Below are 71,872 nucleotides of genomic sequence, written 5' to 3'. Positions count from 1 at the left end.
CTCCATCACAGGTTCCTTGTCCACCTGCAACCTCACCCAGGCCAGGGTTTCCAGGGTCTCTCCATCTCGGGCCTCTTTCTCCTCCTCCCCTGTGGCCTTTATCCATTTTTTCATGACTGCCTCCAGGTGGTCCCACAGCTCTTCAAACCACTGTTTCTGTCTTTCTTCTCTCCCCCCAGGGGCCTGCTCCCTCCTTTGGTCTGGGAGGCGTGGGGGTTCGCTCCTTTCAGCTTCCGGGTCACCCGTACCCGTCTTCTGGCTCTCCCAGTAGGGCTTTTGGGGGCTGGTTACCGGAGATCCATTTGTCTCCCAATGTCCTTTTGTGCTTGCGTGGAAGTCACTCACCACCTGCTCTTCCGTAGCTTCTTCTCCTCCTGTCCATTCCCTCCTTCCATCCGGCACTGTGCCCTCCAGGAGGTATTCTGGGATGGTCGTCCCGGTGGGGGATGATGGTGGGGATGGTCGTGCAGACGCCGGCTGGGGTGTTGATGGCCTTGACTGGGGGTGAGCCTGCTCTCTCCTTATCCTCTTTATTTCCTTCAGTACCTCCGCGCAGGATCCTTCCAGCGTGATTCCTTTTACTACTAGCGGGGCCTGCACTGCCAGGTGCACCGTTGGGGCCTGTGGTCCATACACTGGTGCTTGTATCGCCAGGGCCCGCGGGTTTCTTTCCTCCAGGCGTCGGAATATCTCCCGCGCGTTATCTTCCTCTCGTGGCACATCCGGGTATAGTTTGTCCTTTTCCCTGTATGGGGGAGGACGTGGCTCCTCCATGGGTGGAGCCCCTGGTTCTGATGTTTGAGTCAAAGCATCCAGTTCCCTTCTCGTGGGCTGTAGTTGGGGGCATTTTTCTGTGATGGGCGTTGTGGGCGGAGTGTCGGGCGGTGTGTCACTCTGGTCAGCCCTCTGCCTCCTCTTCCTTTCCGATATTTTTGCGAAGGCCTCCAGAGTGTTCAACTCCTTCTCTCTCTTTTCCTGCCTCCGTGTGCTCTTGTCATAGCCTTTGTAGTTCATAATTTTTTCCCTCATCTGCGCAATTATTGTCGGGTTGAGTGACCCTTCCTTTGGCCATGCTGTGTGGTCTCCTTTGTATCTTAGGAACCATTTATGGTTGATGCTCTTTACATCCTTCTCAGCAATGGCATTTTCCTTTACTACTTCCTCCAGGGGTGTCATTACTCTAGTCGCCATCCTTCTTAGAGGTCCAAACCGTAGTCTCTCCTTTCCTGTTCTGCTATGTCCTCACGGTCAGTGCAGAACATAAGATACTTCTTGTATCGCCTTTCCCTCTCCCTCTTGTACCTGTTTTGGTCTTTTTCTTCCCAGTCCAGCCGTAGGTCGCTCACTAAGTATAGTATAGAATTCCGCACGTCGTCCCACTCCTTGAAGACAGTATTTAGTTTGCCTCTTCTTTCTTCAAATGCCTTCCCTTTATCGTTCACTGCGCTTACGCTCCACCCGTTACTCCCGTGCTCGGAGATTCTTATTATCCACTTTTCTTTTATTTTCAGGTCACCCGATGTAGCTCCTCCTTCACTTCCTGCTGCGAGGGGCTGTGGTTCCTCCTGCTTCCTCACTGGCAGGCTATTAGGGGTTAGTTCCCCCAGCAGAGAAAGCGTTGCCTTTAGGTCTATGTCGTCTCGATACTTACACCTATACGGGAATTTGCACTTAAAGGGGACTTTACCCACGTATCCTACGTATTCTTGGCCTTTTCCGTCTCTGACGCTTATCTCCCAGTCGTGTTCGTCGTATTCAACGATATCTATGGCCCAGAGCACGTTCTGCTGTCCCTGTTCCATACACCTCTTAGAATCCTTTCTGTCCTTGTCCACGGAGCTCTTGAGTCTCTGTTAGCCTGATGTGTCACTTTCCTTTTAGATGTCAGCGTCTTCGGTGAAATGGTAGACCTTATTGCCCCATATAGACTTGAAGTAGTCTCCTTCAAACTCCCTGTCTTCCTCTTCCCTTCGGCTGAACTTGAGGGAGTCCTCTCTGTCTTGCCTCTCTCTCTCCCTCTGACACCTGTTCTGGTCCTTTTCCTCCCAGTCCAGTCGAAGGTCGCTTACCGTATATAGTATAGTGTCCCTTACTTCTCCCCAATCTTCAAGGACCGTATTTAGTTCAGCTCTTCCTCCCTCGAGTACCTCCCCTCTATTGTTTATGGCGCTCACGCTCCACCCCCTGTTCCCGCTTTCGGCGACCCTTATCGTCCACGTCTCTTTTATCTCCGAGCCGCCAGATGTGGCCCCTTCCTCACTCCCGGCTGCTTGGGGCTGTGCTCCCTCCGGTTCTTCCTGCGGCAGGGTAAAAGGGGTCAGCTCATACACCAGGGGAAGTGTTGCCTTCTCGTCTATTTCGTCCCGGTACCTGCACCTGAAAGGGAATCTGCACCCAAAGGGGAACCGCCCTACGTACCCCACTTGTCCTTGATCCTCTCGGTCTCGGATACTTATTTTCCAATCGTGTTCGCCGTACTCAGTGATATCTATGGTCCAGATTACGTTTTGTTGCTGATGTTCCATATACTTTCAAAGTCTTTCCTGGACCTAGCTGCTGAGTTTCTGAGCTTTGCTAATCTGATGTATCGCTATCGTCACTCCTTGTGTCCATAGGCGTTCCTAATTCTAATGGGTAAGCTTTCCCTATCAGATGTTCTACTTTCTCTAGTAGCTCTGTGTAACTATGGCACCGATATGCACCGCTCACAAGGCCCTCTCGGTTTCTTGTGAATATGCACCACTTATTGTCCCGCTGTCGAATGAAAGTGATATGCCACTTACTTTCTAAGTTCATTCGCTATTTGTGGGCGTCACTCTGCCTATTCTCTCTAAATTCTTACTTTTATCTATTATTATAACTATCCTCTCTATTTTACCACCGCTATTTCATCAGTGGGGACTTTAAGCCCTTACCTTTCCTTTCAATAATATTTCTTCACTCAAAATTATCCTTTAACCTTTTATTTTATTTTTCACAAAGTACATTTATTGGCTTTATTTCCTCTTTTATTTATTGAAGCAAGTACAAAACTTTTCACTTTAAGCAAAATCAGCAGATTACAAGTTTTTATTAAGCAGCTATTATAGAATTTTATTCCGCTAAGCAGTCGTTTTAGAGGTTTTGCAGCAGTACCTCCCCCTTTTTTCTTTCCCCTAGTTATTTGTCCTTCTCCTCCTTGTAGCTGGAGAATCTCTCTCAAACTTGCGCTTTCTGCCCTCAGGTGGGGCAAAGAGCTGGTCAACCACTGGCCTTGTGTTTACCCCCACAAACTTTCCTACCTGCTCTATCACTGTCTGCAGGGCCAATGGCGCTACGCGGGTGCCTAGCCTGGAGTGGGTTCCTCCGTATTTGTCAAACTGATCGATCAATGTGAACTGAATACTTGTCCCTGCTGTTTCCTTCCTTGTTCCAGAATATTGACACTGACAAAGACCCTCTCATAAAACTGGCCAGCCTACCCCTGTCTCGGCCAACTATCTCCCTCACCTCCCGCTCTATATCCTGCACTGACTGGGGCTCAGCCGGGCCGTGAACCTCTCCCTGCTCTCTCTCTTGCTCTGGCTCCTGCTCAGGCTGAGACACAGTGGGGCTTTGGCTTGGGCTATACTGGGGATTAGTTGGGCTGTAGCTTACAGAGGGTGGTGGGTTATATCGGGGAGTGGCTGGGCTATTGACTATACGGAATGGGCTGTGGATCAACTGGTGGGATACGGTGTTACCTGGATAGGGAGTTGGAGCTCTCACTGGACCCCCCTGATCTGACTCCTGGCGCCCCTCTTCTTCTGACCCTAAGCTGCTATAGCCTGTCTCTGGTGGGGCACTGGCTTCCCCCTGTCCTATGTCCGCCTCTATCTCTCCCACACTACTGTTTGGAGTGAACTCCTCTGAGGAGTCTGTGTCGGGCTCTCCCTCACCTGAATCGTCAGAAACTTCAAGGCGGTAAAGGATTTCTCCTAGGGTCTCTGGCCTATGGTCTCTCACAATCCTGAGCTTGGGCACCGCTGTTCTAGCACGGGGCTCGGGGGGGGCATCTGCAAAAACCTCCAATAGCTGCAACAATCTTCTTATGTTCAGACTATGGTTGTTGTGCAACCTTCTTATGAAAATGCCCGCGGCGGCTTCGATTATGTGAGTCTGACGTCCGTCTGTCAGTGTGACGATCCTCCTTCCCTCGCCGAACTCCTCTACCTCAAATGTGTATGTGTACTTGTCTTGCATCTATTGTGGGCCCAGGCAACAAAACAAAACACAACGGCGCACACTCAGCTTTTACAGAAACAACAACAAATTATGATAAAATATATTTTGTTCATCACCCTTTTGTTCAGGACGGTTTTTTACACATTTTAACCCACAGCTAATATTGCAGTTTACCTATTAACCCGTTCTTTTCTCTGAGACACACATATATTTTAGGGCAGCCCGTGCTCCCTTCACACAAAATACTATTTTAGTTTTCTCCTTGAAAACTAGATTTCCTCCTTGGAAATTAAAACACTATTTCAGTTTTCTCCTTGAAAACTAGATTTCCTCCTTGGAAATCATTACATGGCCATTTAACTCAGTTTTCTCCTTGAAAACTATTTTTAACCGGTTTTCACAATCACAAAACGCTTTTAAGATCAACAGTACAACCCAATCTCTGTCTTGTGTCTCCACTATTCTTTTGAGGATTCAGGTAAAACACCCCTTCCCGGCCTACCCACCGACTCCCACAGTACAGCTCTCCTAATAATAAGCAAAACGCTTACCTTGTTTTGGGCCCTGAGAGCTGCACTGGAGAAGTCTGCTTCACCCGGGACGGAACTGTTTCCCCTGTTGAATCCTTTCAAATCTCGGTAGAACCTCCAGATCTGTCGTGGAAATTATCCACTTCCCGAAACCTCCAATCCAACTAGCACTCTGATGTCAAAGACCCGAAGGAGAACACCAAGACGAGAAATGCTGAAGACTGTTGATCCTTTATTCACCGTATTGCAGTGATGATACAATCCAAACAATGTCAGGACTGAACCGTCAGGCAGTAGAGTGATGAGTTGCAGCTGCTACCCCGATGAGATCTGATCTGAATGTGCCTGAGCTCTCTCTTTTATGCTCTCAGGGGCCTGAGAGGCGTTCCTATCATCAGGAGCGTCACCAGGCCCCTTCTAGCCAATCAGAACGTTTTGGGACTTGAGATATTGGTGGAAACTCCTTCTCATACAAACATTAAAAAATGTGTGTTGCTAGGCAGAATACATGTGATCAAGTTCTATGTGTAATCTGTTGCCAGGCAGGGTATGTTTTGATTTGGTTCTATGTGTCATCCCAACTTTGGTTTCACTTCCCCTCTCTGGAAGGTCCCTGCATCTCCTCTTCTGCTAGCCCCTTCTATTTATGCCCTTCTGGCAAGTACCTTTCTCTCCCAGGCCCTGTCTTGTTTACTTTCACTCTTAGCCTTTGACAGTTCAGTCTCATGACTTCCAGTAAATGTTGCATAACAGTTGCACAAACAACACCTTTATAGTAAATGGAATGTTTCCAATAAACCAGCACACACACACAAGTATTATTATTATGTCTAGATAAAATCACCACACAAGCCAGGTGCGGTGGAGTGCACAGGAGCTCAACCTTATAAATTTGAACCACGACATAACGGCCAAAGAAGCGTATCGGCTGTATGTGACTGAATGTGCCAAACATAGCATCAGCGTGCGTTCCTTCAAGGCCTTTCAATCAAAGCGCCAAAGGATGATGGCTTGAGTTGAGTTTTGTATGAGGGAGTGTGTTGTTGGTGGGTTGGTGTATTGTGTATGGGTGTCTGGTGGTGGGTTTGTGTGTTGTGTATGGGCGTATGTGGGTGGTGGGTTTGTGTTGTAGTGTGTATCTGTGGTGGTGGGTGAGGTGAAAGAAAAAAAACCAACAGGAACTCTACCTTGCCGTGGTGTTGGGGCTTACAGGCCTGGGCCCAACTAAAGAGTTCCAAACAATTATCTATTACTTACTCATACTTACAGACCTTAGTATTTCTACCTACCACGTTAGTAGATCATCCAGCAAGATAAACCCTTAGTGAAAAAAATTTAGTGTCACAAAAAGTGGATACCAATCAACTCCAAATGGTCTGAAACGTACTCCTATACAAATTGTTTTTTGCGAATATCTCCGGAACGAAAGGACAGACTTGTCCGCTTGTTTCTACGACCCTCCGTTCTCGAGATACCGCAATTTTAAAGTTTATTTCCGTTATTATTGTTTTTCACCAACTCCCGGTTATCACAGAAAGTCGAGGGTGGTCTCAAAACAAGCGTCTTGACGATCAGAGTCGATTGGTATGTGATCCCTTGCTCTACGATGTTCACAGCCCGATATATAAGGAAAAGCCTCATTTCGAGGGGCAGATTTCGAAACTACCCCTTCCCAAGGTCTTACAGTGAGGTATCATATACCAATCGATGCGGAATCTCACCCCGAGTCGAATGGAACCAGTTACCCTAACCCTCTGACCCGGAGAGCTGGGCAAAGGACAAACCCTTACCTAACCCTAAGGTCAAAGGTCAATTTACTCCCTTACCATACTGATGGCAGGGGATGACCAACGGGTAAGTTTTAAACAGCCCCATCAATTTGGGGATGTCAAAAAAGTCCCTAGCCCATAGCTGCGCAGGTATTTCTTCATCCCTCCCCACAACCGTGACATATTCCATCCGGAGGCCGAATGGACATATGATTTTTTCAGCCAGGTAATGTATGTATATGTAACAAGTAGTTGGCCGCCCTCTTTATCATGGCCTCTCTGAACTGGGGGTGGGAAAGCCCCATGCAGACGATTGTCCCAGGTAGGTAAAACTGTAAAAACTTCTCCTCAGTAGTGGCTCCATTGACTGACTTGCTGTATTGACTGAAGTGCCATATCACTGGTCTGAACATTATCAGAAGGCATTTGAAAATGTCAAGGCGCTGATGCAAGTGATCTAGTGATGGGACAACCGACTCTTACACGCTAGTCGGTTCAACCGGACGGTCGTTGGTTGGCCTACCGAGTTAATAGATTCGGTCACCGGTTCGCGCGACGGGGGGGGGGGGGGTTATATCGCGCGTTACTTCCCCCGCCATATCGCTCCAAGACATGTAGCCTCAAGCTGCAAATGTCATGCTCTCCATGTCTCTGAAATTAGCTGACATACACTCATATTGACCTACACTAGACTCAAGCACTGCCCATGGTTAGCCTACATTCGGTCTTGTTCAGTAGTCAGCTGTGCGCGTGGTCTCCTCGTGAGCCTACCAATAGCCTATTCACTTCTAACATTTAACTTAACTACCAAGATAACATAGCCTATGTCATATAATATTTCCCCCCTTTGTAATTTAGGATATGAATTTCAATGAACAATTCCAAGATGCACGAAACATAAAGGCTTTCAACTTACCAAGAACCTAGACACCCGTTTGATTACTCATGCATTAGCACGGTTACGGTCTCTTACCTGTTGTACAGTCCTCGTGACAGCCTACCAACAAACATCTCATTTAACAACTACCAAGATAACATGACGTGTATTTGTATTTTATATCCATCGGTAATGTAGCCTATGAACCTCTATGTAGGCTACATAATCACCTAAGATGCACGAGAAATAAATAGGTTTCTGCGATCGGTTGATAACTCAAACTTGCGATAACACCCGTTTGATTAGACTCATACCCTCGGTTACGGTCTCCTTCAGTAGCCTGGCGCGCGGTCACTTCGTGAACCTACTATGAAATCAGCAACATTCACCTCTCTAACATTTAACTTTCTAACCACAAAGATAACATGACGTGTATTTGTAGGCTATGTGATGAACTTCCCCATCGATATATGAATGGCCATGAATACAAGCATCTACGATGCACTAAAACAAGGCATGGTTAATAACTTGCCGCGAACCTAGACAACCGTTTTGATTACATAGACTCATAGCCTATACCTCGGTTACGGTCTCGTTTAGTAGGCGAAGTAGCCTGATGCGCGGTCTCTTCGTGACAAACGAAGCCAGCAACATTTAACTTTATAACTAGGCTACCCAGGTAGCCTATTTGAAGCTTATGCGATGTGGGCTACTTCCCCATCAATAATGTGTAAATTGAACACAATCATCTACGATACTAAGGCTTGGTTTATAACTAACTTGTCGAGAACCTAGACCGTTTGATAACATTAGACTCACCCTCGACTACGGTCTTGCTCAGCCTGGCACGGTCTTCGTGAGGCTAAGCAACATTCACTTCTCTAACATTTAACTTTATAACTTTAAGATAATATGACGTGTAGGCTAATATGAGATGTAGGCCTACTTCCCCATCGATAATGTGTGAATTGCCATGAATAAATAATCTAGGCTACAATGCACGTATGAATCAAGGCTGGTATGAATCAAACTTTCCGAGAACCAGATAAAGGGTACAGCGGTTGTTGCACGGTTACATTCGGTCTCATTCTGTCTCCTCGTGACCACCTGCAGCCATTCACTTCTAAGCATTTATTTAACATGACTAGGCTACTAAGATAACATTAGGCCTATGTGTATTTGTAGGTATGTGATATAATACTTTCCCATCGATAAAATGTCCATGAACATAAGCATCTAGTTTGCACTAGAAAGGCTTATGTGATCGGTTGATTACAACTTGCCGAGAACTGTTTGACTCGTGTGGCAGCCACGGTTACGAGGCCCGGAGAACCTAGCGAACTGTTTGACAGCCACGGTTATGAGGCCCAGAGCCATACAGGCTCATCATAGTTTGACTGATTATACTACCACTCCAGTAGAGGCGCTAATACGCGATACGATGAAAGAGTAGCGACGAGAACACTCGAGCACAGCCAATCAAGCCAGTGTTGCTCTGTATGTGAAAATGGATGTTAGGAACACTGAGTCGGTTTTTGACGTTTGCCACTCGATTCTCCCGGCTCAGTGACACGAACCGGGTTATTTAACCGACACTTCGGTCAGTTCGTCAACACTAAAGTGATCAAGGTGCTGGCACTGTCGTCCTGCAAGAAGGTACTGAAAATGCTCAACACTTGTTTGCTACTTCTCAAAGAAGTTTAACCAACAGCAGTGGTATTCCACCATAGAAAAGAAGACGTTGGACCTTGTGCTGGCAGTTTAGCAAAAGTGTATTTCGGCAATTCTGACAAAACAATCGTATATACTGTAGCGATCATGGCACTTTGAAGTTCCTCCACCAAATGAGAAATGCTAACCACCTTTTTGCAAGGCCCCGTCCCCTTTCATTATTGTTGCTACATCTGTCAAACTTTGCAGAATGTAGACAATAATTAAGTTGTCAGCTGGAAAACAGAGCATGGACAATTTTCCAGAGAAAATAAGCATCATTTGTTGGACCCGGAGCTTGAAATTAACATTATTCCTCAGTGTCCCGCAGCTGTCCTGCATTCTACTTGGTATTGGGTACAGGGTTGTAAAACATTCAGTCAATAATCTATATTCATGTGTCTTTAATTTCAATGTCAGTTTGGCGTGATGTCATGGCCACAGATCTCAGTGAAAACAATCACCAGTAGCCTGGGAAATTATAGCTATAGCTTAAGCACTGCCACAGCGAAATGTCAAATGCTAACTGAAAACTGTTTTCATAGTGTTGCAAGGTAGCCTACCTATCATTTTGTCAAAATGCAGTTGCAGTATTCAGCATGGTATTGGTGATGTTTCGTCTGTCACTGACAGAAAACACGGCAGTGTTTTAGTCAGAGAGGACTGTCATATTGATTTTTTACACTAGTGTAACCATACACCATCAGTCAAACAATCTCAAAATGTCATGAAAACAAATGTCATTTCCCAGTCTGCCTGCTATAGTTAGGTAAAGCTAACCTAGGAATATCGGAAAGTGACCCATTACCTATTTTCGCCCTTCTGTGTCAGCCTATGTTTCACTTAATATTAATTTCTATACAAACCAAGACGACAGATTCCAAAAGAAATGTAAGCACCCACCTCATTAGGGTATCTTATACTGTTTTTGTACCAAAAATGACATAGTACAGTGATTACAAGAGCAATAAAGTGTTGCAAGGCTGCCGATAAAGATACGTTTAGATTCCCATGTGAACAGTTTATGAAAAAAAGTACCCATTTTGAAATTTGTTTTGCCATTTTTTCTACTGTCCCAGACATCTTTCTATTGTGTCCCGGGAGCACTTTTATGGTCCCCGGGAAATTGTTAATTTCTAGCCCTGTTTTTTACAAAATCAAATGAAGGGGAGACAATTGTTATTCAGGCAAAAGGCTATCAGGCAGGCTACACCAGGCAAGTAACTGAAACTCAATCTCCGTCGAGTAGCCTCAAAGCCTCCAGCCGCGCAGGCACTATAAAAGGAGCTCGGCAGTGGAAGGGTGCAGGTAGCGCAGCCAGCGGCTAGCGTGAATCTATGTGCTACTGGGTTATTGTCCGTGAACACTAGGCACTTGGATCCCATCAAGTAACTCTTAAAAGTTTCCGTTATGGCCCATTTCAATGCTAATAACTCTAATTTAAACAAGCTGTATTTAGAGTCGTTGCGCTCAGTGGGGTGTAAACTGCGGCTGGCATACGCCACCACGCGCTCCTCTCCGTCCTGCACCTGCGCCAGCCCGGCACCATGCCCTTACTGGCATCGGTATAGAGCAGGGTTGTGCACAATTCGAATTGCAATTCTGCTTCCTGTTTGCTACCTCAATTGAAATGCAAGTGAAATTCAAGAATTGAATTGGAATTTAAGAGCCAGTTTCAATTCAATTCTGGAATTTTGCACAAGCCTGGTATAGAGACGAAAGGGGAACGTAAAGTCAGAGTATGCCAACACTGGGGCCTGTGTCAAAAAGCTGTGTCCTTCAGCTTTTGAAAGGAATCCTGACATTCAGCAGTCCACTGAATTGGACGGGTTCCGGTCTTCTTAGCCGCAGGGACGACAGTAAGCAGAGAGTTGAGGGGCGAGCAAGTTTGGCAAAGCCATCGATAAAGCAGTGGTAGTATCCGGCTAGTCCTAAGAAGGTGCGAACCTCACGGATGTTAGTGGGGGCTGGCCAGTTCTGGACGGCTTCAACTTTTGCTGGATCAGGCTTTACCCAATTGCCCAGAAAGTTGACCTCAGGTTGCAGAAATGTGCATTTATCGGCACATAGCTTCAATCTGTGCTTGTGAAGGCATTGGAAGACCTGCTCTAGATGGTTAAGGTGCATGGTAAAGTCCAGTAAGTACACAATGATGTTATCCAGACAGACTAGCACTGCCTCTATGGTAAGGCTGCTCAGACAGTGTTGCATCAAACGGTGAAACGTTGCTGGCGCATTGCATAGGCCAAAAACCATGTGGTTAAATTTACCCTAAATTTGTGGGAAGTTTGTCATACTCAGGAAATGCTGTAAGTTGTACTGTCTGCTGTGTTCAGACTTGGTATAAAAAATATTGTTTTTATCTCACTTATATTTTTGGATGAAACCATATAAAGTAATATAGAAAACTGTATTATATTGAACTATACAGTATCTTAATGCATTCCATCAAGTCAAATATCCTATATGGCTTTAATAGAAAAATTTGCATCGAGGAATCTAATCAAATCGCTGACATGACAATCATAATCGAATCGAATCAGGAGATCAGTGACAATTCACACCTCTACATCATAGGGGTTCAGGTCACAAAGGTGCACAGGAAATCTCCCATTCTTTACCTTAACCACCGCATGTGCTATGCCAAAGGAGGGGGCGTCACTCGGCTTTTACGAACACATGCCCAAACAACAACCTAACTTTGCAATGGCAGACAGATCCCTCCTTTGAAACACATATCATATATATCGTCACCCCACACATGCCTTTTTTATCACGTTAACTTTTAGTCCTTGCTTGCTTCCTCCGATGTAGGCTATAGCCTAATAAGAGTTGAGCAACAAAAATTGAGTCGCAATAGTTTTTTCCTTTTCATCCCAAGAACAACTGACCTTACTATCACCTATAGGGTACAAGTTCTTAAAAGGCACACTTAAAAGAACAGTAACTCCATGACCATTATGTAGCCAAGATAACAGTGGCACTTTTGAGAAATATAAAAAGCAGCTATTAGGACTGTCTAGTCCATCTTAGCACATAGACTATATGCATAACATAGTGCTATCCAGAACATGTGATGCTTGAAAAATGAATAGGAGTTTTAAAAGCTATCAAGAATGTCACTAGATATAGATCTATGCACTTCTAAGAGCGAACCATCTCTGAAATATGGGTCATTGCCTCGCTTGAGTCTCAACTCTATGTCAGTAGGGAACTTTGGGATGACAAAGGGATCTGGCAAAAATCCACTACGTCGGGGAGCTGAATCTCCAGAGGAGGTTGATCGCAAGCTAGCAGTGTCCAGTGTAGAATCAGAAAGCTGGTCATCATTCTAGGGCTCTTCGTTCATTTGAGGGCTCTGGGACATGCTTCTGGGAAATCCTCAAAGTAGCTCGCTCCTCTGGCAGGTCGGACATGCTGGTCAAATTGCACAACTCATTTCTGAAATTTGGGTCTTCAAACTGCACAATCAGCGTTGCATCCAAACTTCGTTCTCTCTTCAGTATGTTGATGAATGCATCAAGTCTTTCAAGAACACCTTCAATTTGAAGTCTTCTAATGTCATCTGGTGCAAGGATTACATGCAACTGCATAGTTCCTAACACAGAGAGACAAAACAGATAAAGATAAAACTAAGCATGCATGTTTGCATTATTCAAATGCAAAACGTAATAAATTGAAATCATTTATACAAAGAGCTAGCTCCTCTCGGACTATCCCCTCAAACAAGTCGTGCAAGATATCTGGACATAATAATAATAATAATCTGTCCAATGGACAAGCTCACTTTACACCATCAACACTTTTCAAACGTTAATTTTGTTGCAGTTCAGACACACAGTTATCAATGGACTCTTAGGTTCTGAAGGTAAACTTTCCACTTTTAACTTGACAACTTCGTATTACGATCAGCTAAGCAAAACCTCAGAACTTGCCTCCAATGAAACATTCCCAGAAGCCAGCTAGTAAATGTGCACCAAGATTGTCAGTGGAAACATACATGATTTTCAAGAAGCGCAATATCTTTGATCAGAGGCTCAAGAGTCTTTTCTTACCACACTATGTTGCAAGATAGATAGATGAAAGAGAGGACCTATACTGAAAAAGTAGATTAACAATCACCCAATATACACTACAAACCTTGTAGTCATTTGGTGGTACCTAAGGGGTTACATACTTTGAAATCATTAATGAACAACCCAAGAGCAATGTGAAATTCCTCACCAGAGAGCAATTCATTCTCTTTTCGATTCAAACTGTCACAAAATGATCCATACTGTCTTGTTTGTGAACCTGATCTATGATGTTGTAGAACTTTAACAAGTACTTCGGTTTAGCAACTCTGTGAGAACACGTAAAATTGTAACATAAGCGAAGGTTCTCTGTCGACAGGGTTCCTACGCAGTATGGAAAACCTGGAAAAGTATGGAATTTGATTTTAGTAATTTCCAGGTCTGGATAAGTATGGAAAAAAGGAACAAGGGTATGGAGAAATATTTGTGTTTCCAGACTATTGCATCTACAGTACTAATCACATCACTCAGGTCATAATAAACCATTCCTACTGTTGTGTAGCTTAAGATGTCAGTCCACATCATCAAGATACAATTGAATGGGGGTCCTCAGAAAAAAATCTCTCCCGCAAGGGGACCCTGGTACCAAAACCAAATCGAAAACCCCAGCACTATGCACGTGCCCTATACCTAGCTCTGCTATTTTCGGCTAAAACACTGGTAGACTTTTTTGATTTTGTAAGATAAACTGTTATTGCAAACAAATAATACTGTTTACGGTGATTTCTGAGTTTTAGCCTGGAAACCAGACTCTCTGACTTCGCAGAGAGTCTGGCCTAGATCCATAGGCGTTTGTTTATTTCCGGGTGGGAGGGCACAGTTTGAGGTTTAAAATCATTGGAGTTCCTTTGAACCGCTTTGAACCAATCACTAACAACCGGCGTTGCGTCATACAGAGAAGTTTCTCTGCAGCACGCCCATAACAAGCACAGGTGCATCTTATCAGCAAACAATCACACGTTTCATCTGCGTAACTCTCGCCAAAATGCATCATATAGTGTTTTGTGAATGTACCCAAGTCAAACTTTCATATAAATGCATAAGTACGTCCAAAGTAGTGCTGGGCGGTATACCGGTGTATATTTTCATTATGATATGAATTTTTAATATACCGCCATACCGGTGTATTTTATTACACAGCGATTGGGAACGCTGCACCGCGCGACAGTGTTTCACGGCTCCCACACACAGCTGCGTGTTTCGCGTTGCTGGAGACGAATCCCATTCACTTTACATGGGCTCACGTGATCCGTTGCCGAACTGAATTGTGGGTCCGTCGCGTCGCGTTTCTCCCGCCGCTCGCGTTGAGGAGTTCAGCTGTTGCTGCACCGACAGACGGCACCGGCCAATCAAGCCAATCTACGGACGGCACCAACCAATCACATTACGGTTTTACTTCAAGTCATTTGCATAGCTACCGTCGGGAACACCCACTGGCATGCACTGACTGAACGCAGCTGTGTGTGGGAGCCATCAGACGGGACTTTTTTCACACGCACGCATGGTGCCACTGCGAGGCATAGTGAGGGTAAACACAAAACACCTACTTTTTCCCCTGAAGTATGACCCTTAAGGCTTAATTTCTCTTTAGGTAGGGGGTTTATTTAAGGGTGTTTCAATTGTTTCTTTAGTTAAGGAACAACGTTAATGGATACTGCATTGAAAGGGATTTACCGTCACGAAAATTCTATTGAGATTGTTCAACAGCTGTAACTAGCTGGCTAGTAGGTGATGTCGTTCGTTAGCAACCCATCGAACACAGTGAAGTTTAATGTTCTTATCATTCATCTCACCTTAAGAATATTCGCTGAAATGATCCAGATAGCAAGTAAAGCATGTTATAGACATGCACTGAGCAATACTAGCTGGCTAGTTAGAAATGATCCTGACTGTCATCAGTGCACCAAAACAAACTTTTTTGTTAATGTTTTGCCTAGCGAACCGAACCGAAGCTCATGGCAGGCTAACAAGACATCCACATCCACATGAAGTTAACATTAGCCTACCACTAACGTCATGTAAACCACACAATAACATTAAGGCATGTTTCTGATAGGCCTATTTGACAGCATACCTGTCAACACTCTCGTTTTTCCCGGGTTTCTCCCGTATTTCAAGGTCATCTCCCAGCACCCTCCCGTTTTGTTATTTCTCCCGGAAAACTCCCGTAATTTGCATGGCCATCAAACTTCATTTTAAAATCATTGATGCATTCAGGTTGCCAGATTGTGTATGAAATACACCCTACACATACACGATCACTTAGTTTCAATTTCAACCGTTTTGTCATAGGCTATAACCTGGCAACCCAAAACCCAAATAAGGAAGCGGATGCCAACTGCACAGCCTGAGTCTCGTCTCGTCGTAAGCAAGCGGGCTAGATGAGGGCCTACTCCAGAACTAGCTGTTGTGAAATTGTTGGGAATTTAATTGATTAACACATCACATAAACTGTTATTGAGTGTTGTTGATACACTGAACTTGTTCCCTCGGAACCAAATCTGACAGCAAGCAGCTTTGGAGTTTTGGAAGTAGGCTGCAGGCAGGCAGCTGGTGGATATAACTGGCATGTGCAGTGTTGAAACACGTGTATGAAACGTATACACGGGTTTCCCGTTTACCAACAAAACAAGATGCGCGTGCAGCCGTGAGGCAGAAGATGCTTGGTGGCCGTCCACAACGTTATAAACTTAACCTAAATAGTCGGCTGCTGTAAGCTACAATCGGATTTTATTGTATACCCCTGTTGTCTCAATGATAATAACATCTCATTTCAGACTATATTTCAAAGTTTGCCGTTCATTTGCATTATTAATATAACATCGTATTTTGTCATTTTTGGCGAAGACATGCATTCCGTCAGGGATATTGAACATATTTAACATTCTCTAACCATCGTGATTTCGAATTGGTGCAGTTTTTAGCACAAAAACTCATTTTATTCTTTTGCTCTTTTGCATTGCTCTATGCTGTTCTATGGTGCTTTCTGCCTCTTGGTTGCGCACGCATGTTTTTGTGACGTTGCATAGAAATCCATGTATTAAATATGCAAACACAGATCCGCTACTTTTTGTATTGGTTTTATACAAGATGTTTGTGAAATTTGCACAGTAAAAAACTGTATTTTGACTGCAATTGTCTTTGCATTCTGATTAGATTCTTCATTAGAATCATGAGTGGCTCTTTGTAAACAGCATCATTTTCTGGGGCCATGCAAAACTGCATTAGCCTACCACTAGTGTGGAGTTATTCTACATCATGACAGTAAAATAGACCATCCTTAGTCAATGTACTGCAGCAATTCCTCTCTCAACCTGTAGAAAATGCTGTGAACATCTGATTATGCATGAAAAAAAAATACCGTCATATACCGTGAAACCGTAAGAATTTAGAAAAATACCGTGATATACATTTTTGGTCATACCGCCCAGCACTAGTCCAAAGCGCCACTTTTAAGCTTGTACTACTACTTTTTTGATACAATTGCGTCAAAATCGCTATTTTTCAAATACTATGAAGGCTCGACACAACATGAAACTTTGATCGAAGTATCATCAGTGTCTGTACACATGAACTCGATCATTGAGAACATTGTTGGTGTACACAGAGTTTACTAAAAGAGAGGTTTTGAACAACTCACTTGTTTTTTCTGCTCGCTGCCATCTTGCCATCTTGCAAGGAGTGAGTTGTATCTTTTTAGTAAACTATGTGTACACGAACAATGTTCTTAATGCTCGAGTTCATATGTAGAGACACTGATGATGCTTCGATCAAAGTTTCAAGTTATGTCGAGCCTTCTTAGTGTTTGAAAAATAGTGATTTTGACGCGACCATATAGCCTACTAAACTACAGTTTGACTCAGGTACGTTCGTAGTGACAAAAAGTTTCAAGTGACAAAATCTATGACTAAAGTTTAGCTGACGATATAACATCCTACTCCACTGTGACTTCGTTCGTGACACTCCTGTTAATAGGCTAAACTATTATTCACATTTGCTCAAAGATTTCATAAATATAAGCCCTTTTCGCTCCCTATGTTGATGTATTCCAAGCGATCTGCTTCAGGGGCGGGGACGTAGCCTAGTAATTGAAACACCATGCCTGAGTACATAATCGCTCTCATGGACGCCCTCTGTTAGTTGGTTGGTCGGCTGCCTATCTATCTATCTATCTAGCAGTGCACTAGTCTCCAACATATGTAGTATGTTGTATCAAATGTGAGTGCACCTTCCAACACAGCACTTCCCCATCAAAAAGTATCCATCAATGGGCAAGTGTTATCTGAGGGAAAACAAGTTAATAATAAACATTATTATACAGCTCTTCACAATGCTAGTAGAACACTCCATTGACAATATCTAGAATACGGTCAGAAAAATCTACCGAGAAGTTTGAACATTTGAGTATGGAAAAAGTATGGAATTTTGAAATGGAAAATGTGTAGGAACCCTGTGTCGAGCAGTATCTAGCACATACTGAACTGGCTCAATTACAGTGAAATTTGTCTGTTGTCAGTTCATACTGTCTAATGAATATTTCAGTTCAGTTCAGATTGAAAACTATAAATAGTTCACTACTTCAATATTATTATTGATTATATTCACGTTCACGTTTCACTTCATTTAGTTATTAAAATGTTGGTTGGGGAAGAGGATATAAGAGAATATTTTGAACTGTGTTACAACTGCCTATTAGCCTACCAACACAAAATTGTTGTGGGGTACACTTAAAAACCACTGTCCACTATCTAAGCAAGGAACCAATTTTGGGAGAGAAAAGACACATTTCACATACCGCGTCTGGAAGATTGCATAGACGACATTGGCTGGGCCCAGTTGTAACAAAGTTAGACCTCCTAAAAGGGTTTTGGCAAGTGCCACTCACCCCTTAGGCCCAGGAAGTCTCTACATTTGTAACTCCCTCTGGTCTGTACATTTGGCATAAAAAATGCACCAGCCACCTTTCAGATCACAGCTGGATTATCCAACGTATATTGATGATGTGGTGATATACAGTACTTCTTGTACATCTTGTAATGACCATGTATGGCATGTGCAAGCATTGTTTGAGAGGCTTCAGTAGGCTAATTTGGTGGATAACCTGCCAGTGTGAGTTCAGCAGGACTAACTAGCGCCAGATTTCGGAGTGCAGGGGACAAGCCGGGATGAGCTATGAGACAAAAGTTCACACTCGGTATCATGTTTCAACACACTTTAGGTCAATATCACACCGAACTTCTCCTTTAACATGACTCATTGAGAAATAAGCAGGGCACATAGGCTTCATATGGACTTCTACTCCACAGAGATAGCAAATCAGCTTTCTGCCTGCGGTTTCAATAGCCTGCTGGTTCTCCTATGTGGGAGGCTTACCCCCAACAGCTTCATCAGTTGTAACTCCATGGCTGTCTCTTCTGCACCACCACAAAGACATCAGCTAACCTAGCCGCCTCCACTGCCGAACCTGGGTCATGCCCATGGATTCAGACCTGAAGCTCAGGGAATATCCTCAAATACTGCTCAGATATGATCATGTCACCAATTTCATGTCCTGTTTTACCTTTTGGCTGTATGCTCTACCGTTGCACAGACATGCATCACATTCAGCCAGATCTATGCAGCGTTGCATGAAATCGAATGAGCCAGGTGGTCACCAGAAAACGAGTTAAGGTGCACTTCATAAACAGTCCTTATTATAACCACTCAGTACACTTTAAAAGTTTACAATACTTTGATTTGTTTGTAGGGACCCTTTGTAGTTATATAATCATAATAAATCACTAGTTGCTTAAAAAACAGCTTAAAGTGATGGGGTTAAATTTCTTCTTTGCATACATTCTCTTCAAAATTAGTGCATTTCTCTTTCTTTCAAATGCTAATGGAAATGTTGTGCTTGCAGATAAATATAGAGTGACAGCTTTGGTATGCCTATCACATAAGTGGCCTCTGTTTCTGCTTGCCTTTAGTGTTGGATGGTAGGATGGAGAACGAACCACAAATGATAAGCAGTGTTATTATTCATGCCATGCTACGTTAACTAGAGGGAAGGGGAGAGATAAGAGAGCAAACCCACAGAAGAGCCAACATAGTGCACTGTATGTTCTTATAAAACATTGCAATAAATGTGGGTTTTTAAGACCTTGCGGAAAACTGCTGTAAATATCGGAGCCTGCAAATGATCAGCATGTGTAGGAAAAAAATAACTCCTTATTAATTCATTGACATTGACATAGTTTCTTGTTTTAAAGGACTGGAGAGGATCACAGAGGCAACAAGCAGCACCACAAAAACACGGGCTTCATTAAACTGAAGTCACACACAAGTTAATATAAGGCAGACACCAGCATCCTCTAAACATGAGGCACAGCAGACCACTTAATCAAACTGTAATGTAAGCACTGCCATAATGAGAAACCCACAACCCACAACCACAATGAGAAACCTGAGGACTAATCCCCATTGCCTTCCGCACATCAATACTCTTGCACACACACAACACAGAACAGATTCAAAGCCTTTTTTTGCTACTGGGCTCCCTCTCCAAGTGCAGAGTTTTTGTATTTTACACAACTGCTGTAAATACTACGTTACACCCTTCCCCCTGGACACGGTTCACTTGTTTACAAACTTGGAAAAATAATCTCCGAAGAGCCATGTTGACTAACAAGGCTGGTTCTTGGGCTATGGATGGGAAGGCATACCATTCTTCCCATTACAACTTAGTTGACCATCAAAATCACTTCAAAGCAATTATCTTAAGGTAAAAAAAACTTGAATAGAATGCTTTGAAAATGTACATTTAACTTCCCAATCGAGGACAACACCCCTTGGGTCTGAGTTTGAGGTGCTGTCGTAATCCCCAGGGAAAAGGCTGAGCAGCATCAGACAAAGAAAGAGTTGCTCACCCCATGCCAGGAAATACCACACCTGTATCAGACACAGCTAGTCCACAGACCCCGGCCTGACTCTTCTACACGAGGCACCAACCCCTGTATTTCAGTTATACCTAAACCCTGCTTCATAAGATTGACTGACACAACTACTTTATTATAGACATATTATAATTTATATTATATATATATTATAAAAATATATCATAGATGAATTGACATGAAGGCTTTTGTTAAACGCTATAACAGTGGCTTTTATCATTTACCATGATAACAGTCGGTAACTGTGTGTTACAGAACAAGGGATAGGAGCTATTTGCAGCCAGGCCATGTTGTTTAGGGGGTTTTAATATTTTTCTCTGAGAACTCAGCAATAAACAAACAGAATGGAAAGAAACCTCTAAACACAACATTCTACACACCAGGCTACGTGTTTTGAGTATAGGAGTAGTTTGAGTAATTTTGATGAATGTGTGTGTTGGGGCATGGGACTGATCAAGAAATTGAGCAATTAGCAATGCACTTTGTGTCACTTCACCAATGGGAATGGCTTGCACCTGCCCTTACAGTGTTAAAGGGTATATGGTCACAACAAACAATTGGCCATGTGCCTCCAATTTATGATCAAGTGAGATTTATCGTTAGCACATATGGGTAGCACATTTGGATGGTTAACCATGTTGGGTACATCTGGAGTTGACTTGCCTTATTTCATCTCAGAATATACAATTAAAGAAAGAGAGAACCCCTGGATCCAGCAGAGCCTCCAAAAGTGGTCACTTACTGTACATGCCTGGGGCTTTCTGTATCTCCAAACAAGAACTATCCACAACATCTCAACAGCATCATCAATTACACACTCTCCTTTTTCCTGCACTTACCATAACAATTTCTCTTCTCATGTCTGTGCTTGTAATCTTTTCAATCGGTGTTACTGTCTAAAATCGAGAGGATGAATTCTCTTATCTGTGTGTCTGTTCTAACAATGCTGCAACCACAAGAGTCATTGCCACGTTGCATGCCAGTGATTGCTAATGATCACACTTGCTCTTGTTCTTTCTGTCACAATATTCACAGTTTATTAGTCATTTACTCAGCCCAGAGTCAGTTATTAAGGAAAGTCTATAAAGGAAATGTAGGCTTTCAAGACAATTTTAACTAGATGTACCGCAGAGCGGTACAAAATATGACCGCCGCCCAGTCCAGCACATTTTTTCCACAAAAATAAATCACGCTGAAAGGCCTATATGATTCTAACTGTCTCACTAAATTGCATTATCCACACTCAATTCTCACTGGTATCTGCTAGACAACAAGTACCAAAACATGATTAGTGCATAGATTTCACATGTAAAATTCATTTTATACAACCCCACCTCCATCTTGCCTGTTCATAATTCTGAGAAATTCTTGAATTGTGTGCATGTGTGCATGTACATGTTTATGTTATGTGTGTGGGTGTGTGTGTGCGTGCTTGTGTGTGTGCCTGCGTATGTGCCTGTGCATGCAAGCGTACATATGTCTACTGTGTGAGTATGTGTCATACGTATGATTACTGTGAATGTATATGTGTGTGTGTGTATCTGTTTGAGCACATGAAATGGGTTAACATGACCCCTGGAGGCAAACATACGGAAAAAAATGGTCATCCTAGGCCCTACAGTTCTCAGAGAACTGTGTCTGCCCTACCCTCCTTTCGGGGGGTCCAGTCCAGCGGGGGGGCTACAGATCAAAACGAAAAACGACGGTTTCATGCTATCCATGTGGGGTTACATGCCCACCAAGTTTTGTGTACCCCGGTCTTTCAGTGTCCCGGGAATCCCTGTTGGTGTACGTCACTAAATGTACACATAAATTATTTTATTGTAAGGCCCCCCATGAACGAAAGTACACAAAACTTGGCATGCATTCGGAGGGTGTCATAATGATCCTACACTTTTATTTTCGTGCAGTTTTGACCTTATCAGCCAGAGATATTGTGATGAAAACACCACGTTTTTACTTTTTTGTGTTTAACTAGGTGGCGCTATACATGAAATGAGTGGTTATGTAATGGGTTGACATGGCCCCTTGAGATCAACATACAAAAAAAATGGTCCTCCTAACCCCTACGGTTCTCGAGATATTCACAGAAAACTGTGTCTGCCCTACCCTCATTTCGGGGGGTCCAGTCCAGCGGGGGGGCTACAGATCAAAACGAAAAACGATGGTTCCATGCTATCCATGTGGGGTTACATGCCCACCAAGTTTCGTGTACCCCGGTCTTTCAGTGTCCCGGGAATCATTGACGGAAATTTGGGCATGCGAAAAAGAAAAAAAACAAAAAAACAATTCTGACTAAACCTATATGAACGCCGCTTCGCTGCGCAGCGGTCATAATAAGGGACAGTCAACATAAAAACACCTGGAGCAAATGAAGCTAACTTGCACCACCTGCTGGTCAAATGGCTGCATTGGCTCAGTCAGACATGATTTACAGTATGATGATTTCACCACTATCAATGAGTTTTGTAGCCCTTCAAAATTATATTTGCTGCCGCTAGGGGCGCGTCTAGATTTCTAGGCTATGAGTTTTGGGCTTACCACAGAAATTGCATGTATGGTCTGTGTTTGGCAAACAATTTGTCATCTTTCTCTGTAATATTGTCCAACATAATTACTGTGAGTTGGCAAAAACTCACTTAGCCTTAGTCCTGAGACAAACTCCAGAGGTGAGAGGATGTTAGATGGCTAAGCACTGGACTGCACTCTATGGGGCCTATAAACTTGTATACTTGTATACCCTCTAATGTTAACCATTAAGGGAGTTATACTGTATGCTTTGTGCTATACAACAAATATCATTCCCTACCTAACTCCCCACTATGCTATCTCCCACCTCAACTACTGCAATGACCTCCCCTCCCATGCACACTTCACAGAGAAATTTTTACCGATCGTTCAGAATGTGGTGGATTTTTGATTCAGCAAAGAGTTGTTAACATCCAACATTAATAAAATAATAATATAATACAAAATGCCCATATATAAAGGGGATATATACTACTACTATTATTAATGATAATAGTAATAATAAAAAAAATAATAAAAGATCATGAAGAAAATTAAAACTAGTTTCGGGTAAAATTGTCTGCCAAGTGAGTAAATGTAAATATTGAGGTGAATGTATTAAATAAACAGTACTTTTTGATTGGGAAATATGGAATGTGGTCAGACAAAAAATACTGAATAGTTCCTGCCCACTAGGGTGCAGTACAACTTAAAAAGGGTCTTCATAATTGTAAATAATTTGCTTTGGTGTATTTGTTTTTGGACTGTAAAGTGTGTGGTGGGATTTCCAGTAGGAGTTAGCTATCTCTGCTTAAAGATCTACTTTTGTAATCATGTCAATTAAACTGGTCTATGCCATGTAAATTCCTGCCATAATGTACCTGCAAAAACATTGTAAATGGTCAAATGTGTCTTCAGGAAGGGAATGATAGTAACATGTTCAGTAGTTTTTTGTTTTAATTGTTGCTAAAATAAAACAAATTATGGTTTATTTCCCCTGTAGATATTAGGACTTTAAAAGTAACACCTAAAGGCACTGATGTTATCCAAACTGAATGGTTCCAAATACATGTCATATCTACTTTACGATGGATAAGCAAACACCTCATACTGCATGTAAATATGTAGCATTGGTGGACAGTTTGTGTTTAATCAAATTATTAATGTGTTCCTCACTAAAGGCCATGACTAAAGAGTTTCAGATGGACAAAATAATTCCTTTGTGTAATACCCACCATTAGTACATGGTAAGGTGTGCCACTGAGTCCTGACACCATACAAAAGTCAAAACGCATGTAAGAAGACTTCTTGTGTTTTACAGCTTTATTCCAACCATTTCATACAAACCTTTATAAACGTCAGACTGTACACACCCACCCTAGTTCCCAAACAAGATCTGAATAGACTACATACTGTAAAAGATGTCATCAAAAGGCGCCTCTTTGAGGGCATATTTTGTAGTAGCTGAGTTACATCATCTTCATGCTCCAAGACAACACAGGGCGTTTTCCCACTCACATATAGTCAAGGATTTACAACAGTTAAAAAAGAGAGATGGATGGTGCAGAGGCTGATCAGTACAAACAGCTCAGGTCATGCAGCTTCACGTCTCACCCAGACGCAGGGCTGGAAATTAATGTGAAGGGCAGATGAGAGCGAGGGAAAGAGAGGGAGGGCAGGAGAACGAGGGATTCATAGGATGGGACAGAGGGAGGGGTACCGAATACTTGTGGACACAAAAGGCAGTTTTAAGGCTGGGCACATCTCATGGAGCAACACTTTCCTCCGTTTTCAGTGCAGTCCTTTGAGATAATCTTTTCCACAAGGAAAGAATGGATGATAATATGAATCCAAACATCAGCAATGTCCAAGCAAAATAGCCGAGTAGCAAAGATGGCAATTAATGTCTGTAACCAAACAATTTGGTATCAACGCATGGGGAGAAGGGCTATATAGTCAACAGCTCACACTCTGCTCATTATTATCTGCCGAATGTATTCATTTTAATTATTAAATATAATGATAGTCTGTGTAGTAATATACTTAATCAGAGATAAAGAGGAATAGATTTGATTATGAATTGAATGCAAATAACTCAGACACATGTGTGAACTGCCAGCTACTGCACCCTGTTAGAGGTATGAAGATGACAGCAGGATTGTCAGGTCAGTCTTCCTCCTGTCCAGCGTTGTCCTCGTGTTCCTCTCCACTGTCCTCATAGCTGTAGCTGCTCACCGCTTTAGGATTCGAAATGGCGCCAGCGTTATTACTTTTGTCAACGTCTCTGTGTTGCTGGATTGGCTCTGCTTTTGCTGAAAAAAAAATTATTAATGGTTCATTAATGTTAACGTGGCTGTAACATGAATTATTACTAATGGTTGGAAAAATCATATAAAACAACAACAGACAACATTTGCTAAGACAAACATGAGACAAAACCAAACTCCAGGTACAAGCTTGATGCATGGTAGATCATCCTCACCTTCAGCTCTTGCTAAAGCCGGTTTTTCTTCTTCACTCTTGTCATTAGTGGCAAGTCTTTGCCGAGCACTTTCAAAAACAGACTGCAGTACAATAGAGTCCTGGTAGATCTTAAAGAAAGGGACACAGAGAGTGTTACACAACTACCTTCCCCGGCTGATTTACTGAACACAGAACCTAAGAAAGAGCTGAGTTCATTCTTTATTGACGACGGGCAGAGTAACAGCGTCTGGGATGCGGTCATTTCCACTAGTAAGAATAGTTTTGTGAAGATGCTTAATTAGAACATAAAGGTTGTTCAAAATAAGGGAACAAAGACACGTTGAACACAGTGCTATATGCTCACCTGCGATCCCTCCAGGTTGAATGTCTGAGCATTATGGCACATCAGCGCAATGTCCTTCTCCAGATCAGCAACACTTCTGTACTTATGGTTGCGCACACGTTCCTGTATGAATATTAGATCATTAGAGCTGCTTCAACATAGGGTATGAGCAAGGAAATTACTTAATATTTTGCCTATATATTTACAACCAGAGAACTCCAGACCTCTTGCAACAAAAGAAATCTCAACAATTTAAGACATCACTGAGTGACAAAGATCTACAATGGAAGCTGTTTTCGGAAAAAAAACGTTATTACTCAGCTGTAAAGCGAGTTACGAGGTTATGACGCCAGTCACATAATGTTGTATTTCTCCAAAAATATATAGGGTTCATATAACAGCTTAAAACGCTTAAGATAAACGCGTAATGTTATTTGATGACAAAGTGACACAAAATGAATGGGGGTCAATGGAATGCTAACTCCAAGTGGTCGACTTCTAGCCTCAAAGCCGCCCATAGGGGGTACGCTTTTCAAACGTTCGCCTATTCCCATGGTTTCATCAGGCCCCTTGCCACAGCTGTATAAAATCAAGCACCTAGTTTATGAATGCAGACTGCATGGTGCTTGTTTTTATACACCTGATTTTATACACCTGTCACTAAGACGACAGAAGACAACTCTCTCTCTTTCTCTTGCATCACAAAGCAAGCAGGGTGGTTTGATGAGATGCCTTACTCAAGCTGCTACAGAACCAGGGTTACGTCAATGGCCTGAAGTTCTATTTCTAGTTCAAGCATCAATTACAGTCTATCACTCATGTGGTTGTGTGCAAATCCACCAGAATGCAATCTCTTTTCCTTTTTACAACTTCTCCCTCATTGAAACCTGAGGTCTGAAAAATGGGAATCTGAGATAGGAGGCATCTCATGTCCTCGCCTCCTCACTCCAACATCCAAATGAAGACAGGGGTATCTGTTTACTCAATAAAACAGGCTTACCTCGTTACTGGAAATCAAAAGAACACAATGCAGGTTCAGTTGACTTTATCTTACATGGTGGCAGTGTCTTGGACTCAGTAAAAGTGTGGCATATAGTTCCACAATATTGGATTATGTGAAGACTTGAGGCTATGTCATACCTTGCATGCTGCAGATATCTAGTGGCTTTTAAATTAATTCATCATCCATCTACTCGACTCTAGCTAGGGAGATGTATGCTGTGGAAGATATATGGTATAATCCATTAAGGGGCTTCTGAATGGCCCTTTGGTGTGGTGTGCCACCTAACTATGTAGGGATGGTGGAATTTGTTAGTAGGCACAAAGATAATGACCACAGCCACAGTCGTACAGGCACAATGAATCAGAGCCTGGTATACACTGGGTAGTGAAGACCATAGCGAGACACCAAAACAACTACTGGAAAAAGAACCTATTCATGCGAGTACACAATCATGTGATTTAAACTGAGAAAACCAAATGATTGTAGCTGCCAGGCTTAACCAGTGTTTCCAACAAACTGAGTAATCAATGTATCAGGTGGTGGTTGGACTTTGTGAATAAGTCATCTCAGAGATTGGGAAAATTATTTTCTCTCTCTCCTCTTTCTCTCCCTAGGTCATACTACATTATCTCTTTTACAATAAACTGTTTAGGCATTCTCCAAAATGATCGCTTAGTTCACACCATTTCAGTGCATGTTATTGGAAAACTCAGAATTTGAATGGCAGCCATTGGAAATTGATTACTTTGGCCGAGCCATTCACAGTGCTCCTCAGCACATTTGGGACACAGATGGTTAGGAATCCAACAAAAACACATAATTCACTTTGTACAGCAACAGTATTGATGAAAGAACACATAAAGAGATTAGTGGGTTACACAAGGAATCCACAATATCCCCCCCTCCCCTCCCTCAGCTTCAAGCTACAAGCTTCATCATTTCACTGAGAAAACACAGAGGCAAGCCTAAATGAGGAAGAGCCAAATAAGGCAGAGGAGGCTGCAGTCATGCCTCTGACTCGCCGTATGGTAGAGGTATAGACTGTCACTGCACTTGTTTTACCATGCAACACTACACTACCCCAACTGACAATATGATCTTGCACTAGCTGCAGCATGTGAAGCAAATGAGGATGCACCTTTCTGTGTCTCTGAGGTCGATGTGAGCAATGCCTTTAGGAGGGTTAATTGTAAAAAAAGCTGCTGGACCGGATGGAATTTCTAACAGGGTTTTGAAATCCTGCGCTGCTCAGTTAGCTCCTGTGTTCACTTATATCTTTAACACATCATTGGCTCAAGAGACAGTTCCTACTTGCCTCAAGCAGTCTGTTATTGTTCCAGTACCGAAAAACAAAAGTCCCTCATGTCTGAATGACTACCGCCCAGTAGCCCTGACGTCTACAGCGATGAAGTGTTTTGAGAAACTTGTGAAAAACATAATCTGCTCATCCCTCCCTGCCTCCTTCGACCCCCTCCAATTTGCTTACAGAGCCAACAGGTCTACAGAGGATGCCATCTCAATCCTCATGCACACCACCTTAACTCACCTGGAGGAGGGGAATGGGAATTATGTGAGGATGCTGTTCATTGACTTTAGTTCAGCATTCAACATGATAGTACCTCTCACCTTGGTCACAAAGATGAAGGCCTTAGGACTGAACACCACCCTGTGTCACTGGATATTTGACTTTCTCACCAACCATTCACAAGTGGTTAGAGTGGGGGGTCTGACATCTGACACATTAACCATCAGCACTGGCGCTCCCCAAGGCTCCTCAGCACTCATGACCCCCCCCCCCCCACACACACACACACACACACCTACATGACTTTTAGCACTTTTACATCCCTCTCCCTATGCTACAGACCTTTTATTTATTTTCTTATTTCATCACACGTCAAAACACACACACACACACATATATCTGACTTTCTCCAACTTTTGCACATCTCCATAGAACTTTTTATTTATTATTTTTGATTTCTCCTCCATCTATCTACCCATGTCCTTGGTTGCCTAGCCTTTCTGCCCCCCCACCACAACCCCCCACCCCCACCCCCATCCCCAACACACACACAAAAAACACACACACTTACATCATCACTGTCATCACCTCACATACATACAGCACACTGCTTGCTACAGTAAGCCTCCTCTACATACTTGCTGTACACTGCCCCCCCCCCTCCCTACATACACAGCACATTGTCTTCAGGATCTTCTCCAACACACATCCTCTACATACTTACAGCACACTGCCCCCACCTACCCACACACACACTACACACACACACACACAGTCACTGCTCCACTCCCCTCCCGCCCACACACACATCTTCACTGTCATCACTCACATACTGTACATCACATACATACAGTACTCTGCTTGCAATAGTAAGTCCCTTCACCATACTTGCAGTACACTGCCCCCCCCCCCCCCTCTCCCCTACATACACAGCACATTATTTCATCAGGAAGCTTCTCCAACACACATCCCCAACATACTTACAGCACACTGCCCCCCCCCCCCCAATACACAGCACATTGTCTCATGAGGAAGCTTCTCCAACACACATATTGCACACTGCCCTCTCCCCACATACACAGCACACTATGCCATCTCCCTTGTCATCCCCCCAACACACACACCAAGACCCCTGGCAGTTGGGTTAGCCCCTTGAGCCGTGGATCTGCCCAAGGTTTCTTCCTTAGTAAGGGAGTTTTTCCTTGCCCCTGTTGCTCTTGGGTGCTTCTTGTTGGTGCCCCCCCCCCCCAATCCCAATCCTCCCCCACCTTTCTTATGCAACCCTAATTTCACTGCATTTCTTACATCCAGTAACTATATGCATGTGACCATAAACTTCCTTGTATCCTTGTATGATTGGCATGTTGTGCTTATATATAGAGTCTGGTTGCAACAAATTGTATTTGGCAGTGAAATTAGATGTCCTTTAAGTGTAATTTATTAAAATAAATATCCTTAATAAATAATAGATTTTTTTATTTTCATAATACTTTCATAAATGTTGCCTCCCAACACCCTTAGTTTCTTTCTATACAGAGTAACAGTAAAACAGCCTAAGGCTGCACAGAAAGGGTTCTTTTATATATTACAGGGGGGGGGGGTATTCTGGTATTTGGTTTAAGCACAAAAACAACTGCTATTGTGGGCAGTTCAGGCTCCGTAAATGAGACGAAAACAAATGATAAAGATCTGTATCTCTCAACCACACGCCTGATACCTGAGGGAGATACCCGGCCTGTCAAGACTATAATGTGGTTATCAATCATACCAAGGCAAGACTACAAGCTTGTGGAGTGGGATGAGTGGAGAGGGATGTATTCCAAATTAACACACAAACTGTATACTTTCCATCACAAACTTCTTTTTTCCATGTCAGATTGGATGTAAGTTCTGCCCACAAAATGATTACCAAAAAGTGCCAAGATGTAATTCTATTGTTCTGTAGTGCTGACTGGCAAACCATAATGCCAAAGTCTGTTTTAGCACAAACCATTTCTGTTAAACTTTGAAGTGCTTGTCTTATAGGGCTTACATCTGACTCAGAGACCACTGTCCAAAACACATACATGTAGTATATTGTTGAAGTGACATCATATGTAATTATACAAAATAATCAATCAAATCTCTGCAGGATGCAGCACTTTCTCACATTGTTTCTCACAATAGCTATTGGAATGAGCAGATTTCATTGCCAGATGTTCCATATAGTTCCAGTTCTTTAGATTGGGAAAGACTGCTGAACCATTTCCAGATAATAGTTGTCTCCTGATTGACTGTCTGGATCTACTGGATATGTGCCCTTGTAGGCCAGCTCTTTGGGGTTGATTTAAGCAATAAGTCCCGAGAGGGCGTAGGTTCCACTGATCTTAGAACAGCTAAGTGATGTTGTTAGGCACGATGTGCAGCGGATAGCTGGCCTATAAGAACACATATCCAGTAGATCCTGCAGTCAGTGCTGGAGCTTTTCTAAAATGGTTACTACATATATACATATCTGGCAAGATTTCATAAAATAAAGGCACAGCAATGAGAAATGTAATGATTTATTCATAGATAATCATTCTTCCTCCAGGAAATATATTTCCTCTATCTGAATGGTTGCAAAGCAACGTCAAGACACAGCTACTCTGGTAGCACAGTACTATAGAACAAAATGCGGTCAAGGTGTATGTTTGTGTTGGATTTTACAACAGCTTCGAATGCAATTTAGCCAATCATAATCAAGGACCGGATAGAAAGTTGGTTTTACACTAGAACAGTTATGTTTAAGTATCAACATATAAAAGTAGGACACAATATGGAAGAAGACAATAAAGTGTGACTTGAACTCAACCAGAAGCATATCTGTAATGTCTTACTCTTATCCTCCTGAAATCCACAGGTTTGCGGATGAGTTCGTAGTATTCAGGCACCTCTTTTCTGGAGGGCAGCTGCACAAAACCCTTGCTGATCTGTCTTCCTAACCTGGAAGAAGCCATTTAATAAAAGCTGTTAGGGAATGATGATCCAAGTTATGTACTTTAAGACAAGTATTTACTCTCGCAATTAAAGAACTCCTAATTGTGATTATACTAGTCATTTAGTTAGTATGCTATACTAATTTTATAAGGTCCCAACAAGGGAACAAATGGTAACAGCCAATAGTCAAATGTTTTCTGATGATTTTCTCACCTATTCAACTGTGGAAGAAAAGTTTATTTGGTCAACAGGTTCTATCTGCATTGCTGGATGGATGTTGGTTAAGAGGAGCTCCACACGTTAGTATGTATTTGGAATGCAACCAAATAAATTGAGCAAACAGGCCTTCTAGGTTGTGGTTATGGTATTTAGCAGACGCTTTTGTCCAAAGCGACATACACATAACAACTATACAAAGTTCAATTTAACAGTAAACAATTAAAAAAGTTGGTAAGACTACATTAAGGAGAACAACAATAATAAACAACAATGTCAATTCAATCAATAGCCTAATGAAAATAAAGAAATACTGTACAAACCATAACACATAAGAAATGCTAAATAAACTAAGTGCATGTTGAACAGATATGCCTTAAGACCCCTCCTGAAAGTCCCAAAACTATCACAGGAACAGAGAGCACTGGGCAACTCATTCCACCAACAAGGAACCACTGAGGAAAAGAGTCTTGAATTTGACCAAGCGTTTATGGCTGGTCGACACAACAGACGCTCATTAGAAGACCGCAGTGGGCGGTTGGGTTGGGTATAATCTTGATCAGTGAATTAAGATAGCAGGAAGCAGATCCAGTCAGTGTCCAACAGGCCAAAGTGAGAGATTTAAATTTAATTCTGGCCACTATAGGGAGCCAATGGAGAGTAACTAGGAGAGGAGTTATATGTGTCCTCTTTGGCTGATTGAAGACCAGGCATGCTGCAGCATTCTGAATCAGTTGTAACGGCCAGCTAACAGTGAATTACAATAGTCCAGCTTGTAGATAACCATGGCCTATACAAGAAGTTGTGTGAAATCTTGTGTCAGATGAGGTCTGATCTTCTTAATGTTGTAAAGGATAAACTGACATGATTTTGCAATTGAGGCTACATGCTCAGAGAAGTCGGTCACTACAATTACGTGCCGATCTAGTTAAACCCTCTTCTGTCCTGCTGGGCCCCTCAGATCCTCCATCCTGGGTCTTTTGGCTATTCCAGAGTAGAGAATAACCAATCTTTTCCAGTTAGGGCCCCTAAACTCTTGAACAGCCCTCACAATATTTATTCTGCGCCGTCAGTGTCAGGCTTTATTATCTTTATTATCCCTTAAGACACACTTATTAAATAGAGTTTCTTCAGTGAGGGGTTCCTTTCAATTTCGTTTCCTTTTATTTCACTTTATTATTATAATTTTTATTTTATCATTATTTAATTTACTGTATTTTTTTATAACTGCCTTTTCTTTGTGCACAGTACATAAACGGCACAGAGTACACAGTACACTTTTTTGTATTTTCCTTTTAATCTATTTGAATTAGTGTTTCTGAATTTTTTTGTTGTTGTAAAGCACCATGTGCTAAAAAAAGCTATGTAAATATAAATAATAATAATAATAATAATAAGTATTATTATTAGGCTATTATAGTCTACAGAGCTGAATAAACAAAACCTAATCAGGCATACTCTCAGAATTCTTGCATTCATCGATTATGACATCATGCTATAATGCCTATGACATAATCGGCTGAGAGTTCTGCTTTGAACATTCAAACAAAACACTGTCACTTTGACACAGACTGATACAGAGACAGCATTAGGGAAAACATTCTTCCTGCTATTGCTTCTTTTTTCCATTATGTCACGGACTTGCCGGGCTCCTCCTCCTTGTTGCTCTTTTCCTGTCTTGCGTCTCCTCTACAGGTGGGCCAAGCACAGGTGTGGCACAGGTGTGATGCGACGCGTGTGTGATTACTTCCTGGATCGTGGGCTTTAAGATCTCGCCAGACCTGGTTGTGGAGGCCGCCGCTTATCCTCCTCTCCCGCACCATTTTGGCTATTTGTTTCTTTACGCACGACACCTCAATTCTCATATCGCATACACTTTTATTTCCCAACCTATCATTTATACTGACTTTACTTAACCTACGTTGTTAATTCTTTAACTTAAATAAATCCATATTTTTATACGCCAAAATCCGCGTGGTCTTCCCTCTCTGGTTACATAGCCTAGTAGGCAGAATGTAACAATTACTTCACAGTTTTGAATTAAGATTAAAGGTAAAACGTAAGAGGGACTCAAACAGCTGAAAATGGAGTCCCGTGGATGCTTCATGGATGCTCTGAGGTCTCTCTGGGCCAGCATCAGGAGCAAGGTCAGTAAAAGAGGAACCAAACAGCGGCGCAGAAACTTGCGCATTAGCAAGATGCAGGCCATGGAGAGGATGGACCGGAAGGGGACTGAATAAAAAAGTGAAATCAAAGGAAAAGGTCCCCAAGTCTGGATTGAAGACCTCCTACCAGAACAGGGGAAGAGCTCGACTTGTGGCCTATGGATGGAAGCCGAGGGGGAAAGAGGGCAAGCCAGCAAGGAGCAAAGTCCAGGAGAAGATGGACATCACCCTGCAGGCTTTGCAGGACTCTCGGAAACCCCTGAAGGTCCAGCTGAGAGCCCAAAAAGGCCCGCAGCCAGAGATGGCAGAACATGGTCCTGCAAGAAAACACCAGGCCACCAGCCATCCAGGACAAAACGGGGACATGTAAGTGAAATAGTGGACTAGAATCAACACATTTGTATTTCAGAATGGTTAGGTTAATGTTTGGGCTGAGACACTTAGGGTTGTATTTTGCACACTGGCGCATGGCGTAAAACTCGCTTTCCACCCGCGCAAAGTTTAATTCGGTATTTTGCACGTTTATTTTTTAAACAATGCGCCCAGGGGTGTGGCAATTAACAACCTAGGGAGAGGCCTGGCGCATTGTCTAAAAATCGCTATCGTACAACTGGAGAAGTCTATGGCGAGTTGTTTATATGTTATTTTAAGAGCGCATTGTCAACAGTCATATTGGCAGGTGCACGCACCATCCTTCTATCATTCATGAACGCACACCAGCGCACGTCCATGCAAAACATTACAAATTGCATGATTACAATGGGAAACATAATTAGAATAAAGATATTATAAAATACTCTACGTCTCATGATGAGTAGTTATTCGTCATCATTTGCAAATTGGTAATGACGGTTAAAAGTGATTAGGGGAGAGGCGAGAGACAGGTATGGAGCACAGCTGAAGACACACTGTCACGAGATTTAAGCAACTCCTCTGCAGGATAAATGTTGTTTTATTCAGTCATTTGAGCAATATTAGGGTAAGTGTTGCTTTTTCCAGCCTATGTTTTCGATGGTAACCCATTGTCAGTCAATAGTGAAAGTAACTGTATATAACTGTCTTGTCGTTGACTGACACCTTGGTAAAGTTAGTTTCACTTTGCCAATGAGTTCAAATAATAGACGAGTGCAAATGCGTGAAGGCTATGCTAGGTTTTAGTAAAGCATGGTTTAGGAATGACTATTCCATATGGTCTCGCAAGCAGCCTCCTTAAAATGTGCTGTTGAATGCCAAAATACCAATGCATTTATTTGACATATCGCGCTTTGCGCCGTTAAAGGGAATGACAGATGTCATTCTCATTGGCTTAAATGATGTTACGCCCCAAACACACCCATATGACTGATTAAAAAACCTAGGAACACCTTGTTGCGCCATGCACTCCACGTTTGATAACGAAACCCCTCCCAGTGTGAATTGGACATCCTACTAAATTTGAATAAAAATTAGAATGTCATGATAGGGCCCTTATTGTAAATGACTGAGCCTCAATAATGAAGCCTGTTTTACATATATTAGAGAGTCCTGCCTGTGATGGTGAGGAGGAACCTGTGGAGAGAAAGGAGCAGGAGATGAGCCTGGCTGAGCAAACCGAACTTCCTGTCCCTGTAGAAATGAGTGAGTTGAGAAAACTGAAAAACTGGATCTGGAATAGAATTGAAATCGGAAACCAAGCTGTACCATGTAACTGATATTCATTTGGAATGAATGAATTTTGATAGGCACTGAGTCCATGGACAATGATGACTTGGAGGACAAAGTGCAAATTGACAACACAGAGGAAGGAGATGTCCAAGGTATGAAGCTGCTCGAACAAGCAGAAACTCATGGGGAATACTGTATCTATCTGTACTGTTCCTAGAGAATCAAAAATAATTATTATAAAAGAACAAAAAGAGGTTTTAAAGTTGAATAGTTATTAGGAAATCCCATAACCCAGGTACAGCACTTTGATTCTGATAAATCAATGAATTGATTGAGTTGAATTAATGCATGTCCTCTTTTACATTATGGCACAGGATATTTGGCAGAGGACGAACACCTGTCTGCATTTGTAAGACTGGATGACTGCAATGAGGCATCAGAAGATTACACCTGTGTCTATTATTATTACTAAAGTTTGATTAGTTATTTTATTATTTTATTTTGGATTATTATTGTTTTTTATTTCCCTCACTGATAAATCAAATAAAGTATTTTGGCCAATAAATATATTGCAGAATTGCAATGACTGTTTTGTAAGGCCCATGAAAAACAACTGAGAAATATTATTTTATACATTAAATATGAATCGGAAATAATGCCCGTCCCTGTGTGTGTGTGTGTGTGTGTGTGTGTGTGTGTGTGTGGATGGTAAAAAACCTTTTGATACAAAATACTCTAAAACACAAAATACAAATTATAGTTTTGATGAAAAAGTAATTTCATAGATTGTATTTCAAAAATCCAAAAAATCAATTTGCAAGGTGACATGACTTGCAAATGATAAAGAATGTAGACATGTTTGTAATAGAATACCCAACATGGAAGCCGAAATTGAATAATATATGATGTGCTCGATCAATAAATAAAAAAGCAATCCTTTAGCCTCTTTGTTTAATATATAGTATATATGTCTTAAATTATAGTATTATAATATGTCTGAACGCCGCATGTGGTCTTTCCACAAGACCCACTCACCCATGGCTCACTAACAAGAAAAGTCAATTTAACTGAAGAACCATGCTCGTATCTCCCCTCTTCCCTTCTTCCCAAAGGGTCTTCAGAAAATGGTGTTCAAGCAAGTTTCTGATTCCTATGTAAAAGAAAACTACTAGACCTTAAGGAGCCAGGTTTCAAAAGTGGCTATTCTATTGAGGCTACTCTTCTATCTGCGATTGAAGCATTGAAAGCAGCTAAAGCATCAGGTTTTGAGAAAGTGAACCATGGCATTATTCTCTCTACATTATTAGAGCTAGGGATTTCTGGGAAAACGCTAAATTGGCTTGCATCCTACCTCAAAGGACGTTCATTCAGTGTGTCTTGGCAAAGACAGGTATCAGGCTCACAACCTAAACACAGGTATACCTCAGGGATCAGTACTAGGGCCCCTTCTGTTCTCCATTTGCACCACTTCACTGCTCCCATAGATTTGCATATCATTTTTTATGCAGATGATGGTCAACTTTATCTGTCTTTCCCACCTGATGACTATTTCTGCTTGGACTTCTGCATGCCTCAGGGATATTTCTGTCTGGATGAAAGATTGACACCTTTAGCTCACTCTCTGCCAAGCTGAGCCTCTGGCATTCCCAGCCAATAAAGCTATTCCACAAAAAAATTCAGCATCCAGCTTGGCTCATCTCCCACTGCTACCCCCTGCTAAAATGGCATGGATGTCAAAATTGATGACCGAATGAATTTCTCTTAGCTTGTCTGCCAGTTGATATCTTAATTCCATGATCCACCTCTACATCCCTTCTCACCCTTTGCCTTCCTCTGATGAGCATCTATTATGTCGATCATCCATCAACATTAAGAGGTCACAGTCAAGACTGTTCTGCGATTCTTATTTTTCATATAGATCTCCGATTCTCAAGGTCACGAGCACTGTCGGTATGAACACCCCCCCCCCCCCAAGTTCATGCCCCCAGAGTGTAGCGCTGCCTGGCTGCTTTACTTTTTTTTTTTTTTGTAGCCTATTGACAGTACTTGGTACTCGAGAAACAGAGATATATATGAAAAATTGCCACATTTTTCCTTAAAACTTAATTTAAGCTACATTTTGTAAGTAGCTTCCACATCACTGCTGTTTTCTTATTTAATTTAATTAATTCTCCTTACAGAATCACTTTTTTTTTTAATGTGTTTATTTATTTATTTGGGATATATTAAAGGGTTAATTTTAATGTTTATTGATGTCATTGTCAGCAAATAACTATAAACATAAACATTTAAGATAGTATAATGATTTATTCAAAGATATTATTGGTGGGATATGAAAATATTTTACTCACGTGTCCTTATAGTTGATGACCATGTCCACAATGGTGTTCATTTGTTTGGTAAGATCTGGAGGATTTGGGGGGAGTTTCTCTGCTGGTGGTCGCCCCCGGCGCTTTTTCACTTTCTCTGCCCCTTCCTGTCCGGTCTCAGAGTCTTTGTTGCCTTGGTGATCACCTTTGCGCTTCTTCAGGCTGGTTTCCTCCTCCATGGCCTCAGAAACCCCGTTCTCCACAGCCTGAAATGGAGGCATACAGTACAATGTCCATGTTGTGGAAAAGAAAAGAGGAAAAACTCACACATCTGAACATCTGTTTTCAATTAGATTTGCACACGGATGGAATGTACTGTGTGCCAAATAATTTGGGATTCAGGGATAATTTGGGGTGTGTGATGAATATTAGACACACTGATTTGAATACTGTTTTAAATAGCAGAAAGACATACAGCACTGGAGCTATGTGTAATTCTGTAGGCTTCGAGTTCTCTTGAACGCGTCCTCATTGACTTGCATTGTATTTAGTGTAGTGCTACATGTGGTACAAAGTGGTATTACAAGAGAGCCAGTTGGTTTGCATTCTAACTTCAGTGGATATCTGGACAACACAGAGCATTAAGCATTTTTGACAGTACGTCAAAACATCTGTTAATTCACATTCTGTTGCTATTTCTAGGTCATTTTTGGATGTTTCAGACTAAAGAAGACTCCACATAGCACCTTTAAAGTTATGAAATCTAATGTGGCCTGATGTTATTCAGTTTACACAGAAGCCATTTCAACATATAGTTTGCAGTCTTTGGCCTCACAGTCTTGAATATGGTATGGTAAAAATGTACTCATAAACTGAGATAGAAATTGTCTTTATCTATTCAAAAAAAGGGTCCAAAGTGTTTGAAAGTTAAGAGAAATATGTGTTGAAGGTGCTCTTTGGTGTAACAAGGAGGACTACACACTGAAGAAGGCCGTTTGTGCGGCGCCACTACACGTGGGTTGTCACTCAGCTCACTTTTACATGTATACTATGTTTTTAAAGATCAAATCATGAAATGGCCACTAAGGCTATTTTATAGCAAATGAGGAGTGCCTTGGATTCTCTTTTTTCTCTTGTCCTTATCATTGCATCTATTGGTGATTCACTTTTAATCTGCTTTGTTGAATTCTTTCACAAAATGAACAATAAGAACTATAATCAAACTGTCTTCGGGACTGTGTGACTTCATTGGTTGTCATATCCTCTCATACAAATAATTGTTTGCATTCAAAATTTACATTTATTCATCTAGCAGAGGCTTTAACCAAAGTGTCAAGTCATGAGCACTGAAGCTATGCAGTGCAATAACAGACATGAAAGTAAGCAAATAGTGCTACTATCTACAATATTACAGAGATAACCAAAAGATGATAGTAAGGAAGTGCATGTCCAAGTTGGCACGGTAGGGTTGTTAGAGGTGTTAGAGGCTAAATTGATGTGTAAAAGTAGTATGAGCACATTATATCACCAAACTATGTTGTACTTTATACTATACAGTACTTATACCACAAACTATGTTGTGCAGTATGCTTGGATAGCGATACACAGTTTTCATGCCAGTATCTTAGTGTCTCAGTATCTTATGACTTTATGACTTATGGTTATGAGGTAGGCTGTGGTTCATATCAAAATTCAAAATCCTCCTCAACACTGAGTGAAGAAATCATAATGATGAAGTCATTCACTTTGATTGAAACAATTGACAGCACTTCCTCTTGAAAGGGAGAAGATTGTAGCTTGGAGAGATTTGACAGTGATGTCGCTTAAGTCACTAAACCATCTCTCTCTCTCTCTCTCTCTCCCTCTCTCAAACTTAAACTAATCAGCCAGTCAGCCCTCTCACAAGATCACTTGCTTTCAGATAAACACAAGACCATGCCATCCACCCACATATCAGTACAAACACTATCAGCTTTCTTTTTTTCGCATCCGGCTCGCTGTGTGTGTGAGTGAATAAGTGTGTTTGTGTCTGTGCTGCGGCAGTGGCTACTGTGTCTATCACACAAAGGCAATTAAAGCGAAGTGATGTGCTCTCAGTATAGCTTTGCTTTTGGCAGCTCCCAGATACAGGGAGCAGAACATTATGAATTCACCATAAAGTCACCGCTTGTAGGGGGGGGGGGGAGTATCTCTGTCTGAATCAGACGCATATGACGAGAGACAATGGCATGTGTGTCCCTATTGTGTTTTGCAAGAAAAACCCTTATAAATAGCATTCTGATAAATGCATACTGTCAGAGCCCTGCAAAAGTACAAAGAGCTCCAACATGAACAGACATCAGCACACACACACACACACACACACACACACACACACACACACACACACAGCCAAATTAAATACCCACGCTCTTGCACACATGTGCAGACACATCCCCAGGGGATCATGAACAAGAAGGCCCAGTAGTCGGAGGGGAAAACATTAATGCTATTTCATTAGTACTGCGAGCTGCACATGCAGAAAACGGGAAAGAGAGGAAGAGAGAAAATAGACCAGTGGCAGTGTGATCAGCATTCACTGTAAAGGGAAGCAGCGGATCTTGCATGTTAGCGGTCAGCGTAAGAGAAGGCTTTTTAAGAATACAGAGCTGGCACTCCTTCGCCAAGGAAAACAGAGGACACGCCATAATCCTAAAAGACAGGAAAACGACCTGACATGGGTGAGTGAGTGGGAATGTGTGCATGTGGGTGTACATGTCTTCTAGCCTGGCTAAAGCCCTCCACCACAACCGAGTAGTCTGGGAAATGATTCCCCTCGTCTCCTTGAGTTCACACCTACACAGACTCACACTCACGCTCTCACACACGCTCCCACACAGTCATATTGTCTCCCTCTCTCACTCTCTCGCTCTCTCTCTCTCTCTGACACACTCACACACACACTCGCACACACTCCCTCACTCCCGCTCTCTGTCTCTCGCTGTCTGTGCCTGTGTGATGTAGCCTGACTTAATCGCCTACACCAGAAGAGAAAAGAGGGAAGAGTGTTATTTACCTGACTGTGGTGTGCAGGCTGGATATCAGCTGGAGGGGAAAGAATTAGCAAGCCAGCATAGCAGCGTGCAGCAAGCCTCTTCATCAGCTGATCACTCAAAACGCACCACCGGAGAGGGGGGCGAAAAGCGCCGGCTTTTCATACACAAATCAATTGGCGTTGGGGAAGATGAGAGAGAGAGAGAGAGAGAGAGGGAGAGAGAGAGAGAGAGAGAATGGAATGGCGGGTTGCGGTACTGGAGCTTTTTCTCATTCTTACTGCTGGAGAGGGCCTTAAACTTTCGCTTTAATAGCCAATGTCGCAATCACATTTTTTTTTAAGCCTGCATTTTTTCCTCCCTGATCCCCTGTTAAAGATACCCGATCATGGTATTGTCTTGGGTGCCTGGAAACTGTTGTGTTCTTCATCCTCCTATGGAAACTGCTCTACTTACTAGACTACATGACAGCATGTGTGTTCATGTTTTGGTGTCCTGTGTTTATGCATGTGAATGTGTATTATAGCTATTAAACCAATCTGTCCTTTGCAGATTTATCATTGATTTTTAACAGCTGACCTCTTTCTTTGACATGTTTTTGCACAGGCTCACATTTTCCAGAGCTCTGACAACCCAAGACACTTCTTGCCAATAAACTCTGTTTCAGCACCACTGAAGACTAGTTTTATTTCCCAGAGAATGTTTTTACATTTGTACCACTGTGCTCAGTCTATCTGATGGGAATCAGAAGGGTGCCTTGCATGAGTGTTCTGCTTACTCACATTTCTTTTTGAGCTTTATGTGAGTAAACATAAAACTGAAGTATATATTTTACTCAGAACAAAATCCTATATATTTTTTTCAGAACTCCTTGCACATCAAAGATTTACATATTTCCAGCCACAATGTGTGATGCGTCATAAAGCTATGTTGGTGCTACATTAATGATGTATTATTATCAATAAGGTTTCAGCAGATGTCAGCTTTACGTCAGTCCTTAACAAATTATAACAATAGCTGTGAAGATATTCAACTGTTCAGATATAACCAGAACAATATCAGTGATACTGTAAAATAATATTTGCCAACTCTGCTGATGGTGGCGCAATACAATTTTGTCATGGCAACCATTGTAATATTTCATATCAATTATTCAGGGGAATGGACAATTGATATTTCACTCTCTTCTAAAGAACTGACTGCTCTGCAAATGATTATTGATTTTGATGAAGGAGAATGTATGGCTCTATCAATGTCTGTGCATGTGTGAGTGTGCCTGTGTGCGTTCTTAAATGGACCTCAGATGAAATTACATATCAGATTCAAATCCAAGTCTGTAGCACTCTGCCATTTCTGTAAAACACCACTTACTGCTAAGGCATGTTACCATGGCAACAACACGTTTTGCCCACTGCAGTCCTCACAGAGTGATATTGCTTCAGCATTCCTTCACTACATGCACACACACTGAGACAGACAAAGACCGACACACATAGACCAACACACACACACACACACAAAATATGCATTATAATCATATACAGAGGCAATGCACTCCTCAGTTTCACAACAATTTCTGTGCCAATAGGGCTATTTTGACTCCAGTGAAATAGGTCTTTTGATTTTTGCATGCATTTTCACACTACTAGGAAATCTCTCCCTATGAGTCATTTTTTATTACGTTGACGTGCAACTTTCTGTCCTCTCTGAAAATTAAGTTGTCGTCGATCCCACTTTTAGTGCTTGTGTGTCATTTGATATCGCGGACAGTAGGATGCCAGAAGTGCTGTGATCCATCAGTGTCATTTTTGACCCACAAACAGGGCGATTTGAGGAGCGCCCACAGGCGTTCGCCTGAGAAACACTCCAGACTGTCAAAGTGAACACAGCCAGAAATGCATCCGTACCACAGATCATAAAGCCCCTGGAAGCCTAACATGGTCATTTGTTCAATAAGCGTTTTAGGAATGTTTATCAGATACATCGGCGTATAAAAGCAAAACTGTCAATCTGCCAATAGCTCCCCATTTTTGGTCAAGGGCATTCTGTCCATTAGGTAAAAGCAATGCATTTCTCCCTGTTTTTATAATACTTTCTTGCTTCCTAATGTCGGAGACAGGATCACTTAAAGACGCCAGGAACATTCTTAGGCATGCCAATTGTCATTAATGTGGCGGCATATGATTTGGGTTATTCTGTGCCTCTCTACCTCAGTAACTAGCTGGCTCTCATCAGCAATGCTTTGGGCTAATGCTTAGCATGGTTTCCTGTAATTTGCTCATGTCCTGGTCACTCTGTCACTAAGACAATACTGTATTTCTGTTTTCTGTTTCTACGTGAAGATTGCTTAATAACAGAGGATTTGGAGTTGCATTGTGCTAACACAACAAATTGATCCTAATGCCTTGAATTCTGACCACATTCGACCCTGTATTAATGTAAGGGTTAAATATAAAGGACTGCCTCTCCAAGTTCTCTGTTGAGCTGGTGGAGGCCATTCAACATAGTTTTCATGGTGGACTTGTTCATTAAAGGATCATTCCCTCGTCTCAGTAACTCCGAGATGCAGAAGACTTAAGGACTGATGTCAAGTAGAGGATTCAGACAATTGAGCCAAGATGAAGCACCGACCTGAACCGACATGATTGTCAATCTTCCACCCGCAGTCAGAGCTGGTGCAAAAAGCAAAAAGTTCACAGTCCATTTGCTGCCAAAAGAGAAGAAGATGCTTAGAAAGTGAAACTCAACACAGTGAAGAATGAATGCCACAGAACAACACGCCATTAGGAAAGATGTACTGTAGCCATTTTCTGAAACTCTTAAGAATGTGGGGTTTAATGGAACACAGAGGGGTGCAGTAGACACCCTAATTCTTATGTTCCAAAATGTTGTCATTTAGGTTGAATATGTCATTAGAGTTTTTAAAGATTTAAAGTACATAATATAGAAGAGAGCACACAAACTGTGATTGTGAGAACACCAGGGGGGTTTCAGATGGGATTTTTCTTAAAAGTTAAAAGAAACTATAATGATTTGTCTTCCTACTGAGAGCACCCTCAAAACTACTGCTAAAATATACGTGTTCATTAAATATCTGCAGCATATCTAACTTCTAGTGCATTTGCATGGGGACGTGACCTCTCTAAATGTAAATTTGAGTAGTTTTCATGTCGCCGTATTCCAGATAGTTTTAATGCCCGACACTATATACTGCTAAGTTGGCCTAAACAAGTGGCAAGACAAGTTTAAATCTACTTACTATAGTAAGTATCGAATACTATCGAATAATACGTTGCATTGTAGGAATACTTTGAGTAGTTCAACAATGACCACTAGCTGGCTGTGAGTCTGTGCAGTTTCATTATGACCAGAGGGTGGTGCTGTCTCTACACTACACAACACTAGGAGATCAAAGACAAACATATAGTGAATATCATCTTTATTGTTTAAGAATAAGAAACTTTAGACAAAATAACGCACTAAATATAATCTTAAACTAGTTGGCTGTACTCAAATGTAAATCCCATTATACAAAGTGCAGGTTAACAAGCAGAATATATGCATATACTTTAATCATTGTTGGAATATTGTCTGTATCCAGCATAATACTGTATCTGCATGTTAATGATATAAAATAGATAGAAAAGGGAAATACATACAGGTACACACACAAAAAACATTAAAACATTACTATTGCTTTTAGTTTGTCTCCACAGGACGTCTGTCATGCCTGACATAACCTGATCCAGGCACAAAAAAGAAACAGATACTGCATAGACACCTCCCTCTGTGGCCTCAGAAATACAAACAGCTGCAGAACAGGCAGTGTGGTGTATTTATCTAGCAACTATGACTTGTACAAAGTGGCTAAAAATGATTAAAGGATATGACTCAGAGCCAAGAAAAATATCCTGCAGTCATCTAGTGCTAGCAAGAAACTGCACTCAACTGCAGTCTTTTGTCTTTAGGAGTTGGAGGACTGGATATGGCCCATATAAAATTCTCACATGACCGACATGTACTTATGCACTGATAATTACACATTTCCATGTAATTTTAAGCACATTGATGGGATTCTAGCTTCACCAACAGATCATTTCCAATTCCAAAGGCCATGTAGTTCAGCTGAAGTATTCAATTATAGGCCCTAACCAGGGTTAAAAACTTTTGCATCTTGCATGCACTGAGAGTACATATAGCAGCAAATATGTGGAAAAATTACTGGCAACCAGTCGGGCCAAACATCCTCTCCCTACTGAATTTGAGCAAGTCTGTTTCCAAGACGTGGAGTCCCCTGGAAATAGAGGAAAACATTCACAAAGGAACTGCTTTATACTGATGTTCAAATTCACTACACTGCATGCAATTGACATCAACAGTATTCACAGGTGTGCCTGATAATAATGTATGGGTGTAAGTCAGACCTTACCGGAGTTTGACCCTTGGAGAAGTTAACGTGGGCGTAAAGCAGCATGGCAATGTCTTTATGTCCAGCTTCGAGGGCAATGGATAGGGCAGTGCTTTCATCCTAATCCAATCATTCAAAAACATACACACAGACAAGCATCCATGCAAACACAAACATATTAGTTATTTACAAACACGGAGAAAACTGCAGTACCATTTCCACTCCTCCCTTAAGGATAACTGGGGGATTGGTCACATACATTATCACTCAGAGTGGCATCACACCCAGGCTGAGCTAACAGCAGCTTCACAATGTCAGCATGGCCGTGTTCACTGGCACACATCAGTGCTGTTGACCCCTCGTCATCCTGGATGTTGACCTCTGAACCCGAGATCAGCAGGGCTCTGACCATATCCATGCGGCCATGGCTGACTGCCAGCATCAAAGCTGTCTGACCCGCCTGATGCAGACACAAACAAGTTATTAACAGCATTGCATTAGTCTGCAGCTACATAAACAGTTATTTGTACATATGAGGTAACTGTATACAAGCTTATTATATAATAGGATTATTCACTCTAGTTTGTATGAGAATAATCAGGTGGTAGTTAAGTGTTCAGAGTCCTGTTCTTCAGGCTCAGTCTGACCTGGCTGGCTTTAGCATTCACGTCTCCTTTACGGAAGAGCTCCTCAACGACCCCCATATCTGCTTTGGTTTCCACAGCAGCCAGGGCAGCTAGCATGATGGAGGTGTAGCCGGCTTTGTTCTGCTGGTCCACATTGCACACGTCTTACAGAAGAGATAAAAAACAAAAGCATAGCCATTGATGCCCAAGGTCTACCTCGACAATTCACAGGCAAGGACAGTTTCAACTTAACTCAAGGGACAAACATTTAAACTACTGATGACACACAGTTTTGTGAAACACTGCATCCTTTTTACTGAAACGAGGACAGGGATCCAGGCACTCCAGATTAGTGAAGAGGAAGGAAGCATTAAAAAGTCTTTATTACAATAAATCATTAAAACAGCCAACATATTTCGATAACTACTAGTCTTTATCAGGGCTTTAAAAAACGCATCCTCTTCAGTTTGAATAATTCTCTACCTCTTCCTCGTTCCTCTCCAATTGAAATCCTCCACACACTGCCCATACAACATCATATTAATGGTCTAAACTAAATTCAGTTCCCAACATGTGTTTATCCTAGACTGTTGTGCAACATTTAGATTTTTCTCTCAAATGAAAATGATATCGACATTAAAGATGAAACACACTGGCCACCACGAGATGTAAACGGAAGAGACTGTGTGCATCCAGAGAGGAGCATACCAGCATCCAGCAGCTTCTTGACCACATTAAAGTTGGAGTGGGACACACTGTAATGCAGAGCTGTGTTGCCATTGCCGTCTGCCATATTAGCCACATGATTCTGCACCATTGGGGAAATGTGGTGCGCGGCACACAGGAAATCCCCCACGGCTCCGGCCTGTGCAGCCTTCTGACTGGAGACGCGGAACCACTCCTGTTGTAGAGTGTTCAAGCAGGAACGCTATAAAGGAAACACAGACACATACAGTGGGGTTGGCCATTTTAAGTCTCTCATTTGCAAACAGTCACACAGCATGTATAATGCAAGCAGAGGCCACAGACACACCACATAATGTCACACTGGCAGAAAAGGGTTCACATATTCAGGAAAGGGTACATATTAATCTGCATCCTTCAGCGTCACAGGCAGTCTGGACAGATTTTCTTGTGTGAAAGAAAAAGAAACACAAAGACTGTGTTGATGCTGAGACAAACATTGAACGGTGTAATTTATATGTGAAAAGGTCGTGCAACACTGAGCAATTTCAACTTATAATAGAAGCCATTTCATAATTATAGGATAACACTAAAGACGGGTAAACATAGCACACAATGCACGCTCTTTTTCACTGAGGCCCTTGCAGAAATGCTGGGTTGCCTGGGTGGTTTTGGGATGTACAAAATCAGTTGCCACAAAACATTTCACTCCCTCACTTTGCCTCTCTCTCTCTCTGTCTCCAAAATGGACAAACGGCTTTAACCACTGAGAGCTGTAAACTTAGCATTTCCCATAGCCTGGAAAGGACATCAGTTTTATTTGAGCAAAACACAACCAAATCAGAGAACTGCCAGATTCCTGTAATTTGTTAATCTTAGACATACCAGACATTTGTCAGAATGGAAGAGGATCAGAGGGGGTGCATCTCTCCAACCAGAAATCAGAAAACCTCTGTTCTGGAATGTAAAAGTGCCTAGTACAAAATTACAGGCACATCCACATTCCAAGGATGGAGGGGTATAAAAAGAGTCCCCAAAAAAATCAGCAATTTCCTCTGAGTCAGACTATAGTCTGGCGCATGGATGTGTGCCAAAACCATAATGGTTTCAGGGATATCAAAATGAATTATAAATAAACAAATATTCAAAGTGTTTTTATGCTTACACATGGCCATAGCAATCTGTTAGCCTGCAGTGATCAATCAAAATGAGTTAGTGGGAAAACAACGGCAGTTGGAGAGCTCTGCCTCTTAAATGGATGCATTAACTCAACACATTTTCTCAAGCACTCACACTTACCATTGCATTTATAGGTTCAGGAGTTTTCTGCTTACACATACATACTAAATGTCTCATACACACATGTAATAACATATATACATACAAACACATACACTAACTAATGCATAATTATTAAATAGATAGCCTGCCATAAAATCTCCCTATCATATGATACATGTAAAGTACGTCCTAAGCACAATCTGAGCTAGAGAGAGAGAAATCCATAGCTGTCGCATGTCAATCAAATACAAAAGTCAGCTTAAAAATATGAGTTAATGTGAACCCACATTCTCCACATAAAGGTTTTCATACACACACACAGAGGCGCGCTCACACAGAGAGATCTGCAACACTCACCAGCTCTCTGCTGGATAACGTCTGACTGTCACATAGATGTGTCTTTAGTGTGTGACATGCTGACAAGGTCTTCTCACTCAGCTCATACCTGCATACAAACAAGACACGGCGTATTTAAATCGAGAACGGTTGTGTTTTGTAACAGTTGTAACGAAACATGTTACAGTGCTCCTTAATTCAGTAGTGTCTATTGTGTATTAATCAACACAGATGTGGATAGGCATAATCAAGAGTCTACATGGTTGGAGCAAATATAGAAAGCATGTTGAAATCCGATCCATGCGGACAGTCTTTCAACATCACACTACTGGGCTTAAAGTCAGCAGAGCGGTGACCTGCTTTATTCATGTATTTGGCATTCCTGTCCATCCATGAATAATGAATTAACTTTTAGCTGCAGTGAGGTTCTGTGCGGGGGATTACAGCTGCTGACGCTAGAACTAATCCTCTCCTTTCCCCTGTGGCAACATCCCACAATCAAGTCCAATTGTGAACAGGTCATGTCCAGTTGGGATGGAGATTGTAACTGCTATCATTTAAGAACTTGGACCTAGTCTCAGGCCCATTGCATTCAATTGTTCATTTATTAATTGTTCATTTATGAAGATACACATAAGTATTTATAATTGTTTCATTTTGTATAACTGGAATGGGATTAAGAGTCACCAAACATCCTGTAATGTTTACAAAAGTTTCTGAGAGGTTACTGCTGTTTGTCTATGATGGTTGTTCCTACCGGTCCCTCTTGTCCAGTTGCCCTCGGTTCCTCCTCTCCTCAGCCACAGGTCTGCCGCTGCTTTCCCTCCTCTCGGACGTGGCAGTGTCCACTGCTCCATCGGAGTCACTGCCCTCGGAGTTGGAGTCCTCACTCATGACCATGCCCTCCAGCCTACTCCACACAACACAACACAACACAACACAACACATCATCACATGACAGGATTACACATAAGCTCTTTGAAGTATACAACACATATTTAGAGTAGCCAGGGTTTGTGGTAATGGTTGGAGTGAGTAGTTAGTGGTGAATTTACTTAATTAGTTTTTTCCCCAAAGTAAAAATGTATCAAACATTTTGAGACCAAAGGATTCAACTGAAAATGAATAGACTGAATGAGCAGTCAGAGCCTTTAATCTTTAAGCCATCAAAATGTATGCATAATGTATTTGTCAAATGTTTTGAAAGAATCCATTTATCTTTCTTTCATGGCATTATGTATAAACAAGCTTGCTGAATGAAACTATGCATATCATTTTCACTATTAATATTCCAATACTATTCATTCAAATTTGTGTGGAGTGTAGGCCTGTTTCTTTGTTAAACAAAATAATGTCAATCTGCACAGCGGTGATCAAATCTTGATTTTGAATCCCATGAGAAACCCGATAAATTAAGGGGCCTAAATATCAGCAAACTCACCCTACAGTCTTCAACTTCAGATACTTCCTGCTGTCTTCACAACATTGGCGGCCATCTTTCCTCTTAATGATGGGCTTGAGTGACAAGGCATCGCTGGGGGGACCTGGAGAAGTACCAGGAGTATCTCATTATTGCAATTCTACTACCAGTTACTCTGATGCAAATGCTCCATAATCACCATTATTGCTGCCTCTTATTTATATTGCAGTAACTTTCATATAAAGAAAAGCCATTGTATCTCCATGTTTCCACATTATATATATATATATATAAAAAAACATACAACACATTTCTAATTTGGCTCTTTAGCTGTGAAACACAAATCTGTGCTGATCTAGGAGGTCCAGACCTGGCAATATACACCTGTTTGAAAATCTGAACCTACTGAGAAGAGCTCAGTATAGTGTTCTAGTGGCGTTTGCATATTTTCCCTGTTCTGCCGTCAGTTGGATGGCTCAAATTTCAGTCGGTGAGTGCCAGAAACCACAGCACCAGAGGAAAATGAAGCCATCCAAAACCAAACGCCATCCCAAATATTCTAAGTGTAGGTCTCAGACAGCCAGCACTAAAACCAGAAGATGCTATTTCCACCTCTTAGCAGAGAAGAAATCAGAGGAGGTGCCTGCAAATGCACACTTGCATAGACTGTTTTTGTTTGTCTTTTCTCTTCTCTCATAGAGGAGAAAACTCAGTCCATTTTCTTCATCTTCATCTCCTTGATTTTAATAAAGGAACAGATGTGCATAGAAGTCTATCTGTCTACCAATAGAAGGAGTTACATGGACAGTTTTTTTGTCATTCCGATTAAACTAATCCGATTGAAAAATTTGTTTCTGATCGGAATAGCGTTTTTTACTTATACTTGAGAAGATACAGCAGGCAATCCAATTGACTGTACACATGGCTTTTCAATTGGAATAAGATCGGAGTACACCAAGGATTAAAATTCCGATTCTAATCTGAATAAAAGTATCCACCATAAAAATGTCAAACACCAACCAAGAAGGTCAGAGGACTTCTTTTCTCTTTTAGGGCTTTTCTTCCTGCCTGGGGACTTCTCTGTGGTTTCAGACGATGGACTGGCCCCAGAACCTGAGAAGTAGCAGAAGGATATACTGAGAAGGACCACAAGCCTCATTTCTACCATAGCTATGTAATCATCAACTAAGAGGAAAACACTAAGAGTAAAAAAGTAAACCACTTTGGACAGAGAGGCAGAGCAAACTACTTTTCTGAAGATAAACCATAACATTACCCATGTGTAGATAATTATTCATTTTTGAGTGTACAGTTTATGCGTAGGTAATGGCATTTTTCTTTCTACCTTTGTGTTGTGGCTGCGGTTCATCGGGGCCTGCGTGTCGCACGACGGAGTCCAGGCAGGAGAGGGTGCTTGCCAGCTGAGTGCTGATGGAGGTGAAGTGGGCCTGGGGCTGGGCCATGACCTCCCCCAGCTCACTGTGGCTCTCAGTCAGCAGGCTCTGCTGCTCCTTCAGCAGCCTCTGCATGCGCTCGATGTAATGGTCCAGGCCCGGCTCCAGCGCTGCGGATGGCTGCGGCTGCTCGTGCGTCTGGGTCGTCTGCGTGAGCGTCTGCCAGTGTCCGGACGCGTCCCGGAGCCGGCCGTCGCCCACGCCGATGCCAATACTCCTGGTTTTGGTGGGGTCCGGGAGGCGAGATGGACCACAGGCGATATTCCTGGTTCTTAAGCCCACTAAAAAGTTCTCGTGGACATTAGCAAGCCCCACTCCGGTGTCTCGAGTTGTTACTTTTGCAACAGGGGACACACGAGGAACATGAACCATGTCTCCCGGTACTGAAGTTCCCACACCAATGGAGCGCATTCTCACTGTTGCCTCTGTGTCTTTAACCTTGCCTTCACCTATGGCAATACTTCTGGTGAGGTTGGACATGGTATTGGTGTGTTTTTCTTTAGTGGTATTCAGGGAGGTGTTGGTGCTGGACTCTGTGACAAAGGCCATTGCAGTGCTAGTGAAACGAGACACGGTGTCGACCGCTGTGTTGGTGCGCTGGGAAGCTGTGCATGGGGTCACCATAATGCCCAAGTCCACTCCTCTGACTGTGTCGGTGACCGTACCCCGAGACTCCTGGGCCTTCAAAGGCGTCACAGTCACATCCACCGTGCAGTCCCCACACCCAACTGTCCGCTGGTCCACCTTCCTGGCCCACTGACTGAGAGTTTCCATGGTCTCCTCTGTAAGGACTCCTGCCTCGCAGATACTCATCTCTGTACACACACCCTGACTGCGTGTGGAAACATGATCCCCAACACACTTCTCACTAGTCTTCACTTTCTCCCGTACGACCCAGTGATTAATAGGTGTGTCGTGACCTGTAGCCACACACCGGGTATCTGGCTTGCATGACACCCCCACAGATATACCCAAACCTTCCTGCTCCGCTTGCTCTCCTGTGGATGCGTCCTGCACGTTAGGGTGATTTCCCACACCCAGACTCCGGGTTTGAGCTCTGGTTTGAGATCCAGCACTGAAGGTCAAGGGCTGCGCTGTGGAGCTCTTGTGATTCCTGGCCCCCGCTGCGTTTCGAAGCTCGTTCCTGAGAAGCCCCATCTCCTTCTGCAAAGCCATGTCTTTCAGCTCGGCCTCCAAGCGCCGCACTTGATCCTTCAGCACCTGGATGGTGTGCTGCTGGGATTCCAGTTCCATCTCTGCTGATGATGCTCCTAGCATGGATTCTGATACTCCCACGGCTGCGGATCTGGTGTCAAGTTTCACCTCTGTGGCAACGTCTTTGGTGAGCTTCATAGAGCACTGATGGAGGATGCCTATTTTGTCTACTGGCAAGTCATCGCCAACAGCCACAGACCTGTTCCCTCTGATGTGGGATGCTTTCACGACCACACCGTGTCGTGTTTCTAGACGAGCATCTTTGATTTTTTTCTCCAGAGCCTGCATTTCTGCTGTGAGCTGCCTGAACTCCTTCAGACCAGTAGTGTTGATGGTTTTCAGGATGTCTGGGTTGTCCCCAGTGGTCTCTCCCTCGGCTTCTTCCCTGAGTCTGTAACGCTGTAGCTCCAGCTGCTCTGCAGAGCCGGTGCTGTGTGCCCGTTTCCGAAACGACGCGTCCGTCTCGGTGTCCTCACCCTTCAGATTCTTCACCCGAGAGACCAGTTGTCTCTTCTCCTCCTGGAGGACGGAGATTTTGACTTGCAGCACAGGAATGGCCTTGACCTGCTCCTCCAGATCCTTCAGCCTCTGGAGGGCCACCATCATCTGGTCACGCACCAGCTGCAGATGAAGGGGGCTCACGCCCGTCACTGGGGTGGCCCTGCCAGAGCTCAGTGGACTGTGCCTCAGCGATCCTCCAGTGGTGCCCCCCAGGGAAGACATCCCCTGCCCGGGCTGTTCAGCCACACTCAGCTTGGCACTGCCAGCTTGCAGGCTCTGGTTCAGAGCTTTCCAGCTTGTGTACGGGGAGAGCGAGCCACTGGAACCAACGCCACCGAAGCTGGCAAGCCTGCGCCTGGGATGAGGCTCTGGAACAGCTGCCGAGAGGGAGGCCTTCTCCTGCTCCAGGCGCCGCCGGGTCTCCAGCAAGGTGCGCTCCACATGGGGGTTGGACCTGGGGAGAGCAGGGGAGAGCGTCGCAGTAGGGGGCTTGCCCTCCAGAGCCCTCTGAGAAGCAACGGGCGGCTGAGAGGCCTCATTGCCTCCAGTGAGGGAAGGGGAAGAGTGGGAAGGAGGGAGTGGGGGCCTTCGATGACTCATGGAAGACGAGGACGAGGATGAGGAGGAGAAAGAAGCTCTGTGGACTTCATCGCTGCTCACAGATGACAGAGACTCAGAAGAGGTCCACTGGGTGGGGCCGAGTCTGTCTTGAGGTTCTGAAATAGGATTGGCTGCCCTGAGGCGCCTTTGAAGGCTGAGGCGACGAATAGTGTTGGTCCTTTCAATGTTGTCCACGTACTTAAGAAAGTCCAAGTCAATCTGGTATCCGTATGGAGTCTCCAGACAATACCCAACACTACTGTGCTTAGTGCTACCAGTAGACTCTGTATTATCTAAGTGGGAATACAAAAAAAATATTTCAGATATATTTTTTTCCATGCATCATAGAACAGATGAACTGTTCATTAAAAACTGTTGATTCTATAATTAACGTGAGATGCAGCAGAATAATTTTCTTGAGCAAAGGACATTGTCCATGCAACCTATGAGAATCCCACATGGTAGTCTCAGATCAAAACAAGATTTCAGGGAATGCAATAAAAAAAAGGCATGTTACAAAAAGGAAATGGAAAGTGGATGAGGAAAAGTAGGAAAGAGGAGATTGTTTTTTTTTTAAATTGTGTTTGGATTTAAAAGCATTTGATTTCATAAACACCACATTTTCATCATTTCATTTCATCCAAAATACAAAGACATATAATTATTGCCTAACATGATTTAGCTACACTTAGGAAACCATTTAATTCCTGTGTCAAATGTGCCCTCTGTCCAAACAACCCACACCTATGCCATCCTCTGTTAGTGAGCATTCAAAGCTGAGAACTTTACAAACTTTTTTTTTTACCTCAGGGAGTCAGTGGAAATCACCACCTACATTAGCATCCTTAGTTCATCCCAAGCATTCCCAAAACAACTTCTCCACCCTCTTCTGCTCCTCTCTCTCACTTTTCCCCTCTTGTCTGCACACTAACAGTGCCACTTCACCTCTCCCCAAACACGGAGAAAAGTCACCAACACAGTGAATTTAACCCAAAGCGCTCAGTGATTGGCTGACAGTGTCCTCCAATCACAGCACACTTCCCACTCTCTCCTTGTCAGGGAAAGCCCTTAAAAAGACTCCCCTTAGCCGAGACAGATAGATGATTCTACCAATGATAGCCTTTAAAACAACATTGTGTGGGAGTTCAACATGCAGTGAAATACAGTGTAGAGGTCAGAAGAGAGCTCGTGTGAAGAGTGAGTGCATCACACCTGGGCCATTGGTATAAAAATATGTGCTGTGAGCCATGTAGAAAAGAGAGACGAATCATCCACAGCTCATCTTATCTTCCCAACAACCTGAGAAATGGACAAAAAGGAGAAGTATTTAAAGGTGAAAATGCAATCAGAGGAGAGGGAACCATAGATTGGGTTTTACATCACCGACTCGTAAACAGAAAACCGGTCTCTTTCATGCTTGGTGTGAGCAGACATCTGTAATGCACACATCCCGTGTGCCCTAATGCTTTGCAGCGTCAGTGCAGGTCTTGGGACGGTCTGTCCTCATACCCTGGGGATTCAAGGGAACATCCTGATGATGAGGCGAGGGATATTTGAACCCCATTCTTTGCAACAGCGAAGCTAAAAATCTTGGCAGCTGAACAAGGCTGGAGAAAGTGGGACAGTGATGTGGAAACTTACAAGTCAGTATAAGTGGTTGAATAACATCACTCCAACTTCCTTTTTAAAGTAGCCAGTATAAACAGGCTAAGTAGTAACTGATGAGGAAAAACAAATACATAAACAATAACACATAGCAATAGCTAGTAAATGATAGAGCAATCTAGGTGCCTTTTCTGGGCAGGCATAAAAAGAACTTTGGTTTGGTCTCTTCGGCTGGTCAGGAAGTGTCTCTATTCATGGAATTTCATTTAGTCCAGCAGAGTGAACCTACTGCTCTGCAAAACGCAAAACACAGTGCCCACAAACCAGAGCTATTCCAACCTCCCTCTCTCTTAAGTGGAATGTATGAAGGTATGTCTGAGAACTGTTTGGAACAGTGATGCATAGCTTTTACTGCCTTGACTGAGTTACAGAAAGTCTGATTGGAAGGGAATGCTAACCTGATGGCTAAATTTACATTCACCTTCACATCTGAAGTACAGTATTTCTTTAGTATTTGAAGTATCTCTGTTTTTGTAATAGTTATGAATAGTTTAAAATGCTATTGAATTATTTAAATTACCATTCACAGAGAGGACTACAGGACACCAGCTGAACACAATATTCCATCATTAGAGACAGTTATTGAGTATAGTTTTAGACATCACACAATGCACACGATCACACCACACAAAGAGAGCGAATACAAATGACATAAAGGACACTCATAAGGCAGTCTGACCATTACTCACAACAGGGCTGCCTTGAGCTTTTGAACTGCTTAAAAAAAACAGCTTTTGCAACCCAAATCATGAAAAAAGCAAATAATGTGTCTCAACCTCTGACAAGAACAAACAATCAATGGGGCTTAAAAGACAGGAAACAGTTTTAATACACCTATTGCAATCCACTTGACAGTTTACAGGTCAACAAGAATAGTTTACAGGTCAACAAGAATAGTTGACCTGTATCGCTCATGTCTGACCTGATGGTCAGATATAGAGACAGTGACAGAACCCTGTTTGTCCATTCTTTTCTTTCGGTCTCCCTTTCTTCCTTTCTTTCACTGGAACACCCTCGGTCACTCCAAGCACATCATTGAAAAGGTCGACACAGAAACTCTGTAACCAAGGTGAGGCCTCATCTTCCCCAAAGAGTGACATCAGAAACCTGACGGGACTTTTTGAGAGGGGCTTTGTCCAGGGAGAGGGATTCAATGGAAGTCAACGTGCATGTGTACTTGGACGTGCATGTAGCCTACTGGTTTTACAGACAGAATACAAGAAAGAATCCAAGAAAGTGACAGCAAGCACACTGCTGAATTAAGTGAATTCCTGTCAATCTCAAAATAATTTGAAACTTTATAAACAAGCTAATATCTTACAAACATCCAACTTCAATTCCATTTCCTAAAGACACTCATTTGTATTAGCATGTGCAGATATAGGCTAAAGTTATTAGAGGCCATTAGTCCCAAATGGCTCAGTCAAACAAGACAAAACAAAGCTTGTTTTTTTGTGTGTCCATGTTGTATATTTACTAAGTCCTGGTGAGTACAAAACAAATTCTCAAGGGCAAATGTCTTGCTAAAACCCACAAAATCCTGCATTCTGCAGCTGAATAGCCCTGAAATCCCCCATGTGCTTTGATCAATGAGCTAAGCTCCCCCTGGTACCACCAAGTCCACTGTGCAGACTGGATTACAGTTGGGGCCTGCCACCATAAACACTTCTTTACATACATGTAAAGTTTTTCGGTCAAATAATAATATGAATGGGGGGGTTACACATCGTAAGGGCATTTCTAAACTAAAGCTTGTTCCAAATGATGAGCACATGTGCATTTAGTGAACAGTAACAAGCTGGTTTGATAGGCTTCGTTATGCTGAAAGTTAACGACAAACCAAACGCCTAGTACATTTGGAACAAAGACAAATCAACAACAAAAGTCTACCATCAGTCAGTTCACTTAGCAAATCAATGAGTAAAGATAACTAAAAGGAATCAACATAGCTACTGATTCGTAATGCATTGGATTGGAACTTCATATCTGATGATTATCATGCAGGGGTTAGGTTTGTGTAGGCGCATTCATCCATCCGTAGGCTACAATATCCGCAATCATTATTAGGAAAACTCGATTTGAGAAATTCAGTGTACATATTAAAAATGATTACCTTGCAAATAACGTGTTTCCTAGATCCAAAAACTTCTCTCTTCACATTTATCTAAGAGTGACTCCGTCAACAACAGCTCCAGACCTCCCAGCTTGCGCGTGTAAGGACGCCCAAAGGTACACCATCAAGGTAGCCTTCTCTGCGTAATGACGCAAGCGTCAGGTAGGCTATGTGCGTAGTCCCTTCAGAGAGCGTTAAAACATTAATGAATGCTGACAGCCCATACAAGTACCGCACTGTACCTGCGGTGCAAAAAAAAAACCTACTTCAGTGAAACAGCAGTTAAAAAATGACTTAATATGGTCTGAAAATAATTTTGAGTCATGGGCCATAACTGTACCTAACAGCCTACATCACGCAGACATAGGGCAGCAACTAACGATTATTGTCAGAGCTGATTAATGGATTAGTTGTGTGATCAATAACATTTAAAAAAAAAGGTGAAACAATGTCGATGTTTCTCCATGCCCAAGATTGTATTCAAATGCCTTGCATTGTCCATACCTCAAATAGTTTATTGTGTAGGTATGATGAAAATATTCAAGTTTAAGGAGCAGTTATCAGAGGATTTTAAGGTATTTTCCTTTAAAAATGATACAAATCAATTAACTGATTGATTAATTGTTGCAGCCCAAGTTATTATATACCCTATAACAAATGCAAGAAATACTCATCATGGCACTGACTTTGGTCAAACAAGTTTTATTAGGCATATTTACAGCATCAATATTTGTTTAACAAAGTGTTCAGTAACGCTTCAAATGTTTTCTACAGCTGCATTCTTCTACAGCTTTAAACATTATGTACATCCTGCTCAGAAACGTCATATCTATACAGTCCAGGGAAAATATATACTCTATTTCAGAGGCAAAATTAGGTTCATACAAACAGTTAACACCTGCCTGGCATTCTTAGTAACTGTTGGCACCGTCATTACTGCAGCCATCTTCACAGTAACCTGCTGCTCCAGATCATTACATTCATGGAATGCTACTTACCAATGTGTATGCTGACAAATATTGAATTCACACCGAATTCATATTAGAATGAGTTCAACAATCAAAGTATGCCAGAGAATTCCAACAAAACAAAACAAAACAAACATTAATCCTGTCACTAAGTCAGTTTTTTGGTATACACCTAAATTACACTGTAGTTCAAATGTGTAGCATTGTAATCTTACTCCTTGACAAAAACAAAGAAACAAGAAACAAACACATGACTGATATGTTTTGTCAGTTTCTGGACTCCTCATATAACTTGCTATAAATGCTTCAGTTGAGTCTTTGAACTGCACCTTGACTTATTGAATGCTTAAAAGGGAAAATGCTTTAGCTAAGCTTAAGCCGGTATTTCGTCATCATATCCCACTCATACGCACATACTCATACAACTCATTCCCAAGAAACATAGTGTTCTGATCAGAAAAGTGACCAGCACTCCTTGAGGATCACCACAATATAACCAATGCATCTCAACATGCAAATAAGAAATATGAAAGCTGTTTCAAATTAAAGGTTTCTAACACAAATGTAATCAAACAATGGACATGCCACTGTGGCCAATTATTTTAAAAAGTGTTACATTTTGTTGGGAAACACAAAGTATCTTTGTGCAAGGAGAAAACTATTAGTGTTGTTATAATTGCATAGGAAATATTGATATTTTCTAAATTCATCTTCATCCATCTGCTGTCTGAGTCACTGCATTATTTTGACTGAGCATGCCCCCCCAACAGGTAAAATATAGTAAAGATGACTGGAAAGGGCTGGTGGGAATAGGGTTATGCTAATCTACCACTAGATGGCAGTAATGTAACAACGCTTATTTAAAAGCTCTAAGAAAACTAAAGGAGGCGAGGGGACAACACCACCACAAACCGCTCAACCAAACTAAACACATTAGCTTGGTATTCTCAAAATACTATGACAGACACTGTCTGTTAAAACTAAGCCTGTGGATAAACAGGTGCCTGTAAAGACCAGTCAACCAAGCTAGCTTGAATCCTTTTACTGTTAATATCATTGACAGGCTTTTCTCTGATGTAGTGTTATTTTTTTTTGTAGTGTTACTTTTTCTCCATAGCTAGTATTATTGTAGCAATGGCGTGCGGTTGAGCTTAGATCAAGGCAGGACATCTGTACAAAGCAAAGGAGAACAGAGGGCACAGAGATCAGTTGTGTGATTAGGGGATCACTCTTTTTCTTCCCTCTCTCCATCTATCTGTCCTTCGTTGTCAACTTGTCAATCAACTCCTGTAGTGGGGCTAGTTCCTTTCGGTCAATCAGATTGAATTCCTGAAACGAAACACACACAAACGAATCAGACAACCCCCCCAAAAGATTGCACCTGAAATCACAATAGGAAACGAATGATTCTTTCAGAGAGATGACATGTGTTTGAGAAGTGTCCCTGACCTGCACAAAGAAGATGAAGTGCTTGAAGGAGGTGTTGAGATGGGCCTCTTCCTGCAGCTGCATGACAGAGTCAAAGTGCTGGTGGTAGATGTGAGCGTAGACACGGAACAAGCGCTTCAAGATGGTCTTTGCCACAGACATGAAGTTCTTGGGGAATGGCACCCCTGTAGGTTAAAAGGTGTCAAAAGATGAGAAATCACACAAAAAGATGTAATCACAAAATAATGACAAACAACTTCAAGTCGCAACAGACTATTAATTCACATTTCACAATCTGGCATGAAACATGAGAGAAACTTTGTTTCAGAAATGAACTTCATTTAAGTACATTTAATGAGACTTCTGAGAGGACGGGAACAGGGATTCATTGTACACTGCCACTACTTAGTATCCTCCTTTAAATCCCCAAAATAGAAATACTACACAATAGAAATAGAAATATCACACACAAACAGTAAGCAATGTGAGAACTGAAATTCAATTTGAGAATATTTAGTACCGATTTTAGAAGGGAATAGTGTTTCATCATCAAGTTGATCTTGCACCCAGGTCATCAAGTAGTCAATGTACTTTGGTGCGGAGCATTTAATTGGCTTTTTAATGTTGGTCCCATCAGCCCAGTGGTACTCATACCTATGGAAACAAAGTAACAGGAAACAACACGGTCGATTGAGATTGCAGACAGTGAGTCGAAACATGCATGTCTAAGGTACTGTAGGCTATATTCAAAATCTACCGAGATAAATTTCTTAATTTGCAAGTCAAGCTCATGCGTCACATTTAGAATGAAATCTTGCAAAGCCATCAGATTTCCTTAGTATATTATTGACAATATCCAACATGACCCAATCATTACAGAACAACACACAATGTTGTTCAAATTGAGGTTTCAGTGTTCCAGAAATGCTTACCAACACAGCACAGTCTTGCTGTATAAACTTACTTTGGCCCTGCAGACATAACAGGGCAGCTCTCCTCAGTGCAGAAGTCTGTTATGGTCCCATACAGCATGTTGATCTGATTGAAAAAGTCCACCGCTGGGAGTGTGTGCAACAGGGTGAACAGGGTGGAGGAGAATGAACACAAATCATTAGATGTAATACGTACTTGTATCATTTAAGAGGAATGGAGGAGCAAAGACATCAGCATCAACTATGTGCAAAACGTAGCGTTGAACTACACAGGAGCAGTGTGTTCAGTTCTAATACCAACCTAACTTCTCAATAGCTTTGCCATTAGAAGAACAACTATAGTCTGTTTAGAACTCAGGGGCTAGGCTACAACATATCAGGTTGGACATCTCCAGTTATGAGGGCCCTCTTGCTGCTGAGGGCTACACTCGGAGCACAACTCACAAGGTACTCACACCATCTCTTGGGTTATAAAGCCAGGGAGCACACATCCAGATAAAAATGGATGTCCTCTGTACATAAGCACTTGCTAAACAAATACATGTATATGACTGATGCATATGATTGCAAGAGCTGGTCAATCCTATACTTGCTAATCCATTACTGGCCTTTCTTGTTGGTAATTAGATGTGCTGGAATTAGGTTTGTGTAGTGAGTTCTTTCAGGGAGTTGGTTCTCAGTGTAGAGGCCAACAAAAAGAGGGAGATGGGACAAAGAAAGTGTTTAGAATTCACAGACTACCACGCCACTTGGACATCTATTCACAATCATAATGCTCCCACCAAGAATCAGAATCAGCTTTATTGGCCAGGTTTGCATAAACAAACATGGAATTTGACCCAGGTTAATCTTTGCTCTCAAAGTACACTCACTTAACATAAAAGAATAAAAAAAAAACATAAATAATAAAAACATAACAGTAAGAATAGAATGAAGGGCAGTAGAATATGGCTATGTAAGTATAAATACAGTATGTACATCTGGAAATAAATTGAACACTAATGGTGGGATAAGGGAGTGCAATGGGGGTGGGGGGGGGCCTTCTTGTTGTCCCTGTCAAGGTTGCCATGGTCGTGGACACCTCAACAGGCACAGGCAAGATACAATTGAAAAGATTGACTGAGATTTAAGATTAAATATAAATATAGTGCAAGGCAGTTCAGTGCAATGATAATGAATAACAATATTGTAATTGAAGATTGAAGTATACATGAGGTAGATGAACAGTGTTGATTGACTTTGTTCAGTGTAAGGGTGGGGGCTATTTCTGAGCGTACAACAGAGTGATTGCTTGGGAGAAGAAGCAAGACACACACACATTCCTCACATCAATATATTGCTCAAGACATTGTATATACTACTGTATGAAATATAATATGTGTTTGAGGTCCTGCAGACATTGAAGATTTTGCAATCTAAAAGCAAACGTGTTGAATCAAAACTCTAAAATCACTTACTGTTCACAGCCACCCATTCATTTAGGTCCTCTCCATCTGGTAGCATCACAGCCATTCGCAGGTTGCCGCTGCCAAGGGTGGCTTCTGCATGTTTTAACAGCTCATATTGATGAGACCCTTCAGGAATATTCTTCTTCGGTTTAAAGGTTTTTGACGAACGGTTTCCGCTGTTAAAATGGCAATGGTGCGATAAGTTACTGTATGAACATAAAACTAATATTGACACTAGCCTCTAACACAAACCGATGTCTACAAGTCTATGTAAATAAGGGGAAAAAACGACTATTTAGGTCCTTCTTACAAAATCAGTAACGTTACAAGTGTCGTGCTATTGAAGTTTGCTTACGCAAATCCTAAAGTGTTAACTTACAGTATCTATGGTGGTGCAAAGAGTGATTCTCTCTGTGGTGGTGTAACCTTAACGTTGAAATGAATGGCCCCAACATAGCAATGTCTAGTGCAGTGTGTGCATTTAGTTAACATTAGCAAACGTTATCACGGCTAACAACCGGCTAATGTACGCTTGGCACACCTGCCTAAAGTGTCACTGTTTACCAAGACATTCGTTTTGGTTTATGAGGTAACGTTACGTCAAGTCAATAGATGGATAAGTAGAAAGCCATCTTAATCTGCTATATTAATACGTGACAGCTAGCATTAGTCGGCTGCTGAAAAGTTAGCCAAGTCACTTCGCCAGAGACGAATACATGGTATTCTCTTACACCATAAACCCTAAATTATGTGGCCACATGCGTTTATCACCATGATATGAATGCTTATACATAGATACCAACATATGTCACATTTAGAGAGAAAGCATCGCATGGTGGAAACAAGCAAGCTAGCAGCATAGCAAGAATATAACACAGGTTCAATAGCAATGATATGGTACGTTAACGTTAGCAAAATGTAACTTTAAAAGGGTGTCAATGTTAGCTTGCATACGATGTCAGTCCAGAGTGTTTGACTAACGTTGAGTTATTGCCTCTTCTAAAATACTACTTGACAGCTAACGTTAGTAAGTCGTCATTTGATACAAATAGGCCAACTCGCGATGGAGATAACATTAGCACCTGGATGGGATCATTGATATAACGTTAACATTAGCAAAATCATGTTAGCCAGCTAACATAGCCCAGCTAAGGTTTTCGTTGCATCGAAGGCTGCTGTAACTTACAACAAGAAGCTCATTTTGCCAGTGTGCGATGTCTCCCAGGGTCCTGGCCACTTGTACACGGTAATCTTTTTTTAAAGGCTGTTGACGGGGAGAAGGAGCTCGACCCAGCCTTTGAGGAAACTATCTTTGTGAATCATGAAAGGCACCTGGCAACAAACTTCGGGCTTCGCTGGGGTAGATTCTAGTCGTCCAGAGTGTTACGTCACTCATAGGGTTTGGGTACCGGAAAGAAGGATCATCAGAAAGACTGTTCATCACCATTTTACGGGTCAGTGATGGGAAGACACACGTTTATGAAATGATAAGCACTGGCCTTGCTCTTGCTTTCAAATTATATGAAACATACCTACACGAACATGCTTTTACATATCACAAGAAAACTGGAGATAACTCCAAAGATCCCATTTTATTGCATTGTAGATTGTATCAGAGCCACTATTTTTCTTGCTACTTTGTTACATCATCACTAGGTGGCAGCATTAGATAGCTAGGTAGCCTACTCGAAACTAGGCTACTAAAACTCCTAGGACAAAATAAGGTTTTAACTTTTTTATTATTTGACCTGATTTCCTAGTAGGCTAGGCAACCACAAGTAGGTTCATGAGAATGATTGAATTCATTTTTTTTGTAGCCCAATATAAGGTTTAAGTCTAAATGGTGGCTGATGGGCCCCTTCTACAATGGCCAACTCAAATAGCTCACTGAGTTTCCATATACTACTTTAAATGATCAGGCATAGTTGGCCAAATTTAAGATTTATCTGGCACATCCATGCAGGCTTTAATCTGACACAGAAACACTTAACATATGTAAACAGAAGATCTTGCACACACACTGCAGGAAAATGTCAACAACCTGAAAAGGCATGATACTCTTTTATTTACAAATTGCAAATAGTCCAGTAATAACATTTTAAAACATATCAACAATTTCAGGAGATAAATATGTACACTTTAATGTGATTATTTACCACAGAAATTCAAGGTGATTGATATTGAGATTTACAAAGCAAATACTGTTGTCATATTCTGTCGAGGCAACTTCCAGCATTATTTAGCTTTTAAAAAGAACAAGGATAATTTTGTTCCATATAAAATAGGATTTCATTGCTAACCTCAATGGTCATTTTGTAATGTGTCCATAAAAGCACTGTTTCTTTACCAAAAAAGGTAACATAAAAAATCAATGGTTTATTGTCTTTAAAAGTAGTAGCAGCCAAAAAGAGAACAGAAGCCAAAAATACACATAATCTTCTAGAATATCTTTTGTTTCCAGAAGTTAATAATGTTGATAAGATAATCTATGAATTTGTTCTAACATTTTTCAGTCCCTGTGGACAAGGGTTGGTCTCCATCTTTACGTGAAGCTTTAAAATGCTCAAATCATTGTAACAGTCTCATCAAAGGCGCTCCAGCACAGTCAGAGTCCATCTTCTATCCTGAGATAGTCTCCTCTGCTTGAAGACATCTGAGCACATATAAAATCACCTGATAGCAGAAAATGTATTGTTCCTGTTGTGGAAAGACAAACATGGAAAAAATAAATAAAAATTCTACTGACTAGAAACTTTACACATTCAATGCACAACAAAAGCTGTTGTCATACAATGTTTGGCCATGAAAACAGATGCAGAATAGTTTTAATCATTTTATAGACAACACACCTCTGTTTGTACCATTCCTTGTCTCTGAAGCCTCATGGTACGAACCACATCTGAAATATCAAACTTCAAAAGAAAAACAGCTTTGAGCAAAACATTTCGTTATGAATTTGACTAATGAGTTTACAAAAATCAAACTCACAAAAAATAACATGCAATATAATCAGTGTCAATCATTACTTACATCGGCATCTTTGCTGATGAGCCCCAGAACCACGTCTATGCAGATCAGAGTCCCCGATCTTCCGATCCCTGCACTGCAGTGAGTGATGATGGGTCCTGATTGGTGGATGTGTCTCATGTAGGAGATGAATGTGAGCAGTTGCTCCGGCTGTGTGGGGGTTCCGTGGTCAGGCCAACCAGTGTAGTTCAAGTGCGTGACCTGCTGCACCTCGTTAGTCTAGGAACAAAATTTCTAATTAGACATTAATATGTCTACATCTACTTAACAACCTTAACTGTAAACAAATATTGTGATCATTTCAAGGAAAATAAAAAGATACCCGCACACTGTTTCTATAAGCTCCCAGAGTGGTTTATTAGTACAACGTTTCGACCAGAGGTCTTTGTCAGGTATCAAATATCTAATAGCCTTATACCCAGCACCTGTTTAAATTTGGAGATGTGCGTGCACTCCACTCTCTTTGATCATTTCAAGGAAAACCAAGACGAAGTCCAAGAAATTACCTGAGTATCTTTAACCTCAATCAATCGAATAACAAAGTTGTCCAGGTGTTGATCCTTCACTAGTGTGATCTGGAGTCTGTCATCTACCATTTCTGCTGTTCTGGGTGTATCAGGCCAGTATCTCTGGCATTTGACCTTTCCTCCTTCCACTTCCTGGGTCATCATTGCAATGACGTTTGATTTCTGTTCCCACACCATTTGCCAAAAGTCCCCAAGAGTGGTGGGTAATGGTCCTTGGCAGGCAATATACAGAAAACATTCATCCTTCACCGGCATCTTTATGAAGTTGGCATTGATGTATCCACCTTCTTTGCCAAGAAGCACTCTAGTGGTGTCGACTACAGACAAAAAGCAAGGTATTTAATGAAAATAATTTGAGCAAATTGTTGCTTCATGCTAAGACAAAATTATTGTGTGTGCACCAACATTATATGAGAATACTCACAAGGTACAATATTTTTGTAACGGTTCTTCTTTTTGTTTTCTTGTGTTTGTCCAATCAGACAGTCATCAAGAGGCTGCAAATTCTGTAAATTCTAGATACAAAAAGTATGAGAAAGTCAATGTACTATCTGTAAGATTTCACACACTCACAAATTTAGTACATTGTACATTGAAGTCAATGTACAATGTAATACATTTGTGAAACCTACAATGTGTTGAATAAAGTTTATGAGTTGGATGAGATAGCTTCAGGTTTCATCACTGGATCACTTACTCACCTCAAACTCCTGCAGGGGCACCTTCTGTTCCAGCAGACCGCGCATCATGCGCACCACTGTGTTCAGTTTGGGTCCAGTATACTGACCATCAGGGATGACCTTTACCAGAGGCAGAGATGTCAGCTCCTCTTCAGTAACAATAGGCCCATCTAATGGAGAGAGAGAGAGAGAAAGAAAGAAAATTATAAATAATCCTGACCAAATCCCTCTACAATCAATCTGAAATCAACAGTGGCAGCTCCAGTATCCATCCTTAAATGTCCTTTGCTGAGTCATGTCAGATTAAGGGATGATTATCTGCAGTTGATGGAGTATGTGAGGAACCTGACTTACCCTCTGTGAACCTGGAGTTTATATTCTCAATAGGAAGCTCATCGCTGCCCCACGTAATCTCGTCCTCCTCCTCCAGTTGTCCTTCACTGGTCTGCAGATAGCTGAGAATGGCAGATCTGAGGGGTTACAACATCATTTCAGGATTCTCAAGTCATGTCATAAGAAACAATGCAAGCTTGCACTTTGACATGAAGGTCCTGGAGACACTTGGACAAACTCATTTTGATACGCTTTCATTTAAATTTTGGGTTCTCAGTCGTGACTGATGCTTGTTTTAGGTCAGGCAAAACAGATGTTAAGCTATGCCAGCACAAAGCCTATCCTCTTAATAAAGATCCATAGTATGTTCTCCTTATTTGTAAGTAAATTATATTAAACCATTCATGTAATTATAGCCCTTACTGAAACAGTGCACCTCTACCTATACAAGTAAACTTATTCAAAACTATGCTTATAGACTTCATAAGGAGCACCTTTTCCCCCATGATATTTACAAGTAAACTTATTCAAAACTATGCTTATAGACTTCATAAGGAGCACCTTTTCCCCCATGATATTTACCGGTCATTGGCAGGGCTATCTACACTCTCTTCTTTCCAGTCTGTTCTCCTTGAGGTCTGAAAACACAAAGAAGCAACACTTGACCACTGGACTGGATTATCAATGGAGCATTAAGCCTCATGTAGACCAGATGGTGGTGGTAGACATAGCACAGCACTTCAAAACTAAAACATGTTACGAGAGAGAGAGAGAGAGAGAGAGGAAGCTAGAGAGGAGAGAAAGAAGGGGGGCAGAATGGAGAACCTCTACTCAAAGTACTTTTATGAATGCAAACTTAAGTTGTATTTTACAGCACCAAATGTTTCCATATTCATCAAATAATCCTAGTTAAGTTTGTAATTAAGTGCATATTTCTACCTCAGGGGAGTCTTCAGGCAGGGAGGAACCATCACAGTCTGTGTCCTCTGACAGATCCGTATTGCCCTCTGTCCTGTTTTCCTTTGAACCTACATCATAGTCTGTGCAAACACACACACACACACACACACACACACACACGCACACACACGCACACACACGCACATCAACAACAACAATTACCTCTGAAACAGTATCTCAATCAGGGTTGTGGGTTTCCCTGAAAGCACACTAGCACAGATAAAACATAAAACAGTGAGTAATGTACCTATGGGTGGGATGACAGGTGGATCTTTTAGGCTGCTGGACTTCTGACCATCTTCTGGGCTGTGCACTTTAGTTCGCACCCCACTGTCCTCACTTACATCTGTAACAGGTTAAATCACCACATTCTGAGCAGGTGTTGTGAGGTTTTATTCCTCTTTTATTTAAACAGAAAGAGGTACTGAAGTACCTGTGTTTCCATTGCACTTGTCTGAGCTGAGAGGCAGGAAGCCCAGGTAAGTGCTAGGGGTTTGGTCAGGAGGTCTGGACACAATCATACGGACTACACCTTTGGCTTTCCTGATGGTGGTGACTGCTTTGGAGTGAGACACTCCTGTCATCAGATCATCATTCACCTGCAGGCAAACACACAGACACACACATATTTACATTATTTGATTTATATGGATCAACAGGCAAAAGGCAACAAAGTAAGACTTAAGAGGTATGGGCATTAACCTGGTCCACATGATTGTATCAACACAGACAAGATTTGGTAATCTACTATACACAGACACACACACACACACACACACACACACACACACACACACACACACACACACACACACACACACACACACACACACACACAATCAAAAAACACCTAATCTGACAGACATGAATACCAAGAAATCTGGATTACTTCCCAAAGTTAGAAGGAGAGGGCCTGCTCTATCCATTTGTGACAACATTTTAACTGTAATAGAGTATAATAAAAATTGCAACTCACCTTCAATAGCCGGTCTCCGACCTGCAGCTCACCTGAGCTGTGAGCCACTCCTCCAGGTGTGATGGACTTGACAAAAATGCCCCTCTCTCCGCCAATGACTGAGAAGCCAAGGCCACCAGAGGGGGGCTTTTCCAGCTGCATCTGAATGAGCTGTTCCTGGAACACACACACACACACACACACACACACACAGTGCAATATAAATATAAAAAGGTCACAAATTATACAGTTCACCCAGAAAAAGCTTTGTGCAATATCAACCACAGAAACCAGAGCTGGACAACAAAAATAGCCGTAAGTCCTAATTTGGCTTGTGCTGAGGGGGATAGAGTTCTCCAAAAGAGTAGGCTACACAGTGTCTGGTCAAACACATCAAGATCAAATGTGATATCCTACATTCACTCAACTACTAAAAGAGGATTTTCAGTCTGGGACAAAGAAAAAACACTGAGCAAGAACAAGTAATTGGATTAGGTACCTCAGATGGACAGATACTGGAAAGGACTTCCAACTCGTTGCGCTCACCATGGAGATAACCTTCAAAGACAAAACCTGCTGTGAGACACTGTGCTGTGCATGTGTTGCTGACACAGCTTTGCATTGCTCTCAAAGAATACTGTACTGGCCCTGAAATCCTGACTTACCATTCATGCTATGTGGTGTGTTTGCTTTAGAGCTTAGGTTATTGTTAAGATACGAGACACTCTTTCGCCGTGGAGTCACTGGTTTCCCATCTCTGCAAAATAAAAAAGGAATGTAAAATGAAAGCAGTCCCTCATGGATCCAAGCAGTCTAATAATTACTTATATATGCTCATATATGTGTCTCATCTTATATATGCTCATATGGGTGATTCTCGAGAAACCCCAAAATCTTACGGTACTAAGGATTTGATGGTCAAATATGCGATAAATCCCACTGATTACACTATTTAACAATATAGGTACATGTGCTTAATCTTGCACACAAGGTAATTTCTCCATATTTTATTGTTATTTTGTATTTTTTATGCATTTTATGAGTAAATTATCATTACCGCAATGTGACCTGGCTCAAATCCCAAGTGTTTGATCATTAAGAAAATCTTTATCTTTTACTTTAAAATAAAATAAAGTTGTACATATATTGTTTTAAGTCCAATGCTTCATCAAAATGTGTGTTTCAATAATATTAACATTATAACGGTTATAATATATTAAAAAAAAATTGTCGTCAGTCATAGTTTTCATTACCGGAATACTTTTGAGCACTGCAATAAAAACCTATAGGAATGTCAACATGAAATTAAATTTCCCAGTAATAACAGAAGATCAAAGATGGCGTCAAGGTGAGCATGTCTCCTTTTGTCTTTGTGTTGAAATGCCATGATTTGTCTCAAAACTGTCTAAACACAACACTAATTATTCTCATTACCGAAATTAGTAACAGTTTTGTGATAAAAACTATTTTCTTAATTCAAATTTGTTAAGTAATAAGGTAATAAAACACACAATGTCATGGAGGTAATTTTTTTAGCTAGGTCATGCTAGCTAAATCTAAAATTGGCATTTTTGTGTTAGGTCGTCTCATTACCGCAATGCACTTTATCATTACCGCAATAGTTAAAGCCAATTTCGGTGATGATAATTTCAATTTCGGTAATGAAAATATTAAAGGAATTAGCATTTTTCAACGTCGTTCATGACATTAATTGCTTTTTAATAATAGACAACCTCAATGTTTTGGAGGGATATTAATGAGATCAATATCATAAAAGTTTTTTAGGTTGTTACACTGTACTTAATGAAGTAGATACATTGTATTAGAGACCCTGTTACCCTTTTTTCCCCTTTGAATCTCATGAAAGTTGCTATGGTCATATCATAGTAATGAGTGACCTACATCACGTGTAGATTACTGCCATAGACTTAAAATGTCAGATTATTGGAGTCATGGAGAGTGCATGTTCACAATTTAAAGATTGATTACTATGATGTTCCTTATCTGTGTTTTTCTTTCCATGATTGCGTTCACATTGACCAGGGGGGTATTCAAAGTATGTGGTTTAGTGTCAAACCTGGGTGAGTTAACTCAGCGTAAGTGGTAAACCTCCTAGAAGAGCTGTATTGCTTCATTCTCCTAACAAAGCAATGCCATAGGGCTCTTGTTGTAGGAGGTTTACCACTTACTCCGAGTTAACTTACCCAGGTTTGTCTCTAAACCACGTACTTGGAATACCCCCCTGGTTGGCAAAAAGTGCACAAAAGAAAGCTGCAGCAAAGGAAAGTTTGAGGAAGCACAGAGAAAAGATATACACCAACCCAGAACTTTTAGAGGAATACAGAAGGAAGGAAAGAGAGAGGTGATGGATAAGGGTTAATATGTGTGTCTCTGTGTGTGTGTGTGTGTGTGTGTGTGTGTGTGTGTGTGTGTGTGTGTGTGTGTGTGTGTGTGTGTGTGTGTGTGTGTGTGTGTGTCTGTCTGTGCTTGACATATTGGGTTTCTGCTGAAATGCTTACCTGGTGGCCTTCAGTGTGAGGTTCCTGAGTGACAGCTCCAGCAACCTGCGATTTTCGCTGAGGGTGAGGTCATGGGTTGGGGCGCCGTTGATGAAGTGGATCAAGTCCAGGGGTTTCAGGCTGCCCTCGCCTGCTGCCGCCGATCCAGGCACCACCTCCTTGACATAGAGCAATCCCAGCAGGCTATCACTACCCCCCTCCAACACCACACCTGAGGAACACACAGCCCCACGGATGAGATAGACCTCTGGGCAAACACTTCACAATAACCAAGCAACCTACCACCCACAATTAGACAGCAGCTCAGTGACACAACACCCACACCTACGTCTGTTATGAGGGGAAGGCTCGCATGGCTCTGCCTCTACTGAAAGCATCTTATTGTGTGCTGGTTCTGATAAGGTTCAGCTGTGCGTGCCTGAACACAATGCGCAGTAGTAGGATAATGAAGGGCTGCAACACCCAGAGAGGAACGTTTTAGAAGAGAAACACAGGAGTCGGGGATTAAGCCTCAGACACCCAACACAAACACACTGCGTGTGACCCATAAAGCCTGTTGACAGCTAAACTCACAGAAAGCTATGGCAACAATATAACTCTATTAAACTAAATGAAAAATGTTATATATACATCCATTTGGCATTAGCTTCCATTAAAAGAAAACAGCGTATTGACTAATGCTAAATGAGTTACAAAAGCCATATGATCCTATAACCAGATGTGACTTTCTGATTGTAATAAATGCAATGGACAATGCATAGCGATACAATTATACCAAACCACACAGCAATACATGCAATACAATGAATAGACCAAAGTACCATTTATTATTGTCTATTGTTTTTGAATTAATGGTGCTAAGAAAAAAAGGGTTGATTTGGATGTCATATTCCATGAACATGACTGTCATTAACATCAACAATTAAACCCAAAAGGACGCACCATGATTTCTTGAACCAGACGTAATACAGGCTTAACACACATAAAACAGAATAACACTGTTTTACCTAGAGAATCTTCCTGGCACTGGTAGGTGATGTCGGGTAGTAGGTGAGCTTCAAAAGGGGGTTTAGGATCTTCCAGAACTCTCCCAACCACCAAGTCCACTACTCGCGGTGCAGCTCGGACCAGATTCACCACTTCGGTATGGCCCATGCTGGACACGTCTGTGTTATTGACCTGAGGAGTGAGGAGGACAGAAATAGAATGAGGTGGGAACAGGACATCATTCTGAGCCATTATGCAGTCAACAAACTACTTCCTCATACATTATAAGAGATAATAGCACAAATGACCGGGATGTGGTTGTCGGTGAATTAGTTCTCATAAACCACATGCCCAAGTAGTGTGTTTATTTGCCTTGTTTGCTTATCTGTGAGTGTACATGGTACACAGACCATGTGTGTGTATAGTACCATTATCATGCGATCTCCGGGGCGCAGTCGTCCGTCGCCTTTGGCTGGGTCCTGAATGATGTCGTGGATGTAACAGCTAAGGTCATTTCCTTTGGTCAGGGTAAATCCCAAACTTCC

At 41.9% G+C, this 71,872-nt stretch overlaps 4 protein-coding genes across 15 annotated transcripts in view; all 4 read right to left on the bottom strand.

Moving 5' to 3' along the window:
- Positions 1–23,907: 23,907 nt before the first annotated feature.
- Positions 23,908–40,518, bottom strand: LOC143122380 (SWI/SNF-related matrix-associated actin-dependent regulator of chromatin subfamily A member 2). Its single transcript, XM_076283187.1, has 6 exons — positions 40,284–40,518; positions 37,271–37,494; positions 30,795–30,900; positions 25,430–25,531; positions 25,085–25,193; positions 23,908–24,914 (listed from the first exon to the last, which is right to left on the bottom strand). Exons 1-6 carry the CDS (start codon positions 40,365–40,367, stop codon positions 24,769–24,771), a joined length of 771 nt encoding a protein of 256 aa, XP_076139302.1. The 5' UTR covers positions 40,368–40,518; the 3' UTR covers positions 23,908–24,768.
- Positions 40,519–44,512: 3,994 nt separating this feature from the next.
- kank1b (KN motif and ankyrin repeat domains 1b) lies at positions 44,513–54,349 on the bottom strand. The gene is made up of 11 exons (XM_076284963.1): positions 54,295–54,349; positions 50,361–53,078; positions 50,036–50,128; positions 49,037–49,139; positions 48,353–48,505; positions 47,617–47,704; positions 46,003–46,222; positions 45,316–45,458; positions 44,928–45,128; positions 44,690–44,788; positions 44,513–44,554 (listed from the first exon to the last, which is right to left on the bottom strand). The coding sequence occupies exons 1-11, from the start codon at positions 54,347–54,349 to the stop codon at positions 44,513–44,515; spliced, it is 3,915 nt and encodes a 1,304-aa protein (XP_076141078.1).
- A 3,788-nt stretch (positions 54,350–58,137) lies between these two features.
- Positions 58,138–62,720, bottom strand: LOC143122861 (MOB kinase activator 1B-like). Its single transcript, XM_076283817.1, has 6 exons — positions 62,526–62,720; positions 61,349–61,515; positions 59,924–60,017; positions 59,480–59,613; positions 58,981–59,144; positions 58,138–58,860 (listed from the first exon to the last, which is right to left on the bottom strand). The coding sequence occupies exons 1-6, from the start codon at positions 62,537–62,539 to the stop codon at positions 58,783–58,785; spliced, it is 651 nt and encodes a 216-aa protein (XP_076139932.1). The 5' UTR covers positions 62,540–62,720; the 3' UTR covers positions 58,138–58,782.
- A 664-nt stretch (positions 62,721–63,384) lies between these two features.
- Positions 63,385–71,872, bottom strand: part of ptpn13 (protein tyrosine phosphatase non-receptor type 13) — a 52,637-nt gene continuing 44,149 nt past the window's right edge. For 9 of the 12 annotated variants that reach the window (XM_076283804.1, XM_076283807.1, XM_076283812.1 and 6 more), the window contains 17 exons: positions 71,756–71,872; positions 71,348–71,519; positions 70,341–70,551; positions 68,487–68,578; positions 68,321–68,379; positions 67,843–67,998; positions 67,300–67,465; positions 67,114–67,212; positions 66,846–66,946; positions 66,489–66,544; positions 65,928–66,043; positions 65,595–65,743; positions 65,318–65,408; positions 64,873–65,210; positions 64,370–64,585; positions 64,189–64,251; positions 63,385–64,036 (listed from right to left, as the gene is read on the bottom strand). The exon at positions 71,756–71,872 is cut by the window's right edge and continues 39 nt beyond it. In XM_076283804.1, the coding sequence (XP_076139919.1) occupies positions 63,959–64,036; positions 64,189–64,251; positions 64,370–64,585; positions 64,873–65,210; positions 65,318–65,408; positions 65,595–65,743; positions 65,928–66,043; positions 66,489–66,544; positions 66,846–66,946; positions 67,114–67,212; positions 67,300–67,465; positions 67,843–67,998; positions 68,321–68,379; positions 68,487–68,578; positions 70,341–70,551; positions 71,348–71,519; positions 71,756–71,872 (2,280 nt within the window). In that variant the 3' untranslated portion in view covers positions 63,385–63,958. The remainder of the gene's footprint in view (positions 64,037–64,188; positions 64,252–64,369; positions 64,586–64,872; positions 65,211–65,317; positions 65,409–65,594; positions 65,744–65,927; positions 66,044–66,488; positions 66,545–66,845; positions 66,947–67,113; positions 67,213–67,299; positions 67,466–67,842; positions 67,999–68,320; positions 68,380–68,486; positions 68,579–70,340; positions 70,552–71,347; positions 71,520–71,755) is intronic. The other 3 variants (XM_076283808.1, XM_076283815.1, XM_076283806.1) reach the window with 2 other exon arrangements.

Source organism: Alosa pseudoharengus, unplaced genomic scaffold, assembly GCF_046254945.1.
Source record: "Alosa pseudoharengus isolate Yale_2024_CS ecotype anadromous, Long Island Sound unplaced genomic scaffold, YU_APseudo_1.1 YU_APseudo_1.1_scf_14, whole genome shotgun sequence".
Taxonomy (NCBI): domain Eukaryota; kingdom Metazoa; phylum Chordata; class Actinopteri; order Clupeiformes; family Clupeidae; genus Alosa; species Alosa pseudoharengus.
Note: the sequence above shows the minus strand (reverse complement) of the source record. Positions and strands in the feature narration are given on the sequence as shown.

Bases quoted from the DNA above. Each gene is read 5' to 3' on its own strand.
- kank1b (XM_076284963.1), bottom strand. From the start codon at position 54,349: ATGGGGTTCAAATATCCCTCGCCTCATCATCAGGATGTTCCCTTGAAT. The intron at 45,459-46,002 runs GTATGCTCCTCT...CTCTTCTGTAAG, and splicing joins CAAGAAGCTGCTGGATGCTG to ACGTGTGCAATGTGGACCAG. The intron at 45,129-45,315 runs GTCAGACTGAGC...TGTCTGCATCAG, and splicing joins TGAATGCTAAAGCCAGCCAG to GCGGGTCAGACAGCTTTGAT.
- LOC143122861 (XM_076283817.1), bottom strand. The intron at 60,018-61,348 runs GTAAGTGATTTT...ACACACTCCCAG, and splicing joins TGAATGGGTGGCTGTGAACA to CGGTGGACTTTTTCAATCAG. The intron at 59,614-59,923 runs GTAAGTTTATAC...TTGTTTCCATAG, and splicing joins GTTATGTCTGCAGGGCCAAA to GTATGAGTACCACTGGGCTG.
- LOC143122380 (XM_076283187.1), bottom strand. From the start codon at position 40,367: ATGAAGAGGCTTGCTGCACGCTGCTATGCTGGCTTGCTAATTCTTTCC. The intron at 25,532-30,794 runs GTAAGACATTAC...ATATTCATACAG, and splicing joins TGGATTTCAGGAGGATAAGA to GAACGTGTGCGCAACCATAA. The intron at 24,915-25,084 runs GTGAGGATGATC...TTTTTTTTTCAG, and splicing joins GGCTTTAGCAAGAGCTGAAG to CAAAAGCAGAGCCAATCCAG.